This window comes from Mya arenaria, chromosome 8, assembly GCF_026914265.1.
Source record: "Mya arenaria isolate MELC-2E11 chromosome 8, ASM2691426v1".
NCBI lineage: Eukaryota > Metazoa > Mollusca > Bivalvia > Myida > Myidae > Mya > Mya arenaria.
Genome location: NC_069129.1, coordinates 32,063,334 through 32,135,422, shown reverse-complemented (window position 1 = coordinate 32,135,422; position 72,089 = coordinate 32,063,334). Strand labels below are relative to the sequence as shown.

At 35.6% G+C, this 72,089-nt stretch overlaps 1 protein-coding gene across 1 annotated transcript; it reads left to right on the top strand.

The window, feature by feature from the left end:
* The first annotated feature begins 31,905 nt into the window (after positions 1–31,905).
* On the top strand, positions 31,906–45,073 carry LOC128243825 (procathepsin L-like). The gene is made up of 10 exons (XM_052961791.1): positions 31,906–31,975; positions 32,643–32,698; positions 33,604–33,672; positions 34,101–34,206; positions 35,808–35,954; positions 38,127–38,247; positions 38,498–38,610; positions 39,952–40,096; positions 43,720–43,849; positions 44,955–45,073. The coding sequence occupies exons 1-10, from the start codon at positions 31,955–31,957 to the stop codon at positions 45,052–45,054; spliced, it is 1,008 nt and encodes a 335-aa protein (XP_052817751.1). The 5' UTR covers positions 31,906–31,954; the 3' UTR covers positions 45,055–45,073.
* The last annotated feature ends 27,016 nt before the right edge of the window (positions 45,074–72,089 follow it).

Sequence of the window (72,089 nt, the reverse complement as noted above, 5' to 3'; positions counted from 1 at the left end):
TGAGAGGGATGTCCCATACAGAAAAAAGATCTAGTCGAACTTACAAAAGTTAGCAACAGGAAAATAATCATTTGGAAAACTTTGCTTGGTCATCTTTAGTTCATATAGTAGATAGTAGTGTGGGGAAATACATCGTCTGCTCTGATCAGCCCTGTTTGTTTACATTTCTCCATGGTGTGCTAAAGATAGAACACAGTTTAACAGACAGGTACATAGCTGAGGGAATTTACAATAAGCCACTCCCCATTTACTCGCTGCCGAGGAAGCAAATGTTGCCCCTTTAACTAAACAGTTAGAGCTTTGCCGTTTAATTTCTTTTCATTTGAATATAGAACACTAGGTTGAATTCGATTCCCTGTCCAAAGAGTGTTTACAAATAGTCTTTGTATGTCCTGCCTTCAAGCTGCAATACAGTGATATATCACTTTTTTTTCAAGACCAAACAAATAACTATAGTTCCTGAAAAAAAAACACATCAATAAATATGTTTTAGAACTGTTAAATATTATCTATATTATCTATATTCCGTTTTAATAGTATCTCAATGGGTGTGAAATGATGAAACGTCACACAATTGACATCCATCAATAACACTACTGTCGTAAAAGAAAAGTTTACGTATACTTCATATTGTTGTCGAAGCTTGATACATGTTGTCACCTTTTTTCTGAATTGTCACTTCCTTGAATCCGAATCCAAAACTAAGTCGCCATTCGTTCTCTTTAAATTTTGTTCTAGATTTTTATGAATTATTGTGACATAATAATCTAAAATAATCGCACAGATAAATACGTTAATTTCTTTCTAACTTTACATTTGACATCCATGTGTTTAGTAATCAGTTAATAATAATTAACCGGTATGTCAATATATGCATCAATCAAATAAATATTGTTATTAATATGTCATTGAACTGATTTTGTTAGTCGATACGAAAAAGAAATCATATGTTTTAAATCTTGTTTCGAATAAAAATAATTTAGTTGAATGATTTAATATGAAATAATTTATGATGAGGGTATGGTTCGTTTGTGTTGTTTGTATTTATGTGTTGTTTAAGTTTGTTTTTGGTGTTTGTTTCTGTGGATGTGATGTTACAATGTCTCTAGCTATAGCTTATTGTCGTTTCGGTCCGTGCCTTGTTCTTGAATTTTCGACTAATGGGCAGTTAACATGCACTAGTTATTCTTTTGATATCTGTTTTTATGCAAATGCCGTAGATGTTGACTTTTAATGTAAGTTTGCTACGTAAATGCCTATCTTATAAATATAAAGTCTCTTATATGCCAAGCTATTCATGAATACGTGCCATTATTTACATATTATATTTATTTAAATTCATAAAAAGGAAAGGAAAGGCATTTTGCAATATATTTGTGTTGTCTTCTTATTACTGTTGTTCTTCGTACTAATAGTATTATATTGAAAATACAATTGTTACAAGAAGATTGGATGTGATTTTTAGTTGTCATAAAAATCGTCATCTTGCGCATTTCAAGAACATCGCTTTATTGTGAAACAACGTTGCGGCTTATAAATAAGCGCTTTACATTTAATTTCAGTATAACTATATGCTTAAATGCATTATTTTAAGCATTATCAAAATATGTATTACGAAAACCGCATGCCTCTATGGGTCGGCACGTATGGATACGAAGTAAAAGAAGATAAACTTCTATACAGAAGCGGTTTATGATAATAAACTTGTTCTTATTTAGTAAAATCAAGATTTATTTTGAAAATTGGCTTGTTAATAAACTGCTTAAGCTTACTAGTAACGCTCAACAATTTTCGAGAATTTAGACCTTGTTCCGTTGAATGTTGAAAATTTACATGAAGAATCAGGATCCGGTCATTTATTTGGCGAAGGAGATACACCTCTTGATTGTAAATTTCGATACTACGATCAACCGTTACCGAGGAAACCTGCTTCTGTTCTGTCCATTCTATGGTTGCTAGATGAATTTATGCCCTAGAAATGTGTGGACACTTTATTGTCTCCTTTTGTTTAAAGTGCGCATGCCCAGCGAGTACCACAATGCATCGCACCATTTACCACAATGCGTTGCTTTAATTTCCCGGAAATGCATAAACCAATATCAGGTCAAAGCGATCTTAATGTAAAACATATCCATACAGGTCACTCTGGTATACGATTTTTTTTCTCAAAGATGCATTGATGTAGAGCGATGAAAATAAAATGGTCCACAAATACAAGTCTTTAGCCAATGTCAGAAGGTGACTCATGGTGTCACCAGCTTCCGAACAGATAAAAAAAGAACACTATATATCACTGTGTATGTTTGCCATCTGACTGGGAGCATAAACTAAATCTGACCAGTAAATTTAACTCTGTATTAATGCGAAAATGGCAAGTCCATCGGTCATATATTCACAGACGTTTTAACCTTAAATATCGACGGAAGAATCTTAAGTGTAAACCAATTTTAAGAGTAAACTAGAGTACTGGTACATTCCCAATGAGAGCTACTATCAATTGCATCTTTTCAAGAAATCGTTTTTCATGCTCAAGTTGGTCGTTCATTTACGGTCACATTATGATTTCAGTCTCGATACGCATATTAAACCTATCAAAACCATTAGTATAATGTATGAGTTTTTAGTAAGTGGATACATTTGAAAATCCGATACTTATGGATTGCGTGGATTAGTGGTATAGGCGTCCGCGTCTTACCTAAGTGGTTGTGTCTTTCTCATGTTTTCTTTTTAAATAGGATACCAGTACAGGTTTCTGACCCGGAAGCTAACTCGGGACTGATTCATATCAGCCATCGTCTGTCTTTACAATCCAACTAAAATTAATCTCATAGCAATCCTATTGGAGAATAATACTCTTTGTGCGATCCAGGAATGGAAAGTATTTCCTGATGAAGACCTATACACTCCGGCTCTCAGAAACACAAGGTTTAGGTCGTTTTCCTACTTGCGCTGTCAATTGTCACTGACACGTTCTCGATATGTGACATTGACCGTATTTGCGCCGAATTTTGGGCTGTACAAATTGTTTGCATGAGGTAATTATTTAGCAAGCGCTTGTCTCATTTAGAATGCATTATTAGTCCCATTTAGTGTAAATTTGTAGCTCACAAATAAGCATCTGTAAATGTCCAAGCAAGTATCATTTAATAGGAAATAATGTCGTTTTTCCAGTTCGGAAAGACAAGATATCATAAGTAAAAATTGTCCCACATACAGATCGTCCTAGTCACAGGACTGTTCTTAAGATACAATATGGAGCTGTCATATTTTAGACTCTTACGACAGCAAGTCAATGATGCCCGCCGTTGTCAGCCGGTACATTGCAATAATCCCAGATCAGTGCTTTTATCTACACATCGGCCAATCATCGGGGTCACAAATATTTATGATGTGTTTAAAAAGTTTCCGTTGAAATGCAAAAATAAAGTTGAAAATAGACGTTTATGTTGAGCGTGGTTCATTTCTTTTGCTTTTAATTAGTTTTTACGACTATTTAAAAAGCAATATGGGAAATGTTGTTCGCAATAAGATTGACTCTGTGTTTTGTTAAACGCTAAAGTTAAAAAATAAAATAAAATAAATAAAAATCTGATCGTCTAGAACCTGCATAAATTGATAGAGCCTAATGTTGACAAACTGAACAATTTTGATTTTCATGAAAATTGTTATTGTTCCGTAGGTATAAGAAATAAGTATGCGAACCTAATAATTGAATAATAAACGCATGGGGAAGACGATACTAAATTAATGTTGTTAGAACTTGTGTCCAACCCATTTTCTTTTTGTCTACTCTATATCATTGTTGTAAATACCAATCATGTAGAAAGAAAAAAGGCAATAAAATATGTTTAACTCAATGATAAATGCTTTTTGCAGCAATTAATTTTATGCAAACCATAGCCCTTGGAGCTCTGACAAAATCGCCTGGCGCCCAGGTTTAAGGGAGAGGCTATGGACGATTACTCACATCACAATCAGCAGATCCGCTCATCTGTCCGTTACCACAATGGGAAGCACGATTGAGTGTTACGACGACGACAACCAAAACAACAACAGCAACAGCAGCAACAACAACAGCAGCTGTTTGAAAGTTACCTGGTAATTAATCGTCGTTGGAATATGTTAATGTAATGACCTAAACTGTAGCAGGTATATTTCCAATTTTCAGTTGTTTACTGTTTAGAATGATAAGGACATTTTCGGATAATCAGAACATTGACGGTATCCACACATTCATTCATTCTTCTCTCAGTCGTGTTTCTTGGCGAGTTCAGTGCCCTGTTTAAAGCAGAACGCACCGTGGCTAGTGACAGATGATTGTCATTATTGTTTTGTAATGACGCTCAACACTCTTCTATACTCAGGGCCTAGCTATTCTTGTATGTATTACGATGATAGTAAGCATTCATTGATTGATCTTATTCTTTTATCTGCTGAGATTGTATATACTTGTATTTATTTCGAGATGATTGACAATTATTGTTTAAATGTATATCTAGACATAGGTCTATATTAAACACACTATGATTTGGGGGTAGATTTTCTAATTGCATTGATTCATAAGTTGATGTGAATTCACATGCTAATTGTGTATAAAAAATTTAATTAGATGTTACAGTGTGTAGCGATATGGGAGTAGAGTATTTATAATGTAATGAAATTGTGTATAAATATTTCGTACTTCCTTATTGCATTGTGTATATGTGGTGTGAGTGTTATATACTGCATTATTGTAGTTATGCTCGTCATAACATTATGGAGTATATATCTGGTCACACTAATACCAGATCATTAAAAAATCACTTTGTCCCAAGACAATAAGCGGCACTATTTTAACGGTACCGCGATTTTAATTCTTAATAAAACAACACATACGTGTGTAACAATAGTTCAAGTCGAAAAAAAAACCACAAGATAAATTGCATCAAACTTAAGTAGGTTATTATTAAACTAAGAAAAGTATTTAAAAATCATGCAAAATAAAGATTCTTAAATATGGTCGTCAAGTCTTTAATTCAGTAATAGTCCTATGCAATTCTCTTGTTATTTATTCGGTCAGATATTTAAGTATTGTATGATGTAATGTTAGAGATATTGGTTGCAATAAACTGTCTGATTAGTTTCGATCTGTCAATCATTGCAGATTCAATTGTATATTTTGGAGTGTCTATGATCCTAAACTGTATTGTTTACAGGGTACTGAACACTCAATTTATGTCTAACGCAATGCATATGAATCAAATATTTTCTTTTTCAGTGGTTTCAGCAAAACTGACTGATTATTCCGAGTGTTAATCTTTCTTTATTCGGCGTCCCCAATATCTAAAAAGTTAGACAAATCTCATTTGCATCTGGCACGTACAGTTGATTGCGTATAATCAAACAGTTTGTTGAGAGATATTTTAAAAGTTCACATACCCGCGGTACAACATTCCCAGCTTATTACACCAATAATGTCTTCTGCTTCCCCTTGATTACTATATCCTTTCTTGTGTAACATCCATGGTCGTCTGGATGCCAAAGGTTGTCTTTGTCTTTAAGAAACAAACTCATTACTGTATTGGTTTCCGTTTTGGACCAGATTATTTAGCATTTTGGCATTTACATTTCAAGTTATTTATGATTATTATTTTTCTTTCCTAACCTAACACAAAGTAAAACAACTGATCTAGGCAAATTGTCCGGTTTATCGGCCTGTAAATACTGCGCTTGACTTTGGCCATTACAAACTACGTGCGCCATAATTGACAAAGGGCACTACTGTGCCTATTATAAGTCCATGGAACTGGGGAATTAGTTCATAAACTTACTCGATATGTATTCATTTCTTTGGTTGTGTTTTTTGTGTTAGCTTGTGGTGTCGTTGGTGAATATGATTCTTCTGATTATATTTACTAGTGTTATAAGGCTGATTTCCTGTCTTGTTGGAGTAGACGCTTGTTTAACACAAACTAATGTTATTTAGACGCTGGAGATATCATACATGGATTGTCTTTTACTAGTTAACCTAATAATTCAAGCAGCTTTGAGACAAACACATGAGCGTTCAAAGCTAGTTCAATGGATAGGTTCTTTTTTAACACTATTATTACTATCACTTGCGCTGATTATCCAATAACCACCTTTGGATATCAAATGATCAATATTCGACGTGGCTACCGAAATATGACTGCACTTTTATTGGTTGTAAGCAGGTGATTAAGCAAATTAATAAATGTTATCACCATACCATTGGCATGAGGTGGTCTTACAAAATGGATATGAACACTGGAATTGTCCATTATGAATTGCGTAAATCAAGATCACTTCTGCTACGTAATGTAAGTAGTAGCAAATCTTAAACGTAAAAACTATGTTATTTTATTAAGGAAATATCTATGCAGGAATTAGAATATTTATAAAAAATATATTGACCCCAACTGTGTCTTATCTGTTTCGTTAACGTTAAGGAAATCAGACGAGTAGTCTTTAAAAATAAAGGTATTGTTATATGTAAAATGATAGTCCACGTCTAAGCCACTGTTATTGTCATGGAGAATATTCATTTCAACATGTGCCCTTAGATTGAAAGGTATATAATAATCAATTGGTGACACCTTAAACGTGATTTTTACATCAACTATTAACTTCTTTTAATTTCTTTTATCATTTTTCAATATAGCCGCATCTTAAAAATAACCTCAGGAAAATATTTTCTCGCGTGGGTTGTTTTGGTTCCAGCTTTCTCGGAAATTATTTTGCAGGGTTTAAAGGTGTTATCTTTCGTCAACTTTGCAAATGCAATTATAGTGAAGTAATAAATGATTATGACTTTAATAATTATAAATGGTGTGACGGTTAATCTCTTTTTACACGCTCTTCAGAGAACAAAACGGAGATCACCTTGTTAAAAAAGGTATCAAAGTATGTACTTTTGTGGGATGTGGACTTTTCCAAGTTTATTTAACATCACTCATGTCATAAGTACATGACAAAAAGAGCATGAGTACATATACAATACAACATAATGAGGCATTACAAAATATTTTGGACATAATAATACAGATTTTCTAAATATGAGTATTTTTTTATGTTATTGAAACTTTAATATCAAACATATATAAAAATATGTGGAGGAGAACATAGTGTTACATTCTTATACTAAATTTGTTAACAATACACTTGAGGAATTAACATAATTTTATGAATTTTATATAATCATTGGGATTGATATTCATAATATCAAAACATTAGGATATCGGTATAATTGTCTGTCAATAAATCTTATTCTATATTCGGCAAAATAGCTACATTCTAATAAATAATGAAATTCATCACCAATACTGTTTTTATCACAAAGTTCGCATTTTCTATCATTCAGTTCTATATTGTTCCAGCTTCCTACTTCAATTGGTAGTCTATTATTTCTTGTTCTGAATTTTACTAAATATTTAAAAAACTTTGCAGATGTTTTGACTAAATATTCTTCGAATTCAAAATTCTCTTTAAACAGTCTATAGCTACAACATTTTCTTGACGTATTTAAAGTAGAATACCACTCGTTTTTGAAAAGATCAGATAACTTTATTTGAACGGATCTTTTAAGCCATAATATATTTGGGAACTCATGACTTTCCCAAATATTATTCATACCACATTTAATAAATATGTTTTGTATATGTTTTATCCATTGAAATTCATTGTTTCTAATTCTATTGTCAAACATATATCTACTAAGCATAACATAATAAACAGATACTGGAATTTTTGTACAGTGTGGGCTATAAGCTGTGACCAATAACTGATCATTTGAGTATCAATATCTATTTGCAATGGCTTTACACCGGTTTCGCCATATACCATACAGTTTGGTGTACTGCTTTTAATATTTAGTACATACTTCAAAAATTTCACTTGTACTTTTTTCTAAAATATGATTATTTCCGTAGCCCCACACTTCACATTAATATAATAAAATTGGTTTTACAATTTTCTTAAACAAATCAATCTGTAGGTCAATAGATAGACAAAATGTTTTTGCTTTTTTTAATAGACTAAACATGGCCTTTGTTGCTTGCTTTGCAATATGTTCTTTAGCTTTACAAAAGAAACCACTTCTACCAAATATCACTCCTAGATATTTATATTCAGACACCACATCAATATTAGAATTACAAAGAGTGAACTCGTATCTAGGCAATCTACCTCTGGAAAAAATAAGAATTTTGGTTTTTGAAGTATTGACTGTGAGTCTATTTTCGTTACAATAATTTTCGTATACATGTAGAGCATTTTGTAAATCGTCAGCACTTTCTGAAATGATAATTGTATCGTCAGCATACAGCAGTACAAACAATTTTAAGAAATCTATTGATCTTTGATCATCGTCGTGTTTTGTAATAATCAAGCCATTAACAACTGTGCTATTTTGAAAATAGTCATGTAGATCATTTACAAAAAACGAAAACAATAAGGGGGATAAACTTTCTCCTTGTCTGACCCCTATACAACATGGGAAGTAGTCCTAGCATGTTCCAATTACTCGAACACAACTTTAGGCCTTTTCGTACATATTTTTACAACATTAAAAAACTTTCCATGAATACAATAGTTCTCTAATTTTAACCATAGCAAACTATTAATGGAATCAAATGCAGCTTTCAGATCTATGCACGCACAGAATAGCTTTTTGCGAGAGACATGCAGATAATCTATAAGCATTTTTAATACGAACATATTATCAACTGTTGAGAACGTAGGTCTGAAACCAGCTTGAAATTTATTTATCAGATCATGTTTTTCAACAAATTCCAAAAGTCTATTATTAAGTATCAATGTAAATAACTTCCCGAAGCAACTAAGCAGCGTTATTGGGCGATAATTGGCCGGGTCAGACACGTCTCCTTTATTCTTATATATAGGATTAATGACACCAACAGTCCAATCATCTGGAATAATGCCTGTGCTTAACACAATATTGAACAATTTATGATACATATCTTTCATAAGATCGAAAGAATATTTCAAATATTCATTTACAATTTTGTCTGTACCTGACGCTTTGCTATTTTTCAGTTTCTTAATTGCCATTTCTATTTCTTGAAAGGAAATTTCATCGTTAAGCATATTGTCATCAATGTTTATATTTGCATTTGGATTATTTATGTTTTGTTCATTACCTTCACCATCTCCATGAGCATTTAAATTACTGCTGATATTTTAAAATAATCATACATTTCGCCTAGTGTTGCGTTACAACTATTAGATTTGATAGAGCTCAAAAATTTCCAAAATTGTTTTGGATTAGATTTACTCATTTTCTTCAATTTATCTGGATTTGCCTTTTGATAACCTTTATAAGTTTTAGACAATGTGTTTTTATAACTCTTATGTCATGTTTGTCATTAACAACAATCTCATTACACTTAAAACCAAACGTAACATTCACAGGAAAATGAACATCAGAGTACATACAACAGAAATCATTGACACACAAATCTACAACATTCTCAAACAAAGTTGGACTACACACAAAATAATCCACAGCGCTTACATTTTTACAAGTCGTACTACCGTTTAAATCGCTTGGGGTACGGCCATTCAAAATAAACAAATTGTTTGCTTTAAGGAAATCAATTAATTTATATCCGTAGTTATTTACTATTTTATAACAATAATTAATTTTTGATAATTAATTCGATTTGTTAAAGAAATAACTATCATAGTTTAGTTCTTAAACAAATCGTCAAGTTGCATTTCATGAAAAATGTCAAAATCAGAGGCAATATACTCTTCCAAGTATTTTGTTCTACTATTCAAATCATTAAATATGCATAGTTTATTAAATTTTCTAGAAAGAGAATCAACATCATTTTGTAAAAGCGAAAACGGGTCTTCAGGTGCATAAATAGAGTTTTCCGGGGGGATATACACAACACCATATAAAATATCGCCGATAGCGGTAATCTTGTCAGACAATGAAAACCACAATGCGAGATCACAATCCGTATCAATAATCGATATAAATGGCATTAAATCATTATGTATACCTATACAAATACCACCGGACCTTTTTCTTGCAATGTGTTTTCTGTGTTTAAAGAATAGAGTAAAATTTTCGAGCTCAACATTGTCTAATATATCTGTTTTTGTTTCTTGAAACCTAATTATATCGTAACCATTTATAAACGACACAAAATCCGGATTAATTTGTTCAGATACGATTCCACAAACATTCAATGACAAAAATCTAAGATTAATAAATTGACCTATATTTTGACTACCATTTGTATCACTATTACGTAAACAGTCATTAGATGAGCGCTCCTCCGGTAGATCCTAGCCGTTAGCTGTCACCGTCTCCATGATTATCTCGTGTTCTGTGTTGTCGTCTTCTTGAGGTCCGACGAGGGACTCCTCACTTCTCGTCTGGTCAATTTCGTCGCGGGGGCGTTTACATAAGTCTCTTCAAGGGTGTTGGGGGGAGATCTAAATAGGGTTTTATTTCTCACTGGGACATCATTGTCAGTAAGTGGTAAATATCTGTTGGGCGTCATGAAGTCTATGTCCCCGCGTTCGTGACGGGGGAGGGGTCGAAACGAGCCTTCGTTCCGAATCTGTCCGTTTCTGAAAGTTCTGTTGTCACTTTGGGCAAATGTTTGTTGCTGTTGCTGTCTTCGTTTCGGCCACACAAGCATATCAGATACTTGGTCATATAGTTTATTTCCCACAAACAATTTATTGCGGACTATTTTGCATTTTTCTGTGCATTTTGGGTCTGATTTGTAGCGTTTCATGACGGGGGATAAAATGCGACGTTCCTCGTTTCTGGAGGAAACTGTTCGTTTATATACATCCCTGTGCGACGCTGGTTAAGTCTTACTCCTGCATCACGGACCGCCTCACGATCACTGTATCGCTCAAACTTTGCAATTATCGGTCTCGGTTGTCCAGGTCTGGGCGGGCCTCCTGTTTGATGTACACGGTGGAAATGAATATCGTTGACCTTAACGGTTTCATTTGTGTTTATATTGCTGTCGTTTTCAATACATTCAGTGAGAAAGTTTCGCAGTGTTTGCTCGTGTACATTAGTGCTATTACTTGTGTTTGATGTTTCGCCTAGATAATTTTCTGGAATACCTACGAAGACTAGATTTTCTCTCATACTTCTCCACTTAAGATCCAGGATTTCTTCTTTTTGTGTTTCATTTTGGGATTTTAGTGTTTGGATACTGTCACATATTTCAGTCTGTAGTGCTTTCATGTCTTTAGAATTTTTAGAACAGTTTTGAGTGTGCGAGTTACAATCGTCAATGAAATCTCTAATTGAATGTCGGAATAACTCCTGGGCCCGTATTCACGTACATTTTTTATTGACTCAAACTCAGACTCAGTCTCAGTCTCAGACTCAGGCTATGCTGAGACTATTTTGATTTTGGTATTCACTAACGATTTTAGACTCAGACTCAGCTGAGAATACTTTATGTCGATGATGCAAGCGGTATTTTTCCATGATTACGTCAGCAGGTGCTCGCACGCGCCGTTACATCACTGACAGACGGATAATGGACTCGACAGGTATATTGTTTACATGTTTTCTATTATAAATTATTGATACTGATATCATGCATTTCGTTAAAAAGTAATTTACATGCTGATCATATACTGAATAATTTCTCATTGAGAACTCTTTTTTACGTAGATACCTTAGCAATGGACTAGAAAGTTTAGATATTATAACGTTGTTATTCTTTTAGGGTTTCTTAACAAAAAAGTCCCCCATGGACAGAGGCAGCAGAGGTAAGACTCTGCTGCCTCGTACGTGAAAATTGGGATCTTCTTTTCGGAGAGATGAGACAGTCAACTGGAAAGCTCCTGTTGCCAAAAACCGCAGATAGCTTAAAACGCACAACACCAAAGGTATTGCGAAACATCTGCCTGTGTCCCGGGCAGCTGCCTGGCATAAATCAACAATGAAGTAGATCGTATCCGGCCGGAAACGATAACGAGCAAATATCTCCTCTTCCCTTAGGTCCTCCAGAGGGTTACTCCTATCGCGAAAAACACGAGGACGTGGCACTTGCCTCAGATACATACGATCTCTAACGATAGCTCTATGTCCAGCCGCCATCTTTGAAGGTTGGAAAGCTTCTAAATTATAGACTCAACATTTGAAACTCAGGCTCAGACTTTGAACTCAAACTTTGATATCAGAAACATTAGTGAATACCGTTTTACAGCCCAAAGTCTGAGTCTTGAGTCCTAAGTCTACATTTGAGGCTAAGACACGTACGTGAAAACGGGCCCAGTTCCTTCACGGCGGATTTTATATCATTGTTGTATTGTCTTAAGCTGGTGACTTCTGACTTGACTGCCGACATTTCAATTTTGATTGAGTCAATTTTGGACACATTTGTCTCAATGAACTGTAATCTAGAGTCCATCTTTTGCATCATTCCGATGAGCATTTGTGTGGTTGGGTCCGATTATGAGTTGCCATTCTGGAAGTGCTGCTGATAGGCGGGGGGTGCGAACCCCGGTGGACCTACGTTTTGCGTGACATTTGGATCAGGGTTCCCTTGGGCGGATGATGCATGCGGTCCATACATGTAATAGTATGTATTATATTGTCCATAGTTACTTGGATGATTACTTGCACCTCCGTATGACGTATGATCGTTCATAGTTGTTTGGCAGGCGGTGGCTGGGGCAAGCGAGGGGGTTTGCGATGGGTATGAGCAGTTTTGGGGGAAATTTTGAAAATATTTACTTGCTGTTTGAGTATTTACTTGCACACTAGGGTTACAACTTTGCATAGTTTGCATGTTCAGCATAGTCTGAGGCTGCGATTGAGTGTGGAATGGGATATAACTACTGTCCGAAATCTGCCCACTTACCCCTCCCACTACGTGCGCTTTGTCCGATCGTTTGGCGCCAGCTTTTGTTGCTTTTTTATTGTCCTTATTCTGTTTATCTGCCATTTTAAAACTAATCCACTTATACACAAATTACTTCTAATCACCACAAGATGCAAATCAGTTAGAACAACTATTTGTTTGTACGTTTTATCACTGTTTAGAAAATAAAACAAAACGGAGCGAAAAATTTAAACGTCCGACATTTTGCAAGCCTCGATCCGGAACACAATTCATTTCGTCGCATAAAATGTTTCTGAAATAAAGCTTTATTTAAGTATGCAATTTTAGATCGATACAAAAATTGAAGAACCGCTATTGGACATAAATTCGCTTAAAAACACCAATGGTCGTAGACAAATATAGCAAATTGTGACATTACAGCAATGGTCGTTGACAAATATCGCAAAATGTTAAAAAAAAAACAGCAAGTATCTCATAACAACATAACGACATAAATCTCTCCCCAGAAAGAGTAATCATTAAGGAAACAGATTTCAGAGATTTTTTTAAAGTTGTGTTTGTTTTTCTCCAGAAAAGTCTTTCGACCTTATGAATATGCTTTTTATGTCAACATGCTCCAGACGATCTAAATAACAAACTAGCATAGCATCTTCGTTATATCTTTTCACATAAGAAATATATTGAATATAAAAGGAAAAAATGTTATATAACATATCAATTCCTGGCTACAAAAATGCAAATATTTTTCTTCAGATATATCAAGTTGTCACCACAAAGCCACTAGAAATTGTTGAATGGATATTTTAAAACATCGGGCAACATAAACTGTTGATTGGATATTTTAAATCATTGGGCACCAGAAACCATAGCTGATTTATTTTTTCAAACTCATGCAAACCTTTTCGGACACATAATCCTCTTCGTAAAATGCGTTGAGCTCATCAAACATTCACCTAGTGTTGCTATCAGCTGCTACCAGCTGACCTAATCAGTAAAGGTACTTTTAATCAACCAATGCTGCTATTCTTTATTCCTTATAAGTTTATTGTTTGTTAAACCGAAGAAATTAAATATTAAAAAGATATTATTCTAAACAATTGCAGTCAGTATTTCTGGAAGATATTCTCGTTCAATGCCATTGACGATTGCTTTACAATTAAAATTGATTTATGTAGCAAATTATTTTCCTTATTTGCACATACAGAATAAAACATAAAATATAAAATGAGGTGCTTTGATGATGGTTTTGGTTGCTTTACAAAAAAGTCCATTTTCCTTAAATCTTAATTCAATGCACTGTTTTTATATTATATATCTTATATTGAATACTTATAAGTTCTTTTATAAATATATGTAGTATAAAAATGTTACATGTTATATATCTAGAACAAAGAATAACATCAATAGTTCGAAACCATAGCATGCACAGTGGCACCGTTCTATAAAACACTGTATCGGACCAACACGAAACGATATTTTTAAGTAATGATATATATATTATAACTGCAAAATTGAATTGCTTGATGGTTGAGTTAAGACAAGGTATCTTTTATTTAGAAAGTAAAATGTTCTTTTCTTGCAATTTGTACTGCATAAATTGCTTAATTTGACCCCGATTTTTTATATTTATATTTATTTTATGAATCAAGATAGCACGAAATTTTATCGCATAAACGTATTGCAACTGCGATAATATTTTGTAACGAGTTTTTGTCAATTTCGATTATAGAATGTAGAATATATATAAATGTCAAATTCATTTTTTTTCTAATCCGGGTAAGTGTCATACCATGACATTGAAGAAAAGCATAGAAAACAGCCATGAGAAAGAAATCGTTATCTAATAATTACTGTCGAAACATAAACGCATTAGTCTTTAAATCTTTAGACGAATCGTCAAAAAAAATCTCTATCAAAATCCAACAACCAATCAATGCTCTTTTGATTTTGAGAGAAAAAAAACATTAAGTCAGGTTCAAATTGTGAACATTTGAAAAATAATCAAATGCACTGATTCATTATGAGATGTCTTAATTAGATATATAACCTTATTCTAATATCTACTTCTCTTCACAATACTTCCGATAATCTGGACAACGTGAACAACTGAATTATTTTGTTTTGTACTCTCATTTGACATACGTTATTTAACATTGGCGCCAAATAAATCATGAATTTGTGCTTTTACTTTCATAAGAAGTTTTAAATCTCGGGTTAAAAGTATATTGAACAATACTGAAAATATACTAGACAAATTGAACAACTGAATTATGTTGTTTCGTACTCTGAGTTGAAATATGATGTAAAACATTCAGAAGTGTTTGGGCGCCAAATGAAATATGTATAATAAGTGATTTTCTTCCAGAAATAGGTTTTAAATAATGAGTTAGAGATATAGATAAAAAAATGTGGACATGCATACTGCGTTCTCAGATTGCTGCTATATAAATATTTTTTCTTGCATTTACATTTTATGGATTTGAACGTAAATGCGTGTTTCATTGTTATTTCACCAAAATATAGATAATAAGATGGAAAGACAACGCAACAGAGAAACGACACACTGAAGTCATCAAACTATAAGCGTGAGCAGGATTATGGCAAAAAGTACGGTCTTTTGACTATGACTGAGGTTCATATATGGCAAATGAAGATTTGCAAACTGTGTCATATAAAACACACGATAGCTAATAATGCAATTTTTATCAAAGACCACCGATATAAACCTATCACTTTCATGATACGTTAATGTTAACTTACGATTTGATTAACAGGTGCCTTTCTCGTTCAGATAAAGTCTTAATATCTAGACTCGAGTTGGTCCAAACAGAATAATACTAATTAAGGCCAAATATTGCTTTCCTACAATGGAAAAAAGACATTGCATGAATAAAACAGACATTGTTACGTAATACAACAACACGGCAAGGAACTTGCCGTACTATTCAAAACTTAAAATATATGTTTAGATATAGAATGTATTTTGAGTTGTTAAGACAACTCCAAACTACTTTTGATACGTGCAGACAACACCAAACTACAACCGATACGTGCAGACAACACCAAACTACAACCGATATGTGCAGACAACACCAAACTACAATCGATACGTGCAGACAACACCAAACTACAACCGATATGTGCAGACAACACCAAACTACAACCGGACGTGCAGACAACACCAAACTACAATCGATACGTGCAGACAACACCAAACTACAACCGATATGTGCAGACAACACCAAACTACAATCGATACGTGCAGACAACACCAAACTACAACCGATATGTGCAGACAACACCAAACGACTTCCGATATGTGCAGACAACACCAAACTACAACCGATATGTGCAGACAACACCAAACTACAACCGATATGTGCAGACAACACCAAACTACAATCGATACGTGCAGACAACACCAAACTACAACCGATATGTGCAGACAACACCAAACGACTTCCGATATGTGCAGACAACACCAAACTACAACCGATATGTGCAGACAACACCAAACTACAATCGATACTTGCAGACAACACCAAACTACAACCGATATGTGCAGACAACACCAAACTACAACCGATATGTGCAGACAACACCAAACTACAACCGATATGTGCAGACAACACCAAACTACAATCGATACGTGCAGACAACTCCAAACTACAACCGATACGTGCAGACAACACCAAACTACAACCGATATGTGCAGACAACACCAAATTACAACCGATATGTGCAGACAACACCAAACTACAACCGATATGTGCAGACAACACCAAACTACAATCGATACGTGCAGACAACACCAAACTACAACCGATATGTGCAGACAACACCAAACGACTTCCGATATGTGCAGACAACACCAAACTACAACCGATATGTGCAGACAACACCAAACTACAATCGATACTTGCAGACAACACCAAACTACAACCGATATGTGCAGACAACACCAAACTACAACCGATATGTGCAGACAACACCAAACTACAACCGATATGTGCAGACAACACCAAACTACAATCGATACGTGCAGACAACTCCAAACTACAACCGATACGTGCAGACAACACCAAACTACAACCGATATGTGCAGACAACACCAAACTACAACCGATATGTGCAGACAACACCAAACTACAACCGATACGTGCAGACAACACCAAACTACAACCGATACGTGCAGACAACACCAAACTACAACCGATACGTGCAGACAACACCAAACTACAACCGATACGTGCAGACAACACCAAACTACAACCGATATGTGCAGACAACACCAAACTACAACCGATATGTGCAGACAACACCAAACTACAACCGATATGTGCAGACAACACCAAACTACAATCGATATGTGCAGACAACACCAAACTACAACCGATATGTGCAGACAACACCAAACTACAACCGATATGTGCAGACAACACCAAACTACAACCGATATGTGCAGACAACACCAAACTACAACCGATACGTGCAGACAACACCAAACTACAACCGATATGTGCAGACAACACCAAACTACAACCGATATGTGCAGACAACACCAAACTACAACCGATACGTGCAGATAACACCAAACTAAAACCGATACGTGCAGACAACACCAAACTACAACCGATACTTGCAGACAACACTAAACTACAACCGATATGTGCAGACAACACCAAACTACAACCGATATGTGCAGACAACACCAAACTACAACAGATATGTGCAGACAACACCAAACTACAACAGATATGTGCAGACAACACCAAACTACAATCGATACGTGCAGACAACACCAAACTACAATGCAGACAACACCAAACTACAACCGATATGTGCAGACAACACCAAACTACAACCGATACGTACAGACAACACCAAACTACAACCGATATGTGCAGACAACACCAAACTACAATCGATATGTGCAGACAACACCAAACTACAACCGATATGTGCAGACAACACCAAACTACAACCGATATGTGCAGACAACACCAAACTACAACCGATATGTGCAGACAACACCAAACTACAACCGATATGTGCAGACAACACCAAACTACAACCGATATGTGCAGACAACACCAAACTACAACCGATATGTGCAGACAACACCAAACTACAACCGATATGTGCAGACAACACCAAACTACAACCGATATGTGCAGACAACACCAAACTACAACCGATATGTGCAGACAACACCAAACTACAACCGATATGTGCAGACAACACCAAACTACAACCGATATGTGCAGACAACACCAAACTACAACCGATATGTGCAGACAACACCAAACTACAACCGATACGTGCAGACAACACCAAACTACAACCGATATGTGCAGACAACACTAAACTACAACCGATATGTGCAGACAACACCAAACTACAACCGATATGTGCAGACAACACTAAACTACAACCGATATGTGCAGACAACACCAAACTACAACCGATACGTGCAGACAACTCCAAACTACAACCGATACGTGCAGACAACACCAAACTACAACCGATACGTGCAGACAACACCAAACTACAACCGATACGTGCAGACAACACCAAACTACAACCGATACGTGCAGACAACACCAAACTACAACCGATACGTGCAGACAACTCCAAACGACTTCCGATACAAGCAGACAACCTCAAACGACTTCCGATACAAGCAGACAACCTCAAACGACTTCCGATACAAGCAGACAACCTCAAACGACTTCCGATACAAGCAGACAATACCAAACGACTTCCGAGACGTATGTTCCTAATCTGAAAGTTTGATTTTTGTACTTTGTTGTGGATGAGTAATATGAATACAATATCTTTATGTGCATCATACACATTTTGTCAGGCAAGATGTGTTTTTTTTATATTTCATATGACACACTGGTTAATTGATTAAGATCCTTCAAAGGTCCTTCACCTCATCCGCTGGTTCACTTTTTTAAAACTTCTCAAGAAAAAATCATTTATTATTCTTTTGAAGCATGGACAGCTCATAATGACGCAAACATCATTTCAATCTTATTTACGACATTGTGTAAAGATAGTTTGATTATAGGCAATCCAATACAGACATAGAGACAGAAAACATCTATCAATACGTCTGGTGAGCACGGTCGTCTTAACCAATTTAGTACAGTTAATTAAATTCTCCAAGAATATATTGTCTGGAATCACGAAAAAAGCCTCACATTATCGACACTACTTGGACTTTATTTTGTTGCACAATAGTTCGCTTTGAGGTGTTTGTTGACCTTGGCAACATTTGAGGTAAGGGTATCTGACGCGAATCCAATTATTGCAGATTTTTAATAGTTAGAAAAGAAAGAATTGGCTTTGAAGTCATCGTCTTTGAACCGCGTTTACTGATGCATTTAGGCTGTACCTGCGCAATCGACCGACAACAATTCTTCTACTCGAAAAAACACCTATACTCGAGCTACATTAACAACGTGTTACCCGACCAGTGCATATTGAGTTTGCTGAAATATTAATGTATTTACGGTGGCATAGAGGTCACATATGCGATCTCGTCCCCACTACTACCATTTCTCTAAGTAATGATACGACATACTTAGACATGGGAACGAGTAAGAAAGCAGTGTTCATGACATTACTAAGTAGGTGCCACGAGATAACTTATTGGTGTGAAACATATAAAACGAAGTTCACGCATGTCAACTTAATCGTTTATATCCTAACCATGACTTTGAAACAGTAAACTATATTTATTGCTATTTTTAATATTTATTTAAAGGATACTATATTATTCGGTGTTCGAAAGAGCCCAGTTAATTGTACATTACGGAAAATCAAACACACATAAATTTTACTTGTAGTGGAGTCCTGAAAACATTATTTATTTAAATATATTTAAACCGTTTCTTTTTGACATGAAATGGCAGACAATGGACAGAACAAGAGTGGATAATAGTCTCAAGGGACGTACACACAATTACTCCCATTTCAAAGCAATCTGCTGAACAAAGGGCCAGAAGCCGGAGTCTTTCTTATATTGACCTGAAAACTCTGAATTTGACCTGGACTTAAGACATATAGACATAATTTGTCATTTGGATACAAACAACAAATATTTTTGTAAACGATAAAAGTAACGCTTTACATAAGTAAATGTTTTTCGGCCTGCTCTTTAGCAACTCTCTCTGAAGTTGCGTGTTGAGGATGTGTTTCTAAACAAATGAATATGTGATTAATTCAAGAACTATGATTCACTAGATTTTGACCTACATTTGATATTATGTGGCAAATCGAGTTGAAACTGAGACTTGTCTGAAGTGCTTGTGATATTGGGCCAAGTCTGTGGCTTTATACTTCTATCGTATATATAAGTCACCAATGCATATATATATAGGTCACCGATGCATATATGTAGATTACGAAGGCGTTTAAGTAGGTCACTAAAGCATACACAGACACTCATCTGACTCTTCTTATGTACATTACATACACAGACACCAATCTGACACCAATACACAGACATTTGACGGACACATCTTACGTAAATAACAGTATTACATAGACATTAATCTGATTGCTCTCATGTTCGTTTCAATCCTAAACGAACCCTCATTTGACTTATGAATATTGCAATTATACTCGGACACCACCGATCTGGCAATCATATCCAGATAATCATCTGACTTCTAACATTCTAACGTACATTATAACCACACACATATACTGATATGACAATTACAGACACTAATCTGACACCTCTAATGTACACTGCAATTATACAAGGATACTCATCTGACAATCATACACATAGAGTTATCTGACTTCTCTAATGTACATGTCACTTATACACAGATAATCATCTTACAATCCTACACAGGCTGTAATCTGAGTCCTGTAATGTTCATTTCTATTATACATAGACACTCATCTGACAATTAGTTAAAAACTAATCTTACTCCTCTGAACAGATGTACATTGCAACCAAACACAGACATCAATTTGACAATCACACACAAACACTGATCTGATTCCAGTATTGTACACTATTAATTGAAGATTTAACGCGTTTAGAAAATCTAATAATATTTGAAGAAGATGTCAGCTTAAAGTAAATCGCTCATGGTTTTTAATATGCACATTTTTAATTACGAAATGAAGTGTGGAAAATGTAAGGGAGTGTTAATAATAAAATAATTAACAAACAAAAATACCAAAAGCTGGAACCCTTCAGCAAATGATGATATTGCTGAAATATCGTCTTTAAAGACCACAGCAGTTTATTACGGCTGTGGTGGCGTGATTGGTTGACTGACAATATCACGTGTTAAACCGCATGTTTTCTACTTTTTGATGACTGTATCGTCGTGGATTCGAACCCCACTAAAACCAAAATCCTTTTTTATGCTATAACTAGATATTTTCTGCAATTTTGATATCATAGAGTAAAATAATGCTAAAATAAGTGTTTTCAGAAGCATTACCGGGAACAATAATTTTTAGTCCATAAAAATGATCGAGTAACTTTAAATTTTTATTTGGTATCAAAATGTTGCTTTATATCTGAATGAACCATGAGCATTTTAAACACGATGCCCAAACTGTTCTTAAGATGACCCATTGACAATGTATTACAATTGACATGCTGAGAAAACTTCTAAAATTATTTTAGTTTAAAGATACAAAAACTGTTCCTTTGCAAGATGAACGCGGACATTCATGCTAAACGTATCTTATCGATCAACCGAATTGACAATAGTTGTGTGCATTTTCGCCGGTCAAAAATGTTGTTATCATCCGAATGACTGTCTTTACAGATCTATTAATTGAAACAATTAGGCACAAATACATTACATGTACGGTTTTTTGTACTAAGATTGTCATAAAAGTATTTTTTTTGTTCTACCTGATGATACAATTTCGTGTAAGACGCTCATTTGGCCCAAGAAAGCTATTCGAAATAAAATCAGCGCAATTCAGAGTTCAATAATGTTCATCACAGTACGATAGCAAATTGTCGTTTCAGATCACTCTTAAAACAAGTTTTGCGCCATGACCATGAAACTCGCAAGTTTTATGATATATCAAGACACATCTAAATTAGCAAAGATTCGCTTCCAGTGAAAATGGGATAATGACAGATTGTGACAGGGAGGAGAACGCACGACAGTATTTTACAAGATTCATAGAGCGATTTTGCCATATCGTGCCTCTTAAGATATATAAAACAATCGTTTTTAGTTGACGTTAACGTTAAACGTATGCATTCTAATGCGGGGATTCTTGTATAAATAAGACACTTATTCTCCGTTCGTGCTAACACTAGGTTCTACTTTCAAAAAAACATGTGTATAATAAATATAGATACTCACGGTATGCTATAGCTTTTTATGTACATCTGCCGCAAAATAATGTAAAAAATACCTGATTGTTAACCATTTGCTGGTTTTTGAAAGCATTTAAGCAGAACTTGCTTTTTTGAGATTGTTTTTCAGACAAGCATATGCAACAAATGAATAACAGCTGAAATGTGATGTGTGAAGCGAAGTTAAGGATAAAAAACACACATTTTTTTGCCATTTGAGACGTTTATACAGATTTAAGATAATTGAAGTTACGATTCAAGTCCTTTATTGAAGCGGCCCTCAGAATCGGAAATGATATTTTGTTTTGTTAACTTCACATTGCATTTCCGTAAAATAGATTTACTAGACTGTGAATTTATTTAGTAAACGCCGTTTTTAGAATATCGGCGTTTTTTTTTTTTAATTCTCTTAACTATATGCCTCATTATTGTTAATATGATGCATAACATATATACCGTCCCCGACCATTATTGCACTTTTGTGTCAAACGCGGGACACGTTTTATAACCGCTCAGAATGTACACACTAAACTGGATTCTGCTGGGAATCAGGACCGAATATGAGGATATATCAGCTTTTAACTAGTAAATGAGTTAAGTCCCCTATTATCAGCATAAAGATCATCAATTTGGAATGACTAAATATTAAGGGATCGTAGACGTTTGTGGCCGAGACCAAATATAGGCGATACTTTATTAACCGTTTTGACTGTACTGAATATATCTCTTATCTGGTGAAAACGGTTGTAAGGAAAGCATACGACTGTTCTTTTAAGCGGATAATTAGGGATAAACTATAGGACTTGCTTACATTGCTATATGTGAACTAAGTTAATTCAAAAGATAAACTCCCCCATATCTTTTGACATTATCAAAGACTGCATGTATGTAACATGCCCCTTTATAACAAACAATATACTGCATTCACAACGTTTTTACATAGAAGCAATAAAACAGATATATACAACTATGCAATTCATTTCTGCAAACATTATAACTTGAAAAAAAGTATATTGATTGGTGTCAATTATTTGATACTAACTTAGACACCGTCGTGTAGATAACTTTTAAATTTCTGCGAAATGGCAACGCTTCAAAACGTCTTTGAATTAAAAATCCCCCATTTAGAATCAAATCCTGCTTGCCTTCTTTAAAAATAAGTGTTGAGATCAATAGTATTAAACACCGTTATTTCCTAAGCAAGTTTAGTTAACTTGTGAGGTTTCTGAATCTGTTCTTACACCCAAAGGATATTAATCGTAAGAACGTATTTAGACTTCATTTATATTCTGCACAATATCCCCTCTAATGAGGAACATTACAGTGTGGGCACGATCGGATATGTACAGCTTAAACATATCTCTGATGGATTGTAACAAAAGTGAATTATGGTTCAATATGTCCTTAATGGAAAATAAAAGGCATGTGTCTGTTGGTCATTCCTTCCGTCTAGTGGACGGATATAAACCAGTACGGCCCAATTTCTAAAGAAAAACTACATATACTATCCCCATCAACTGGAGCTAATACGGGTATTAATTCATTTTGCAAGTTGAGTGTTTTTGTCAAAATTATTTACGCGATCAGAAAACCGATAATATAGAACAATGTACAGAGAAGGGTCTTTTAAATAACACTATTTTTTTGCTTATGTTTATCGGATGATGACAGTTGGAGAAACTGCTAAGCCCTGTCACAATATAACCTTCTTTATTAAGTATTGCCTTAAATTGTCGAGTATGTCTCGTGTTTATAAAATCAAAAAAATCAGTGTAGTTCTCATCGTACAATAGATACCGATTTATACGTTCTTACCATTCTGTATCGATAGTTCTATGTTAAGCTCCTTTATTGTTACCTGGTAACTTTGTTGTCGGTGTGTTTAAACATAAATTAACTTTTGTATCAATCCAAAACCAGGTTGAAGGCATCCAGTGAAACTGGGTACATGTTTTGCTAGAAACAATACGTACTTTTCTCAATAACGATCGTATAATGCCTTCTGTTTGACTGAAGAAAAAAACACTGATGTGATTTGGCGTTCGTTCCGCCGTGTTCATGTAAGTATTAATATTCGTCTCATACTTGGTAAAACTACAAAATCCCTATACTCCAATACCAAATTAAAAAGACCCAAAGAGACTCATAACACTGGCAGATTCCGAACAAAGGTTCACTAAACTGATGTAGAAAACACATTGCTTTACCTACAAAACAAGTCAATGCTCATCACACCAGGCCGTTGTTACCAAATGGCTTAAATGATTTCGATTTTGATTGTATGTCTTAGAAATGGGTACAATAAGTATGTCTCACATGGTGTGTTTTTGCAGCTTATCCAGCATTGTTTTCTAAACTTTCTCGACTTTGTAATCAACGACGTTAGATCAAATAATCGGCTGTCAACTAAAATATATATTTGAATAGGTACTGGAATACGTTTCAAAGTTACAAAACAACCTCAAATAATTAATACAATTAGAGTAAGTTGTGTCGAATAATGAATATGTTTTACGTGTAGTACTCTCATATATTCCACAATGATGCAGCACATTCGAGTTATCAACTACATGGGAGAAAATATACATAGGCTAGCTCAGTTTGTAAGAGCGTAACTCGCATCTCGGCGCGTCCATCGCAATAGTCTTGGGATCGAGTTACACTCGGAGCGTTATTAAGATATTTAATAGTAACTGTTGATGACAATGAACCCTCGTTTGTGACAAAATCGACGCTTATGTTATCATTATCGCCGCACAGAAAGTTACCAACTAGAAATCACACTGATGTTTAATAAATGCAGTGCACCACGTAATTCTTAAAAACCAAGTAGTTCAGAGCTATGTGTGCGAGCCCAATTGTACAATAACTAACAACGATTAATTATCAATGACACAAAGAAAAATGATAACTTGTCTAAGAAAGCAGTTCAGGTAATTACGTCATTGTTCGAATTTAATATAAAAGATAAAATCCGGTATTAATATAATTCGGTGCTAGTATTAAAACCATCCTTGCACGTGACATCGCCATCTCACCTTATGGATCATATCGGGTAATAGTAGATTGGAAATCAACGCATCCGACCCATTGAATGTTTATAGTAATGTTTACCAAATATGAGAAATTGTTATCAACAGCTCTGATCATAACGGTTTCCGTTTTTTGGCATTATCTGATAATAATGCCTCTGCATGCCAAAAAAACCCTATTTTTTCTCCATATATCGATTAGCGTAAAAAAAAATTCAGTCTGAAATAGGCTCACCCACTGACATTTGCATTGCAACTGAAATAAGTAGGAATAGTTAAGGTCTTAAAATATTCAATTCCAAAAGACCCAATTTAGTCGTTTGTCTTAAAAAAAGATTGATTACTTTTAGAATGCACATATTTAGGAAGGCCATACATCCGAAAAGGCTTGACCTACTTATTTTTCAATTGCAAATGAAAAAAAGCAGGAAAACTTACAAATGCAGAATATTAAAAATCAAATGGCCTTTTTAAAGAGGTTTTAGATTACTGTTGAAATACTCAGATTTGTTTCTTTTTGGAAACTGTTGTGCAGACAAAACAGGAAAAAAACAAACTAACAAATCCAAAATTTGTTGAAATGTAAGAATGTTTAATTTCGACCATAAAATGCCGACGTTTGAGTATCAGAAGCAGAAAGCTTCATTTAAGCTTGTCTATTCATTTCTTCTCGTCAATTCGTTTTATATTGACTATTCGTTTTAGCTCGTCTATTCATTTCTTCTCTTTGTCGAAAATAGTAATATTCTGTGCATCATCTGTATCAGAAGATGAACGCGTTCAGAGATCAAACCCGTTTAACTTTATATATATATACATGTTTCCGGTTATAGTCGGGTCGTTCTATTTACCGAATTGGTATAAAGAATTACTGAAAGGTTTTCTTAAATAATATGAAGTATTTTCTTTTCGGACTCCACACACTTTGACCAGCCAAATTGCGTTCATACCTCGATAATGACATCAACCCCGCAATTCATTCCTTAACTAAACAGTAAGAGCCTTGCCGTTCAATTTCGTTTCATTTGAATATAGTAAACTAGGTTCTGGTCCATTCCCTGTCGATAGCGTGTTTAACAATAGTCTTTGTATATATATATATATATATATAAACACCTCAACTTCCATTCCTTAAAGGAGCTACCTTTTCGGCGTTTGCGTTTATTAACCTGTGTCAGCAGGTCCCGTCATATGTAAATCAACAATTTAGAAAGCGCTAATTTATTATATTTTAAATGTATTGTCGCCATAATTGTTTCAATTTTACGTTTAAATTAAAGGATTTCAAGTGGTTGATCTTTTTCCGCGTTATTGTGACGTTATTTGAAAACATGTTTCCGGTTATAGTCGGGTCGTTCTATTTACCGAATTGGTATAAAGAATTACTGAAAGGTTTTCTTAAATAATATGAAGTATTTTCTTTTCGGACTCCACACACTTTGACCAGCCAAATTGCGTTCATACCTCGATAATGACATCAACCCCGCAATTCATTCCTTAACTAAACAGTAAGAGCCTTGCCGTTCAATTTCGTTTCATTTGAATATAGTAAACTAGGTTCTGGTCCATTCCCTGTCGATAGCGTGTTTAACAATAGTCTTTGTATGTCCTGTCTTCTAGCTGCAATACAGTGATATATCACTGTTATTTTTTAGTATCAGAACCGTTTTCGTAAAATAACTAAAGTTTCTAGAAAAAAAACATCAATGAATTATATCAAAGGCGTGTTTTAGAATATATTTAATAAATATTATCTATATTCCGTTTTAATAGTATCTCAATGGGTGTGAAATGATGAAACTTCACACAATTGACAGCCATCAATAACACAACTGTCGTAAGGTTGTGTTTGCACTCCATGGCATATGTGTCTGGTATTCAATATATTGAATTGATTTCGTTTTCAAGAAATTCTACAAAAGGTTATAAATTATACTTAATGTGACCAAGAAAAGTTAACGTATAATTCATATTGTTGTCTAAGCTTGATACTTGTTGTCACCTTTTCTGAACTGTCACTTCCTTGAATCCGAATCCAACACTAAGTCGTCATTCGTGCTGTTTAAAAATTGTTATAAATTATTATGAATTATTGTGACATAATTTAACTTATCTAAAATAATCGCACATATTAATATGTTAGTTTCTTTCTAACGTTACACTTGACGTCCATGTGTTTGGTTATAAATTCTTAATAATCAACCGATATGTCAATACATGCATCAATCAAATAACTATTGTATGAAATATGTCATTGAACTGCTCTTGTTAGTCGATTAGAAAACGAAAACATGTGTTTTAAATCTTGTTTCGAATGACTATAATTCAGCTGAATGATTTAATTTGAAATAAAATTCTATGAGGGTATGGTTTGTTTGTGGTGTTTGTATTTGTGTATGTGGTGTAGAATTGGTTTTGGTGTTTGTATTTTTGAATGGATGTTAATATGATTTTATCTTCAGTTCATTGTCGTTTGGACCCTTGCCTTGTGTCTCTAGTTCATTGTCGTTTGGGCCCTTGCCTTGTGTCTCTAGTTCATTGTCGTTTGGGCCCTTGCCTTGTGTCTCTAGTTCATTGTCGTTTGGACCCTTGCCTTGTGTCTCTAGTTCATTGTCGTTTGGGCCCTTGCCTTGTGTCTCTAGTTCATTGTCGTTTGGACCCTTGCCTTGTGTCTCTAGTTCATTGTCGTTTGGGCCCTTGCCTTGTGTCTCTAGTTCATTGTCGTTTTGGCCCTTGCCTTGTGTCTCTAGTTCATTGTCGTTTGGGCCCTTGCCTTGTGTCTCTAGTTCATTGTCGTTTGGACCCTTGCCTTGTGTCTCTACTCCATTGTCGTTTGGACCCTTGCCTTGTGTCTCTAGTTCATTGTCGTTTGGACCCTTGCCTTGTGTCTCTAGTTCATTGTCGTTTGGACCCTTGCCTTGTGTCTCTAGTTCATTGTCGTTTGGACCCTTGCCTTGTGTCTCTAGTTCATTGTCGTTTGGACCCTTGCCTTGTGTCTCTAGTTCATTGTCGTTTGGGCCCTTGCCTTGTGTCCCTAAACAGGGTTCATTTTAAAATGTTCGACTACTGGGCAGTAAAAAATGCACAAATTATGTTTTTGATGCAAATGCCGTAGATGTTGACTTTTGTTGTATTTCTGCTACGTGAATGCCGAATTCATAAATATTGGTTAGGTTCCATTCTCTTAAATGCCAAGCTCTTTATGAATACGTGCTGAAATATTATTAACCAAGAACTGCGGCGATTTGTCGATGAATCTGCAATGCATATGTAGATCTGGCTGCATAACCCGGAAATGACTGACTTTCGGATGCAATATGTCATTCACTCATGTCTGATAGATAAACATGATGTTTTATAGCAATTGATTTGGTTCACCACAGCCATGTTTCCTAAAGCTTTGCTAAGACTTTTAAGTAATCCCAATGAATTTGTTTGCATATAAGCTATTCCACAGAAGCTAATGAATTCTATTCTGTGCCAAGTTTACTCTTATTTTGAAGCAATATAGTGAAGTATATGTTTGAATATATGTGAATGAACTTGATGTTGGACAGGTCCATCATTTAGGGTTATATTTAATGACGTTTCAGGGTTGCTAAATAAATTTAAGTATACTGAAATGATTAAAAATATGAAAGCATAGTCTCAACACGTTTACTACAGAGGTCACAAGTTAAAGATACATTCAAAGTAAACCATGATTACCATACTATTATCAAAATACATAAATAATTATCATCATAATTTAGAATACATACATAATGATGACCATCATACTTCATACATAATAAATATGTACAATGAGCACAATGATGTATACATAATACATGCGCAACGAACTTGTACATATTCCGAGTTGTTAATATAGCTTGTAAAACTGTGAATTTGAATTGTTGAAGTCGCATTCATCTTAAGGTTGAATAAGTGAGGATTATTTTCAAGGTTTCCAGTTTCCAGGATTTATCTTTTCAATATACTCTTGGGCAGTGATCGCGAACAGTCTCCAGTCTCAGACTCAGGACTCTATGGCAAAAGTTCATGTCTTTGTAATTTTCCTTCTATCAGAGCATTTATGATAAAAGTTGCTGACATATATTACTATTCGAATATTTTACTAGTATTTACATTTTTTGTAAAAAGAAATGGAATAAGTATGATTGTTTGTTCTGTTATAAAAATGCTTCTCTGAGTCTGGGCCTAGACTTGGACTTGAGACTGTTCGTAATCATGGCCCCTGGCAATTGTTATTCTGCGATGCGGAAATATTAAGATCTTTTACTATTTTTTTCTCCTGATGTCTTTTTAGAAGATATTTTTTTATTTCATCATCGCATACGGGATTTTGTCCAATTGAATTATTCAAAGTGCCTCCATCTATAAAACAGAAGGCAGTTATATTTTATAAATAGTTATACAAGAATCGTACGTCAAAGTTATCTATCAGGACACCAATGTTAAAAAACAACAACAAGGTCGAATGCGACATATATACATATGGATACTCAAATAAAAATGTGACAGATATGTCGACCAACTTGAGAATGAAAAACGAATTCTTAAAAATTCAAGTTAGAGTAGCACTAGTTTTTTTTTACGGTTGTATAAGTATTATTTGAGATGTTATAGAAAGTGTATTATATTGTTAAAAGTATATTTGCACTTAAGATACTTCGCTAAGTATTTTCTATCGTTTTATGTTATTGCCGAATGTGTTTGTATTGCCCTTTTCTCTAAATGGCCCCTATTAAATTAATGGTAACTCGCACCCGGCGCAGTAAAATGTACTGTTAACATATGTGTAATGCAATTGTAATAACCTCCTGCCTAATTCATTTGACTGACCATATAAAACAACAAAATTTCAAAGGTCTATATACAGGAATGATTATGCTGGATCTTCAAAAGGCGTTTGATACCGTTGATCACAAAATTCTATGTCAGAAGTTAAAAGAAATTGGTGTGGAATAAATTGAGTGGTTTCAATCATATTTATCTGGACGTAAACAAGTTGTCAATGTAAATAATACAACGTCTGAATTCATGAACATCTTTTGTGGCGTTCCTCAAGGAAGCATACTTGGGCCGTTGCTGTTTTTATGCTATGTCAATGATATGAGTATAAGCATAAGTGAAAAATGTAAATTAATATTATATGCAGATGATAGTGCTATCCTTTTCTCACACAAAGATCCGTCTGTTATTAGTAATGTACTCGGCAAGGAACTTGAAAACTGTAGTGAGTGGTTAGTTGACAACAAACTGTCTTTGCATCTTGGAAAAACAGAATGTATTTGATTTGGGTCTAAAAGGAAACTAACAATAGTTGATAGCTTCAATGTAAACTGCAATGGTCATATAATAAAAGCTAAACAATCTGTTAAATATCTTGGAAGTACACTGGACAATGATCTCGGTGCTGCATCTATTGTTAACAATATTGTCAGTAAAGTTAATTCTATGTTAAAAATTTTATATAGACAAAATCGTTTTTTAGATATGAATCTAAAAAGATTGTTATGTAACTCCTTAATACAATGTCATTTTGACTATGCATCGACTTCTTGGTACAGTGGTATATCTAAACAATTCAAGAATAGATTACAGGTCACTCAGAACAAAGTTGTCAGATTTATTTATGGCTATGATTGAAGAACTTCCCTGAAAGCCTTGGCTTTCAGTGATATTGGATGGCTTAATATAGAAACTAGGATAAAGCAACCATGTACATAAAATCGTTAATAGCAAATGCCCATCATACTTACATGAACATTTTAGTCTCATCCACACATTCTTACAACACAAGACATAGTGCTGGAAATAAATTTCAAAGTGCCACAGTTTTATATCAAATACTTTCTTTTATCATGCAATCCAGGACTGGAACAGTCTTCTAATAAACTTAAAAAAAAAATGAAAAATAAGAATTCTTTTAAAAAAGAAGTGAAATCACATCTCATTGTTGGTATGAAATGTGCAGAAATGGAAGATTTCCTATTTTATTTATTGTTATTCATTTAATCTTGCATATCAGTTCTAAGATTTTTGTCATATTATGCTTACGTGTCATATGGTTTTAACAGTCGGTTGCATTATAACTGTAAACTGTAAAAGAAGTTCGACAACAAACAAGTGTTTGGGTAAATATCTTCAAACCAGTGATATAAGACTGCTGACAAAAGATCAGATCGCTGAATTTCATATTTCCGTTCGAAAATTAATGTTTTATGGCTTAAACCGTTTCTAACGGTTTAAGAAAAATGCATAAAACATCAATTTTAGAACTTGAATATAAAAATCTGCGATCTCATTATTTGTCAGTAGTCTTATATCACTGCTTTGCAGATATTTACGCAAAAATAAAAAAGTTGTCAAAACGGTAAATCTGTGAGAGTACAGCTTTAAGACCTAGATAATCTGCTAGTGGTTTTCAAAATCAAATTTTAGACAACTAAAAAAGTTAAAGATGGTTAGTATGTACTCACACATATAATACCATTTAGATATCATATGATTGGATGTACAGGTACTCATTTCCTTGTCAAAATATGAAGAGATAAACTGTATCATGTGAACTAAGCTGATTAAGTGTCAAGTATATGATTGTACTATTTATTCATTTGTTATCATCTTACTTAACATCGTAACACTGTTAATATAATTTTAAACTAAGAGTAACTGCAACTTAATAAGCACTTTGGATCAAAATGTTGTTATTATTATTGAAGGTATGTTTTATTGGTAATAGTAGGAATCTTTTGTTTTTATACTGTTACCGACATCAAGGGACCGTAAGTGTATGAATATATGTTTGTATTTAAATATTATTAATTACGGCAATAGAATAAAATGTTAACTTCACGGAATTAAGCCATTGACGTCAACTCTACTTCCGGTCGCTTATGTGCTTATGCGTTGTTTAGGGGAATACGTCACATCTCGTTACACCTGAGTTTGTTAACACCAATGTCAAATACTGATGATTTAGATTAAAGTGACACTCTTCTTCAAAATCAATACATATACATGTATAAAAAACAAGTTTTGAGTGATAAACCTTTAAGTAATTAATAAATAATGCATTTATGAAACATATTTATTAATGATAACAAGATTGAAACTGTGAATTTAATAGCTGAAAACGCTTTTTTTAAAATGACTGTTGAGTGCTAAAAGATTTACTGCGATCTACTATCATCTCATATATAGGTAGAAATACCGTGTTTTCGGCACATTTCTTTCAAGTTGAACTCGGTATCATTAGTAAGAACCATTGGTTTTGTTATTTATTCATCCTTTTTGACACATTAAAACAATTGTATGAATTGTGGAAAATCTTATTTGGGAGTAAGAGTGCATCTTTAAACAAAACTTATTCGGTGTTTTCCATTTCAGAGTTTTGTTTGGTGTTTAATTCTGCCAGCCTTGGTTACCAGTGTAAATGACGATAGGTACATTTTATTTATATTTGAAATTCCTTCATTTCTATTATTTTTAATTGTTCCAGGATGGTCTTTTTGTAAGTTTTACCAAAACAACGTGAATGCTCCGCTAAACTACCTTGTAAAGAATACTAAATTAAAATATAACAATTATAGATCGTTGCCGCGCAGTGCCTCTACTATTACATAATGACAATATTAGTGTTTGGCGAAAAGTGGCTCTACACTAGCCTATTTTCAACCTACTAGATAAAAACAATTGACGACTAAATTTAAATTTGGGGATCGTTTATGTCAGAAGCTTTGTAGACGATTTAAAGCCTAGGTCTCTGTTTTTGGCCTTCGTATTAGTTTAAAAAGGTTCGAATCCTGAGGCCGGCGCATTACATATTTTAGTTTTCTTTTTATCATTATATTTTGTTTTTAAATCGATTTCATTTTAAAACCTACTGCACTAAGATTTTAAGATTTTTTAAAATATATTTTATTACAAAACAACAGCTGGTTGGCCTTTATAAGATAACTGCATTAATCTATCAACTTTACAATACAAGAAGTGGTTCCTAGGTTTACAAATGCAATGGAGCCTGGTAGTGTTTAAAGTCGCAGCATTTGTCTGCATTTGTTGAAATCCTGCCGCCGTGCGCAATATTTATTTTTAGTTTGTTTATTTTATTTTTTCCATTATATTTATTAAATTAATTTGATTTTTAAACCCGTCACATTGAGATAAGTTATTTTGTCAAAATCTCATAAGTTTATACATCAAAACTACAGCTGGTTATTTTTCAAAAATAACTGCATATAGTCACCATTGTAAACCGTAGGTATAATTTAGTATAAATTTGCAGTATTTCATCAATATATGTACGTCTAGTAAATCCTTAATATTCAGTGATTATTCTTTTTTACAGCGATTCATTTTTGGAGTATTTAAAAACGTACGGGAAATCCTACACGACAGCAAACGAGTTCAACAAGAGGTGACATTCTTTTTAAAAGTTAATTCACATTAATTCACTAAAAGACGTTGCTTTATGCCTTTAAATCTTAATCTTTAAAAATGTCCTTGATAGGCTACTCCTCTTTTAAGGGAATTGTGGCGGGGCCCTTGGATAGGGGGAAACATTATTTTGGCAAAGAGGGGAACTATACTGACATGATTTATATAATTTGTTTTCAAACCTATGTACATATTATGAATGGCACTATAATGCTACAATTGTTTTTTCCCAAAAAGGGCCTCAAAACACTGTTACTTATCCTTAACGTTGCTATTAAACTATTCAACATTTTTTTTTTAATTTCCAAAATGTTTATTTCCGATTGACCATATGGCATTTCAATTTCGTGAATGTTAGAAGAATTGAATTATATTTAAACGTAATGTGTATATATTTCTAAAAAAAAGGTTTTCAATATGGCAAGAGACGGTCTCTCGGGTAGAGCGGCACAACGCCGATGCTTCTAAGGGTTTACATTCCTACACGATGGCTGTCAACCAGTTTTCTGATATGGTACAGTTTTGTTTAACTAGGGCATAGCTGTGTACTATGAAGTCTTAAATTATGTGTGCTAACATTATAGTTGAGTGTTGTTTTTGTATGAGCTAACTGTGAAGACGTTGTGTTGTCCTATTTATATAATATTAAAGCATGCTTGTTGTCCGTGTAATCCCTCTTATATATTAGATAACAGTATAGACCAGTGTTGTCAATGTAGTCCTACTTATATAGGATAACAGTATATACGTGTATTGTCCATGTAGTCCTTCTTTTATAGGATGTCATTATAAACGTATGTGTTCCATGTAGTCATTCTTATATAACATAACATTATAGACGTGTGTTTTCCATGAAGTCTTTCTTATATAACATAACATTATAGACGTGTGTTTTCCATGAAGTCTTTCTTATATAACATAACATTATAGACGTGTGTTTTCCATGAAGTCTTTCTTATATAACATTATAGACGTGTGTTTTCCATGAAGTCTTTCTTATATAACATAACATTATAGACGTGTGTTTTCCATGAAGTCTTTCTTATATAACATAACATTATAGACGTGTGTTTTCCATGAAGTCTTTCTTATATAACATAACATTATAGACGTGTGTTTTCCATGAAGTCTTTCTTATATAACATAACATTATAGACGTGTGTTTTCCATGAAGTCATTCTTATATAGGATAACATTATAGACGTGTGTTTTCCATGAAGTCTTTCTTATATAACATAACATTATAGACGTGTGTTTTCCATGAAGTCTTTCTTATATAGGATAACATTATAGACGTGTGTTTTCCATGAAGTCTTTCTTATATAGGATAACATTATAGACGTGTGTTTTCCATGAAGTCTTTCTTATATAACATAACATTATAGACATGTGTTTTCCATGAAGTCTTTCTTATGTAACATAACAATACAGACGTGTGTTTTCCATGAAGTCTTTCTTATATAACATAACATTATAGACGTGTGTTTTCCATGAGGTCTTTCTTATATAACATAACAATATAGACGTGTGTTTTCCATGAAGTCTTTCTTATATAACATAACATTATAGACGTGTGTTTTCCATGAAGTCTTTCTTATATAACATAACATTATAGAAGTATGTTTTCCATGAGGTCTTTCTTATATAACATAACATTATAGACGTGTGTTTTCCATGAAGTCTTTCTTATATAACATAACATTATAGACGTGTGTTTTCCATGAAGTCTTTCTTATATAAGATAACATTATAGACGTGTGTTTTCCATGAAGTCTTTCTTATATAACATAACATTATAGACGTGTGTTTTCCATGAAGTCTTTCTTATATAACATAACATTATAGACGTGTGTTTTCCATGAAGTCTTTCTTATATAACATAACATTATAGACGTGTGTTTTCCATGAAGTCTTTCTTATATAGGATAACATTATAGACGTGTGTTTTCCATGAAGTCTTTCTTATATAACATAACAATTTTTCATTTAGTCCTTCTTATAGCGTGTGGCATTTCTTAAACATCTTGTTAACCTGTTTGTGTAATTTGACAAGAAAAACATTACTTTGATAAAGAGAATTGCTTAAACAAGACATAAACTGTACATATTCTACAGACTTACGAGGAGTATCGAGCAAACATGTTTGGCTTCAAGTCGGATCCTGATCACGTTCGTAACACCCTTTACCAAAGCAGTCTAAGCGAGCTACCTGCTGCAGTGGATTGGAAAGCCAAGGGTTATGTTACTGAAGTAGGCAACCAGGTAAGTGTCCCGTCAAGGGTTATGTTACTGAAGTAGGCAACCAGGTAAGTGTCCCGTCAAGGGATATGTTACTGAAGTAGGCAACCAGGTAAGTGTCCCGTCAAGGGTTATGTTACTGAAGTAGGCAACCAGGTAAGTGTCCCGTCAAGGGTTATGTTACTGAAGTAGGCAAACAAAGTAAGTGTCCCGTTAAGGGATATGTTACTGAAGTAGGCAACCAAGTAAGTGCCGTGTCAATGGTAATGTTACTGAAGTAGGCAACCAAGTAAGTGCCGTGTCAATGGTTATGTTACTGAAGTAGGCAACCAAGTAAGTGCCGTGTCAATGGTTATGTTACTGAAGTAGGCAACCAAGTAAGTGTCCCGTCAACGGTTATGTTACTGAAGTAGGCAAACAAAGTAAGTGTCCCGTTAAGGGATATGTCTCTGATATAAGCAACCAAGTAAGTGCCGTGTCAAGAGATATGTTACTGAAGTAGGCAACCAAGTAAGTGTCCCGTCAAGATATATGTTACTGAAGTAGGCAACCAAGTAAGTGTCCCGTCAAGATATATGTCATTGAAGTAGGCAACCAAGTAAGTGCCGTGTCAAGAGATATATGACTGAAGTAGGCAACCAAGTAAGTGTCCCGTCAAGATATATGTTACTGAAGTAGGCAACAAAGTAAGTGCCGTGTCAAGGGATATGTTACTGAAGTAGGCAACCAAGTAAGTGCCGTGTCAAGGGATATGTTACTGAAGTAGGCAAACACGTAAGTGACCCGTCAAGGGATATGTTACTGAAGTAGGCAACAAAGTAAGTGCCGTGTCAAGGGATATGTTACTGAAGTAGGCAACCAAGTAAGTGCCGTGTCAATGGTTATGTTACTGAAGTAGGCAACCAAGTAAGTGCCGTGTCAAGGGACATGTTACTGAAGTAGGCAACCAAGTAAGTGCCGTGTCAAGGGACATGTTACTGAAGTAGGCAACCAAGTAAGTGCCGTGTCAAGGGACATGTTACTGAAGTAGGCAACCAAGTAATTGCCGTGTCAAGGGACATGTTACTGAAGTAGGCAACCAAGTAAGTGCCGTGTCAAGAGATATATGACTGAAGTAGGCAACCAAGTAAGTGCCGTGTCAAGGGATATGTTACTGAAGTAGGCAACCAAGTAAGTGCCGTGTCAAGGGATATGTTACTGAAGTAGGCAACCAAGTAAGTGCCGTGTCAAGGGATATGTTACTGAAGTAGGCAAACACGTAAGTGTCCCGTCAAGGGATATGTTACTGAAGTAGGCAACCAAGTAAGTGCCGTGTCAAGGGATATGTTACTGAAGTAGGCAACCAAGTAAGTGCCGTGTCAAGGGATATGTCACTGAAGTAGGCAACCAAGTAAGTGCCGTGTCAAGAGATATATGACTGAAGTAGGCAACCAAGTAAGTGTCCCGTCAAGAGATATGTTACTGAAGTAGGCAACCAAGTAAGTGCCGTGTCAAGAGATATATGACTGAAGTAGGCAACCAAGTAAGTGCCGTGTCAAGAGATATATGACTGAAGTAGGCAATTAAGTAAGTGTCCCGTCAAGATATATGTTACTGAAGTAGGCAACCAAGTAAGTGCCGTGTCAAGGGATATGTTACTGAAGTAGGCAAACACGTAAGTGACCCGTCAAGGGATATGTTACTGAAGTAGGCAACCAAGTAAGTGCCGTGTCAAGGGATATATGACTGAAGTTAATAAGCAACCAAGTAAGTGTTCCGTCAAGAGATATGTCAATGAAGTTAATATGCAACCAAGTAAGTGTTCCGTCAAGAGATATGTCACTGAAGTTAATAGGCAACCAAGATAGTGCCGTATCAAAGAATATGTCATTTAAGTAGGCAACCAAGTAAGTACTGTGTCAAGCGATACATCACTGAAGTAGGCAACCAAAATAGGTACTGAGTTGTTGATATTACAGGACTGATGTTCGTGTTTGTTGCAATGCGTAAACCTCACGATTGGTGAATGTTTGGTACTTAAAGTTAACATCGTTGTCAACATCATAGATATGAAGTTTTGAATATGTACTGGAAATTTAATGGATACACATGTATTATACGAACACAATTTGGACAACCCTTTCAACTGCACTTCAGTGGGCCGCCGTTTGCATTCAAAAATAAGAAGAGTGCAGTGTTATATTATTTTTACGCCAGGGTCAGTGTGGCAGTTGTTGGGCATTTACTGCGACAGGTGCTCTAGAGGGTCAACACAAGAAGAAAACTGGCATACTGGTGGACTTGTCCGAGCAGGACCTGATGGATTGCACCAAAAAAGGTTTCAGAACGAGGTTACTTAGTCACGTGGTTAAATGCAAACTGACCCATACCGTCGTAATCACTTTACATTTAGCTATACAGTTTATTAGCAACAACTTCTTCGAACAAACAATTATTACGTTTCAGTTTAATAAAAAAATGTGTAATTGGTGATTTAGACGGCTTGGCTTCTAAAAGTAGACTTACTTGTAGATCCCCAAATCAACAATTTAAATCGACATCAACTACTAGCAATACTCACTTTGCAGGAGGAAACTACGGGTGTGAAGGCGGTTTTATGGACCGAGCGTTTGAGGATGTCAAGGAAAAAGGCGGGATTGATACAGAGCAGTCCTACCCGTACAACCAGACCAACCCCGGGGTAATCTGGCTGACCCTTATGTTCTATTACGATCATTTGTAGATAGTCTGAGTACTTAATATTGTACATAAAAAGTATTTATTTAACGTTATTCTTTTTTTTGTTCAAGGTGATGCTGGTTCCAATTAGCAGTGTGTGTATACCACGTCATAAATGCTACGTCGGAAGGCAATATATTTCTTCGAATGAAGACTTTAAACAAAGATAACTTCACTATTTCTTCACCATTTTAAACGAAACATAGCTTACGGTGCCCCGCCTTTGGTCTTTTATCAGAGTTTGATTAAGAGTTTAGTTTCTTAAAACACTTCGACAAACTTTTTCACAATACGGCCGTCTGACGGAGTACTGTCAAAACATTATTTTGGAAATAGGTTTGTCGAAGTGTTTGATGAAACTAATCACCTTATCAAACTTCGGTAATAAAACGAAGGCGGTGCTCTTTAAACGGCATAAAATGCCCTTTAACGAAGGCGGGGCTCTTTAAGCGGCATAGAATGCCCTTTGTTTTATTTAAAATGGTGTTGTAAAAGAAAAGCTATCTTATCTGATTTAAGTCTTTAGTTTAAGCCTAATAAGTAATGTTGCTTTCCGACGTGGCATATAATTATGACGTAATTTATCACGTGGTACACACACACTTAATTAGGCTTAGATATTTAATTTTGTATTCATTGATATATTTTGGGTGTGAGGTTTTGTGCAAAAACTAGCTCCAAGACACTCGTGTTCCCGTGAGCATGTGTTTCACAGACCTTTCTTTTAAAACCATTTGGATGCGTGTGTGGTACCGTCAGCTTGTGGTGTTTTAACGATCTCTCATTCAGTATCGTTTGTACACTTACCGTGTGTCACTAAACAGGGTTTATACCCTGTTCCACTCAAGGAGTTTGCCACTGTAGTCTTAACTGTAGTGTCATTATTATATTCATTATCAAGAATGTATGTAGAATTTACAAATTGAAACCTTACATGGTAATATTGGCACAGTACGGTTTTATTGACCGCTCCAATTTATAAAACAATTAAATGCATGGATGTCATGGCTATTCGTTAAAATCGTGGCCGTAATGGACGGCAAAATTCCTTTAGCAGGAAAGTATGTTGCTGCTGTAAAAGATATGGTTGAACAAGATGGACAATGTACAATTTAACATATTGCTGAAGAGAGCTAAAATTTCAGCCTTGCATCGTTCTAGAAAATCCATCAAATTGAAGTCATGTGATTCCCACTCTGATAAAACGGTAGAAAGAAAAACAACAATATATTGAATAATGATAAAAATAATTAAAACAGTTACATAATGTTATCCTGCACATATATCATGTTATATTTAACAGACGCAAAAGTGTCGATACACCGTTGCTAACCGCGGGGCGACGTGTACGGGCTATGTGGACCTGCCGAAGGGCAACGAGACGGCACTACAGCAGGCGCTAGCTGAGATCGGTCCCATATCAGTGGCCATCGACGCCAGTCATGTAGGTAGGGTCAGGTCATGATAATGCATCCTGAAAACGTCACAACCGGAACAAAATAAACACGTGTTTTCTTTTTAAAACGAGCGTAAAACTTATAAAGGATAATTGTTTGCTTCATTGTAAGATCGTATTATAGTTCACCAAGTGAGCACTTGTACGTCAATAAAAAAACAGACAATAAAAAAATACTCACCAGAACGTGCTTGATCGCAAATAACAGCAACGGAAATCATCCATGACCCGGAGCAGCTTTAAGTACACTACGTTAAATAAAAAAGAGTGAAATCTGAAAATGTGCCCGGTTGGTTATCAGACAACTTAAAAACCCTTAAATGGCCAAAGTCAAATGCTTCTTTTAACAAAATCACCAAAATATACTCGTGACTACATATTCTTGACATAAGTAAGGCAATCGGGGTTGGTGGCATACATTAAGTCCCCACCCTTATTTAAAATCAATACATACATATGTATAAAGACATGAATTTTAAGTGATAACTACTTACTAATTAATTCATTAATGGAAAATATTAATTACTGATTACAAGATTATAACCGTGTATTTAATAGCTGAAAACGCAAAAATATTAAATGATTGGTGAGTGCTAAAAGATTTACTGTGATATACTATCGTCTCATAAGGTGAAAACACCGTGTTTTCAGCATCTTTCTTTCCAATTAAACAATTTGTCATTCATATGACCCATTGTTTTATACATTTATTCATCCTGTTTAAACAACTGTATTAATTGTGGTAAATCTTGTTTGGGAGTAAGAGTGCATCTATAATTAATGTCATTATGGGGACAGATAATTACTATTACTTAAATGATAAAAACATATAACTGTTTATCAAGATGTAAATTCCATGAAAGTCTAAAAACAGCAAATCTCTTCCAAGATAAGAAGGTTAAAACGTTTCTACCAATTAATGGAATGAATATAAAGAACAACTGCAACTTCTTCAGAAGTCCTTATTTCGACTCCATCATTCGTGTCAAACTGCTAATGGGTTCTTGGTAAAAAGGTGTTGACATTGGTAAATGTAATGCTTCCGAATTTTAAAGCATTTGATCTTGTTAATAACGATTTTCCATGAATTTCCAGGAATTTCCATGAATTTACCCTTAACATTTCTTAGACTTTTGCTTATGAAAAAGAACTATTTAATCTGAGTCAAATGGCAAGACCATCTCTCGTTCTATTATGTTACCTGTGGTGTGCCACAAGGAACCACGTTGGGCCCGTTTTTATACATTAAATACATACATGCTATTGGTTCTTGTCTTCATTATTTTTCAATTGAAACAATTCATCGTCGTATACGACCGGTAGTTACATAACATATTTACAATCACAAGTGCAAACTGATGTTACTTTAAATATTTTATATTTTACAACGATTGTGAATGAAGCTATGATAGCTTAAACTAAGTCACTCTCGTTGGGACGATGTTGCGCGAGAGTGTAGTCTTGTGTTGTGGGGGAAACCGGAGTACCCGGAGAAAACTCACTTGTCCGGCTTGGTGAGCACTTACCAAACTCACATGTGCCCAGGTCGGGAATCGAACCCGGGTCGTCTTGGTGAGAAACGAGTGCGCTAGCCTCTGTGCTTACCGGACAACCATACAATACAAATACATTACTGATGTTGACGCCGTGGTTGCCTGGTGAGAGGCGAACAACAGGAGCATTCAACCCCAAAAGTCAAAACGCACGGTACTCGGGTCTTCAAATAAATGAAATCATTTAGATAAACTACATTCTAAATTTAATTTACAAGACCAAGTTATGTTGTCACTTCTCACAAAAATAAATAGTTTCTGAACAAAGGAAAGGAGACGACCATATTTCAAACACAAATATGCTATCAAAAATGGATAACTGTTGTGTTATATAGTTTTAGTTTTTAGTTTATTTCCAAATACATCTAGACAAAAATGCATAATATAATTACGAAACATGTTTCTAAACATAGTCAAGGTCCAATACATTTATATAAGCAACTGATCAACATTATAAATATATCAAATCATGCGACCAAATGATATATCATCAATAAACCTACATTTAAGCGTGAAGTAGTTAATGTTAACAAATAAAATTACCCGTAATACAATAAATATCTTTCTCTTAGTTCCATTGCCTTATACACATAAATGGCAAGGTTTCTATTTACAGTTACATTTTGCGATTTAAATAATTTAATAAATTTAGGTATATTCGGTGCAGTATAATAATATGTTTTCAGGTATTGCTTTCTTAGTTCTTTATACAGTTGACATTCAAGAATAAAATGAAATTCGTCTTCAAGTAAATTACATGCAAGACATTTTCTATCACAGTGTGGTATTGCTTCTGGTTTGTGCCATCTACCGGTCTCTATTTCTAATCTATGTACAGATACTCTTATTCTAGTTAATGCAGTCCTATATTTTACTATATTAACATTTGACAAATAAGATTGAAGTTTAAAATCTGCAAACAATATGTATGATCTAACTCTAGTAGAATTATTTAACTCGGATATCCACGTTTGTATAAATATATAAGTTATTCGTTGTTTGACTGTAGACATAAATAAGTTAACATCTCCAACACCTTGGCACATCCAAACATGATTAAAGCCTAAGGTTTGGAGTAAATGTCTCACCAAAAAAGCCCATGATTTAAAATTTGGAGTATCATATAAATCACAATACATTTGATCATAGACTATCCTAACGTATCTAATAGTCTCCATTTGAATAATTTTCATCCAATATCGTATTACACTTGTACAACGTTTAGCTAACAATGTTGTTCTACCAAGCTCTCCATATACAAAATTGTTTTGAATCTGTGTTCTAACACATAATAAATCCTTACAAAAACTCAAGTGTACTCTTTCTAATTGTATACTATTTTGTAGTCCCCATACTTCCGAACCATAGCTTAATATTGGAAAAATGAGTTTATCAAACAGGTCTAATCTGTGCTTTATTGACAGAGTAGGATATTTAGTTAAACAACTGTTTAGTTTAAAAATCGCTTTAAGAGCCTGTCCTGATAAAGTATCAAACGTGGTAGAAAATGACCCTCCAGGTGTAAAAACAATACCCAGATAAGTAAATTTATTCACTATTTCCAACTCCTGACCATTATATAAAAATCTTAAATTTCTTCTCAGTCTTCCTCCTTTTTTAAAAATCAAAACTTTTGTTTTCACAGAAACTTAACTTCCATCTATCACAATAAGCTTCTAATAATACTAACCCTTTCTGTAGTCCTACCTCTGACTCAGAAAAAAATAACAATATCATCAGCATACAATAACAAGAACAACTTAAGAACACCCATATCAACGCCACTAAAATCATTTGTAATCAAGTATTCTTCAATATCATTAAAATACATGGAAAATAAGAAAGGAGGTAACGATTCCCCTTGTATACTATATATAGTCCGTTTATGGAAACCTGTCCGTGTGTTAGGCACTGCCCGTTTGTACAGGCACGACTCGTTAGTGAGTCCTGCGTAATTCTATCTTACAATGAACCAATCATAAGTTTTATCATATAGATATATGCAAACTAGCGAGATTATAGCGTAATTACTATCCAGTATGTTTTATACACTAATCTCCAGGTTTCCAGACATACAAGACAGGCGTGTATGACGACCCTCAGTGTAGCCCTGACAGAATAGATCACAGCCTGTTGGTAGTCGGGTATGGCACTACCAAAGACGGGATACAGTATTACAACTGCAAAAACAGGTGACATATTGAACTGCGTGTGTGCCTTTGTGAAGTGCATGATTGGTGTCTTACAGTTTTACTTCATAAGTGACAACACATCGACAAAGAATAGTATAACCAGGCGCGTAGCTGACTGTACGCAAATACGCAGTTGTGGAATGAAATTTTGAGAGGTTGAAGTTTTTGTCATACAAAAAATTCTGGATTTGAAATAAAAACTGAAGGGGGGTAGGGGATTAAGGTGTTAATATTAGGGATGCAAACGAATATTCGAATATTTGATCAAACGTTTGGTATTCGAATGCCAAAATCGGTATTCGAATATTCGAAAAAAAAGTCTCAATAAGGAGAATAAAAAAAACTTTTGCCTACACACATTAATGTAGTTGTTTATAAAGTTTGTATATCTTGATTTTACAACAACTTGTTCCTTATTGCTAGAGGTGTGAATGTGATGACAATACACTAAACACGCGTCGTAAATCATTTAGGGAAATATCGGCGGTTACTATAAAAAGTCGCCATACTGTTACAATAACTGGATAGGAATCGGCTTTAACACTATTGTGTTGTCTTTGCTGCAAGTTAAGCTATGTAACATTCAAATCGCCGTAATGATATGAATGCCATGCGCTACAATAATGTTGTTACATATATGTGCTTTAAACTGTTTTCCATGTTTCGATACAATGTTTGTGCTTTAAATTGTAAATGAATAGTATAACGTTTTCGGGTAAATTTACTCTATAGATGAGTCCAGTCCACATATGTTTTCGTTTTATTATTTTACTAGTTCCCGGGTTGGTTTGGGGTTTCCATAGTTTTATTTACTTAATATACATCAAGGCATCGATTTTCGTAATCTCAAATTGGCCCTTGCTACGCGCCTGATAAAACAAATCAAAAACGGCTTAGGATGTTTGGATATAAAATTTAACATATGTCGCTGAAGTCAAACACACCTGTTCTGTTCTGTTCAGCAAAACGATGTCCGAAGAAAGAACTGAATACTTAAATATTTGAATGAAATTAGACTAAAAGGTCTTTTTAAAACACGCCCCCCCCCTATCCCCCTCCCTCTCCACCGGATGTTGTATTGTACTGTTTTGTGTTTATTTTCCAGTTGGGGTACGCAGTGGGGTGATCACGGTTACGTGAAAATTGTCAGAAACAAGAATAATCAGTGTGGTGTAGCCTCGACAGCCAGCTACCCTACGATGTAACTCCGTTTCCGTCCTGTAACTTTGGTCGTATATTTTCACGAAGTGCTATAGTTGTTTTGTTTAAAGTCACATGCAATCACTGAATAAAATGACAGTTTTCATTATTTTTTTTAATTATTTTATGGGCATTTCAGAGAGTAACAGAGTTCAATCGGTGCACCCCAGTCATTTTCCTTCGAAAACAACCTCGGATGTATATGGATGATTTACAATGTCATAATTGTTTTCTTTTAGCAACTCTGCAAGTATATCGCGTAGTTAGCAGTAAAGCCTTAGGACTTTACTCTTAGGAATCTTATAGTTTATATACAATTAGACATTTAATTTGAAATCAATTTGAATTAAGAAATAAAAGTAACAAGTTAAAACACTTTAATTAATAAATGTTATTCTTTACGAACTACTTTTTCATCCGATGTTTTCGATGGAAAATTGCCGAGATGTTCCGATTGTTCTTGGATTATTACATGTTCTATATCATATACTAGTGGTGGGTCCGTGGTCTAGTGGTAACACGCATTACTATCAATCCATGGGTCGCAGGTTCAACTCACCGCCGCAACACTAAAAATATTAAAAGAGTGACGTTGAATGTGGGGTCCCGTATGGCCATGCTATACACTGGTGCACGTTAAAGAAACAGGGAAGCTCTAACCAAGGTTACATTCTCCCTGTGCACTATGTTCCAAAAACACTTATATGACTAACGATCTTATCTGAACACTCGCCAAATGTGCAAGGCCGGAGTGTATAGATAAACTAACACCCCACCACAACATATACTAACCATTCCCCACAAGTACACGTAACCGTACTAGCAGTGGTTCACAATCTATCTTTTATTCAAGGCACGACTTCATGAAGGAAACAGATTATTCATCAATAAGCTAGCAGTGCCTAAAATGGTGTGAACATTTTAATTCAAAAGTATAACTGAATACTTTTGAATTAACAATTTCACACCATTCTAAGCACAGCTTGTTGATGAATTAACTGTTTTCATCACATACTATGAACATGCCTATTGGGACCTATATGAAAATAGATCAAGACCACCTGTTTCCAAAACCTGTTATACAGCTGAAAGAGAGGTCAGTGCTGGAGGAGAAAACATGGGGCTACTGTTATAGAGTAATTTGGACTGATACAAGTTTACATTGCAAAGTTGTTTGATAACATTTAAGGGTCATCCTGTCAAGCTGACTGGTTCATTCTATTATAATCAAATTTGAATAATGATAATAATATAAGGAGATTGACATCCTTATAAAGAAACAAACCCTTTACATTATTATTTAAATGTTACCAAAATATTCATATTTATACATTAAGTAAGCAGAAACTGGTACCAACCCAGTGCCGTTCACATTATCTGGTCATTACTGGCAGCCAGTATTAGCCAAATATCGTGATGATTGCTTATAGTGTATAGTGCGCTGCGTTTCAACAGGGGTATAACACAATTTGCTAACGTAAGGTAACCGCTCGTCCTACGTTAGTTAAACGCTCGTCCTACGTTAGGTAAACGCTTGTCCTACTGGACGCATTGCTGCGGTTTACTTAAGTTAGGTAAACGTTCGTCCTACGTTAGATTAATGTTCGTCCTGCGTTAGGTAAACGTTCGTTCTACGTTAGGTAAACGCTTGTCCTACTGGACGCATTGCTGCGGTTTACTTACGTTCGGTAAACGCTCGTCCTACGTTACGTGACCGCTCGTTCTGCGTTAGGTAAACGCTCGTCCTACTGGACGCATTGCTGCGGTTTACTTACGTTAGGTAAACGCTCGTCCTACGTTAGATAAACGCTCGTCCTACGTTAGGTAAACGCTCATCCTGCTGGGCCCATTGCTGCGGTTTGCTTACGTTAGGTAAACGCTCGTCCTACTGGACGCATTGCTGCGGTTTACTTACGTTAGGTAAACGCTCGTCCTACGTTAGATGAACGCTCGTCATACGTTAGGTAAACGCTCGTCCTACTGGGAGCATTGGTGCAGTTTATTTACGTTAGGTAAACGCTCGCCCTACTGGGCGCATTGGTGCAGTTTATTTACGTTAGGTAAACGCTCGCCCTACTGGGCGCATTGGTGCAGTTTATTTACGTTAGGTAAACGCTCGCCCTACTGGGCGCATTGGTGCAGTTTACTTGCGTTAGGTAAACGCTCGCCCTACTAGATCTAAAAGAAAAACTGAAAAAAATTCTATTTTATTGAATTTACCTTGTATATTAACGGCAAAGTTTAAAATCATAAATAAAAATTCTCTGAACAGACAGGTGCGTTAAAGCAAATTAGTTAAAGATAACGAATTCGCATGGTTTATCTGTTTTTTAATAAGTATCGATAATCAGAAGCATTTAACCGCACCAAGTTGTTACGGAGAGCATTGAGATGTGTCGAATACTCATATGTAAGAATATGTCTCTTAGAACAGAATAAAATCTAAGCTCACTATCTGGTTTTGATAGAGTGTGTAGTGTTCTCCTGTTAATGAGTTTTAATACTTTCAATTGATAGATTGAATAATCATTATATGGCTATGAAAAAGCCAATATTTCCCGCATGTAATTAAAAAAGTATAAGGATTTAAAAGATGAGCACTGATTCAGTAATGCATGTTGAGGAGAGTTGCTAAACTAGGAAAACATGTTTTCTTTTCTTTTTCGACCATGGAAATTGTTAAGGGATTTTCCTATGTGATGTTTCTGTCATTGAAAAGTGTTTGGATACAATGGTACACGCCCGTACATCGAATCCCGTATACTCAAGATGTGCGAGTTTTATGAATATACGGGTCCGAACACAACCGTATATTTAACATCCCGTACACTTACCGTACACGTTGGATGTACGGGTTTCAGAACATTCCCGTATAATAAACCATTTTCCGCAGTGGGTGATGATACTGAAGAGTGCAGTACCGGCTTCGATTCACCAAGAAAGGACCATTATTCATCTTCTCAAGTTCTACGGAACTAAGGCCATTCTCTTAGTTTTTCGAAGGAACTTTGTGGATAATTAACGTGCATTGAGAAGTCAGTGTGATGGTCATGATTTATGAATAAACTGATTACCGCTAATGGTATGACTACGGAACTGTCCTGGTAACACATTATACAAGAAAGTAATACCAGCCTAATTAAGAAGCTTTCATGACTGCGAAAGCTTCATTTCCCTTCAATTCAACATCCTGATTTTATAAATAAATTCACTGTCATTCCTTATTACTTAATTAAGAACGGATGCGTAAATTGAGATTTTTTATCAGGTACAACATTTCAAAATGAGCATTTATGTAATGTGATGTGCCCTAAGTACTGATCGAGATGTAGTTCTTGGTACATTTCATTTTTTAATGTTAATGTTCATATGCAACAGTCATAGTCTACACGTTAAAAGTGTATAAAATATCACAACTGATAGGAACATACAAGTACTTCGAGAAAAGAATGCGATCAAAAAAGCAGCAACATGCTATCGCATCCGGACAGTTCCTATAATCTCAGAAATATTTGATAATATGAGAACGTACACTTATTACCCCAATGTACACCGAGCGAGTAAAATTTACCAGAACACACACACACACGCACGCACGCACGCATTCACGCGCACACGCACGCGCACACGCACGCACGCGCGCACCCGCACACACACACACACACACACACACACACACGCACACACACACACACACACACACACGCACAGGCACGCACCCGCACGCGCACGCACACGCACACACATAATAATATTATTAATATAAAAACGTCAAAAAACGGCCGCTAATGGAGGTCATCTTTGTTTGGAAATGCTCGATTACCATAAATTAACATTTTCTGCATATCCCTAGAGGTATTTGCCAAATTGTTTTGGCACAGACTGGAGATGTATATGTAGAAAGAAATCTAAGAAGCACGCTTTGAGGTCACTTATAGATGATGAATGTCTTCCACACTACTGTATCAACTTGAAGCCATAACGAATCGCCGATTAAAGAGTGTGTGTAAAATTAATGAAAGATTGGAACTGACGTAACCGTTGCCTGGGGAGTAATGAAGTATTCCGGAAATTGCCTCAGGTTGCGATCCTAATAAATTTTGAAACAGCTTTTTGTTTCTTTGATTGTATTGGTGTTATACTCAAGGTTTGTCGTGATGCGTAATTAAATCGGACCGGTTTTGTCGTGATGCGTTATCCTATCGGACATGTCTTGTCGTGCTGCGTCATCCTATCGGACATGTTTTGTCATGATGCGTCATACTATCGGACATGTTTTGTCGTGATGCGTTATCCTATCGGACATGTTTTGTCGTGATGTGTCATCCTATCGGACATGTTTTGTCGTGATGCGTCATCCTATCGGACATGTTTTGTCATGATGCGTCATACTATCGGACATGTTTTGTCGTGATGCGTCATCCTATCGGACATGTTTTGTCGTTATGTGTCATCTTATCGGACATGTTTTGTCGTGATGCGTCATCCTATCGGACATGTTTTGTCGTTATGTGTCATCCTATCGGACATGTTTTGTCGTGATGCGTCATCCTATCGGACATGTTTTGTCGTGATGCGTCATACTATCGGACATGTTTTGTCATGATGCGTCATACTATCGGACATGTTTTGTCGTGATATGTCATCCTATCGGACATGTTTTGTCGTGATGCGTCATCCTATCGGACATGTTTTGTCGTGATATGTCATCCTATCGGACATGTTTTGTCGTGATGCGTCATCCTATCGGACATGTTTTGTCATGATGCGTCATACTATCGGACATGTTTTGTCGTGATATGTCATACTATCGGACATGTTTTGTCGTGATGCGTCTTCCTATCGGACATGTTTTGTCGTGATGCGTCATCCTATCGGACATGTTTTGTCGTGATGTGTCATCCTATCGGACATGTTTTGTCGTGATGCGTCATCCTATCGGACATGTTTTGCCGTGATATGTCATCCTATCGGACATGTTTTGTCGTGATGCGTCATCCTATCGGACATGTTTTGTCGTGATGCGTCATCCTATCGGACATGTTTTGTCGTGATGCGTCATACTATCGGACATGTTTTGTCGTGATGCGTCATCCTATCGGACATGTTTTGTCGTGATGCGTCATCCTATCGGACATGTTTTGTCGTGATATGTCATCCTATCGGACATGTTTTGTCGTGATGCGTCATCCTATCGGACATGTTTTGTCGTGATGCGTCATCCTATCGGACATGTTTTGTCGTGATATGTCATCCTATCGGACATGTTTTGTCGTGATGCGTCATCCTATAGGACATGTTTTGTCGTGATATGTCATCCTATCGGACATGTTTTGTCATGATGCGTCATCCTATCGGACATGTTTTGTCGTGATATGTCATCCTATCGGACATGTTTTGTCGTGATGCGTCATCCTATCGGACATGTTTTGTCGTGATATGTCATCCTATCGGACATGTTTTGTCGTGATGCGTCATCCTATAGGACATGTTTTGTCGTGATGCGTCATACTATCGGACATGTTTTGTCGTGATATGTCATACTATCGGACATGTTTTGTCATGATGCGTCAAACTATCGGACATGTTTTGTCGTGATATGTCATACTATCGGACATGTTTTGTCATGATGCGTCATCCTATCGGACATGTTTTGTCGTGATATGTCATACTATAGGACATGTTTTGTCGTGATGCGTCATACTATCGGACATGTTTTGTCGTGATATGTCATACTATCGGACATGTTTTGTCGTGATATGTCATACTATCGGACATGTTTTGTCGTGATGCGTCTTCCTATCGGACATGTTTTGTCGTGATATGTCATACTATCGGACATGTTTTGTCATGATGCGTCATCCTATCGGACATGTTTTGTCGTGATGCGTCATACTATCGGACATGTTTTGTCGTGATATGTCATACTATCGGACATGTTTTGTCGTGATATGTCATACTATCGGACATGTTTTGTCGTGATGCGTCTTCCTATCGGACATGTTTTGTCGTGATATGTCATACTATCGGACATGTTTTGTCGTGATATGTCATCCTATCGGACATGTTTTGTCGTGATGCGTCTTCCTATCGGACATGTTTTGTCGTGATGCGTCTTCCTATCGGACATGTTTTGTCGTGATGCGTCATACTATCGGACATGTTTTGTCGTGATATGTCATACTATCGGACATGTTTTGTCGTGATATGTCATACTATCGGACATGTTTTGTCGTGATGCGTCATACTATCGGACATGTTTTGTCGTGATATGTCATACTATCGGACATGTTTTGTCGTGATATGTCATACTATCGGACATGTTTTGTCGTGATATGTCATACTATCGGACATGTTTTGTCGTGATGCGTCATACTATCGGACATGTTTTGTCGTGATGCGTCATACTATCGGACATGTTTTGTCGTGATATGTCATACTATCGGACATGTTTTGTCGTGATATGTCATACTATCGGACATGTTTTGTCGTGATGCGTCTCCCTATCGGACATGTTTTGTCGTGATATGTCATACTATCGGACATGTTTTGTCATGATGCGTCATCCTATCGGACATGTTTTGTCGTGATGCGTCATACTATCGGACATGTTTTGTCGTGATATGTCATACTATCGGACATGTTTTGTCGTGATATGTCATACTATCGGACATGTTTTGTCATGATGCGTCATCCTATCGGACATGTTTTGTCGTGATGCGTCTTCCTATCGGACATGTTTTGTCGTGATATGTCATACTATCGGACATGTTTTGTCATGATGCGTCATCCTATCGGACATGTTTTGTCGTGATGCGTCATACTATAGGACATGTTTTGTCGTGATATGTCATACTATCGGACATGTTTTGTCGTGATATGTCATACTATCGGACATGTTTTGTCATGATGCGTCATACTATCGGACATGTTTTGTCATGATGCGTCATACTATCGGACATGTTTTGTCGTGATATGTCATCCTATCGGACATGTTTTGTCGTGATATGTCATCCTATCGGACATGTTTTGTCGTGATGCGTCATCCTATCGGACATGTTTTGTCGTGATGCGTCATCCTATCGGACATGTTTTGTCGTGATGCGTCATCCTATCGGACATGTTTTGTCGTGATGCGTCATCCTATCGGACATGTTTTGTCGTGATATGTCATCCTATCGGACATGTTTTGTCGTGATATGTCATCCTATCGGACATGTTTTGTCGTGATGCGTCATCCTATCGGACATGTTTTGTCGTGATGCGTCATCCTATCGGACATGTTTTGTCGTGATGCGTCTTCCTATCGGACATGTTTTGTCGTGATGTGTCATCCTATCGGACATGTTTTGTCGTGATGCGTCATACTATCGGACATGTCTTGCAGTGATGCGTCATCCTATCGGACATGTGTTGTCGTAATGCGTTATCATATCGGACATGTCTTGCAGTGATGCGTCATCCTATCGGACATGTGTTGTCGTAATGCGTTATCATATCGGACATATCTTGTCGTGCTGCGTCATCCTATCGGACATGTCTTGTCGTGATGCGTTATCATATCGGACATGTCTTGTCGTGATATGTCATCCTATCGGACATGTCTTGTCGTGATGCGTCATCCTATCGGACATGTTTTGTCGTGATGCGTCATCCTATCGGACATGTTTTGTCGTGATGCGTCTTCCTATCGGACATGTGTTGTCGTAATGCGTTATCATATCGGACATGTCTTGCAGTGATGCGTCTTCCTATCGGACATGTGTTGTCGTAATGCGTTATCATATCGGACATGTCTTGCAGTGATGCGTCTTCCTATCGGACATGTGTTGTCGTAATGCGTTATCATATCGGACATGTCTTGCAGTGATGCGTCATCCTATCGGACATGTCTTGTTGTGATATGTCATCCTATCGGACATGTCTTGTCGTTATGCGTTATCATATCGGACATGTCTTGCAGTGATGCGTCATCCTATCGGACATGTATGTCGTGATGCGTTATCATATCGGACATTTCTTGCAGTGATGCGTCATCCTATCGGACATGCCTTGTCGTGATGCGTCATCCTATCGAACATGTCTTATTGCGATGCGGCATCCTATTGAACATGTCTTATCGTGATGCGGCGTCCTATCGGACATGTCTTATCGTGATGCGGCATCCTATCGGACATGTCTTATCGTGATGCGACATCCTATCGAACATGTCTTATTGTGATGCGGCATCCTATCGGACATGTCTTATTGTGATGCGGCATCCTATCGAACATGTCTTATTGTGATGCGGCATCCTTTCGGACATGTCTTATTGTGATGCGGCATCCTATCGAACATGTCTTATTGTGATGCGGCATCCTTTCGGACATGTCTTATTGTGATGCCGCATCCTATCGAACATGTCTTGTCGTGGTGCGTCATCCTATCGGACATGAAGGAAAACAGTTTTGTATTATTCTTTATATGAAATTCATAATAAATTATCGCTAACCGAGAGCAGTTCGGGCACACATGTCTCTGATATTACACTTGGATATTTGGTCTCGATTGTTATTTTCTATCCTTTGTTATGGATATTTATGGAACCAGTTTTATAAAAAACAGACACGAAAGTGCTTCACGTTTTTAATCGCATGTCTTGAACAAGATGCATTCGTACGCTTATTTGCATGACATGTTTATGAAATATAGCAACATATTTCTAATGAAAGATTAAAAAAAGCAATACTTAATTCATATGAAAGCGAAGTCTTCATTATTTAGTGGCTACAATTTAAATCGTTTGAAAATTCGCACTCCTCAGCTCTGCGATGGGGCGAAAAACTACGGCAAACATATATATATATATATATATATATATATATATATATATATATATATATATATATATATATATATATAACCATCTTTCCTAAGATCTTTCCTTTATAGGAAACGCGTTAGTTTTTAAGGATCAAAGTCGTTGTTTTCAAAATAGCCTCAAAGCGATACACCAACGTAAGAAAGACGTTTTAAATGTTTGAAATTGTTTTAGATTAAAAGGTCTCTCGGATTGTACCTTATGGATTTGATGTCGGGCGTACTAAAGAATGAAATATGTTAAAACGAAACGGTTATTTTGAAGCAAGTATAAACACGATATTGAAGCTCCCCAAAAGAAAAACTTAGTTCAGCGGATTAAACGACGTTATATGCTGTCTATCCTATCCACTCATTAAAGGAATTGATCGTACTAAACCGGAATATCAATTCCGATTACGCTGCCTAGTAAACAGGCCATCTCTTTCCCAGCCAACGCATAAAGTCTGTAAAACTTAAATACCGAAAGCGACATTTTCAACATGTACTCTTAAAGATTAATGAACATGCCACGAAAATGGAACCATAATTATTCTCCGGGATTTAAAAGTGCGAACAATGCCGCTAAACTAAGGAGAAATTATCGTAAACTGAAGAAGTGTTTCCCTAATATGGAATTATATCGGAGTGCATTAGCAGCATAAAGGTCTTATCCAATGGCGTGTGTGTTGCAGGTAGTTGTTCGACTGTGATCTGATGACTTTTTGGCCAAAATTGATCACTTCTTTCACTACGATTGATCAGGATTTCTCGCAGAAATAAAGGAGAAGACGCGTCGACGACTAGGTTTCTGTTGGCGAGGCAAATGAGTCTCTGGGGATTGTTTTTACCGTAGACCAATATAAAATGTCCCTAACCATTGACAGTTCGTAGGTTTCAACGATGCACTCGATTCGTTGAATCTACATACCAAGAACAAGAGACAAAATTCCATTTATTTCCTTTTTACACAAATAATAAGGATTCGTGAACATCAAATTCAGCATTTCTACGGCATATCTACCTTTTACATTTTCAAAGGCTAGACTATCAATGAGATAGAAAGGCGTTTGGAGTTAATAATATGTATGCCCTTATTTTATTAGATTTTTCGTGTAGGAGTTTCCTGTTACTTTTCTTTGATAATACATCGTTTTACTTTAGAAACCTCTGTTTGCATCATAAATTTAATGCCTAAGCAGCTATAAACCAGACTATAGTTTTATAGAAAAGTGTACTCTTTTCACTTGCAAAACAGGTTAAATCCAAAAATCAGTTTATTAAAACCTTAAGAACATAAGGACTCAGCGACAATGCCGACACAAAGCTGACTAGGATAAGTGCATTTTCAAGTAAAACTATTGGAACGGTGGATTAAACTGTGCTTTTAAACATTGTGCTGTGTTGTTTTTCATCAAATGTTTTAAACATTTTATTTGCTTTCTATTAAAGCTTGCTATATTAACGTAAATTTCTCATATTATTGCGTTTTGAATGTTGATGTTGAACGCTTTTTTTGTTTATTGACCGCATAAAAATTGATGTTAAAATGAATATATTTTTTATATATCTTATCTGAAATATTTATCGTTTTATAACTTTTGTTAACGGAAACACATGTAGTAGTTTGTTCTGGTGTACATAGCATTTATAAAAACAAATCGTTGGCCCTCTTTCTTACTATAATGGTGCTGTCGACTCTAAAGACCAGATATACTGAAAATTACACAGTCATGAATCAAGTGTTCACTTGCATTGAGCAGCCAATTAATTGCAATGTGACATTTACTAACAGTTGAAATAAATCAGGGGTTGGCTATACTATTTCAAACGTCCAGATATTTAAGAAGAAAAAAATATGCTACGGTTTCTTTTTCCCCTGACATTAGAATTAAAAAAGAACAATTTTGTAACTGATGTGCAATTGCTGCATACAAAGCTTCTTATACATCAGTAGATATGCGACATTTGTTGCAATAGGATTCTCAGGATCAGCATGATAAAACATTAATCAATCTCATTTTTTAATACAGCATAAGTCGGTCATATCCATACGTTCTTAAGTGAATGAGCTCTTATGTGAATATGTAAATGACATAAAGCGAAGTCGCACACGAGATGACGGGAAATGAATATTGAATGTTTGGACTGACAAGTTAATACATTCCAAGAATTGATCATCCATTGTACAGCTTCATGGACTACATTTACATATTCTTGTTACTGACATCTGGAGGAAATATTAAAAAGGTTCCTGTCAGATGTCGAAGGTTCAAATGTTAATGTTTCAATGAGCGTATTTATATCAAACGAAAGGTTCAAACAAAACGTCAGAAAAATCATTGCATGGCTTTAATGTCGTTGAAAAAAACTCTACATGGCGTCAATGAAGCCGGAAAACGGTGCATGAACTCAAAACCGCCGGAAAAAACACTGCATTGCACCAATGTCGCCGGAAAACACTGCATGGCACAAATAATGCCGGAAAACACTGCATGGCACCAATGTCACCGGAAAACACTGCATGGAGTTAAATTCGGCGGAAAACACTGCATGGCACCAATGTCGCCGGAAAACACTGCATGGCATCAATGTTGCCGGAAAACACTGCATGGCACCAATGTCGCCGGAAAACACTGCGTGGCATCAATGTTGCCGAAAAACACTGCGTGGCATTAATGTTGCCGGAAAACACTGCATGGCACCAATGTCGCCGGAAAACACTGCGTGGCATCAATGTTGCCGGAAAACACTGCATGGCATCAATGTCGCCGAAAAACACTGCGTGGCATCAATGTTGCCGGAAAACACTGCGTGGCATCAATGTCGCCGGAAAACACTGCGTGGCATCAATGTTACAGGAAAACACTGTGTGGCACCAAAGTCGCCGGAAAACACTGCGTGGCATCAATGTTGCCGGAAAACACTGCATGGCACCAATGTCACCGAAAAACACTGCGTGGCATTAATGTTGCCGGAAAACACTGCATGGCATCAATGTCGCCGAAAAACACTGCGTGTCATCAATGTTGCCGGAAAACACTGCGTGGCACCAATGTTGCCGGAAAACACTGCATGGCACCAATGTCGCCGAAAAACACTGCGTGGCATTAATGTTGCCGGAAAACACTGCATGGCATCAATGTCGCCGAAAAACACTGCATGGCATCAATGTCGCCGGAAAACACTGCGTGACATCAATGTTGCCGGAAAACACTGCGTGGCACCAATGTCGCCGGAATACACTGCATGGCATCAATGTCGCCGGAAAACACTGCATGGCACCAATGTCGCCGGAAAACACTGCATGGAGTAAATGTCGCTGAAAAAACACTGCTTTTATTCAATGTCGCCTTGAAAACACTGCATGACATCAATTTCGTTGGAAAAACACTGAATATACATAAATGTCACTGGAAAAAAGAATGCATGGCATCAATGCCGCTGGGAAAAAGAATGCATGGCATCAATGCCGCTGGAAAACACTGCATGGAGCCAATGTCGCCGGAAAACACATCATTGCATCAATGTCACTGGAAAAACAAAAAAATGCATGGCATCGATGCCGCTGGAAAAACACTGCATGGAGCCAATGTCGCCAGAAAACACAGCATGGCATCAATGGCGCCGGGAGAAAACATTGCATGGCATCAATGAATCCGCAAAAAAACTGCATGGCATCAATTTTTCCGCAAAATAACATATTTAAGACTTCAACCTTATTAATCTCATACATTATTTAAACGTTTCGATTAAAATATCAAAGTTATCTGCATATAAACTTAAGATTGAGAGTCTAAGATCGGCGAAGCCAAATTCTACTACACATTGTCAGGGAAAATGCAACCTTTGTCAAGTCTTAGAAAACGAATATCATTTTGTTCTGTTTTGTTCTGGAATGAATTCTATAACAGACTCAGATTGAATCTCATATATATGACATATACATATATATATTGACGGAGACCTAGAATGCAAAAAGGTTTTTACAATTAATTACATCTGATAAAGAGGATATGTTAAAAATACTAATATACAATATATTTTTAGTTACATCAGTTTACATGTATGTGTCTCAATTACCGTATGTTTACTATGCGTCTTTTTATATTGAAAATTTAGTTTCTTACTGATATATACTTGATCTACATACAGGGACTTTTGCAAGCAATGTAATATCATGAATAATTGAAATGAACAACGTACCTGAATTAATCATAGAGAATATCATCAATTGTTTAAAAGGTTTCGAATTATACAAAGTTATGTAATTGAAAGATGGCATCCCTAGTAAAACGATTGTTTGAGTGTAATTTATAAAAGTTATACTTCCATATCATAAAAGAAGCCATATTATTTAATGGAAAACGAATAAAGATGAATGAAAAATCATATTGAATGGATCCGTGCCTGTTCCCTTTAGATTAAAAGAAAACTTGTTTAGTTAAAGCATATGTTCTAATACATATTTAAAAGGAAGTAAGCCTCTTATATAACAGGGGTGTAGATAGCTCTCTATGCGTGCTGTTTCATAATTGCGGTAGGGAGTTAGGGGCATGCCCCCCATACCCCCTCGGAAAATTTTGAAAACCATGCTGCAATCTGGTGCATTCTGGGCGTTCTGAGGTGCTTTATTTAGTACTGGAAAAAGGACAGTTTTAGGATCATATAGTCAAGTACGCATACTGGGTGAGTACCTAAATCGGAACACTTTCGACACTATTTGTGAAATATATTTAGTTGGACTTGCACCACAACTACAAATTTTTCCATCAGCATACTAGGATTCAAGACCAATTGGTTGATATAAATTGCATTTTTCAAGATACTACCAATCTGCATGAAAGGTACCCTATTAGCCGCACAATCAAGGACTGCCATTTTCGTCCTCGGAGTACCTTAATATGGAACAGTATTAATCTGTTACTAGTATTTATTTTTATGTATTCTTTTAAAATTATTGCTCCATGCTTTGTTTAAGTAAATGAATAATTTATGTTATTTCCAGCTTGTCATTTTTTGTCATTTTTGTCACAAAAAGTTGATGATTTCAGTAAAATATAGACTGTACCAGTATCCTGTGATTGTGCCGCATAAAGTCTTTCCCCCCGAGTGCCATGTATTGACATTTGAACATGAACAACTTTAAATGATTGCATTATTTGAAATACTTACCGGACAATCGTTTTCTTTGCAACTTGTATCTGAAGCAAGCGTCTTTATTGATTAAAATCGTAAATAAACTGATCTCGATCGGAAAAACACTTTTATAATAGGTGTTCCATATTTAGGTACTGTTCCGATTTAGGTACTCGCCCAGTACTGCAACTTTGGCAGATTTTTTAATTGCTTTGTCAGAATCATATGGATTCAGCTGCTCACTCGCGTATAGGCAGCTACGCGCCTGTACAGTTATCGTAGATTTTTAGAACCTTACCGTAGAAATCAGTGTGGTTCCAGCAATGATGATCGTGAATTTCGTAAGTGCTTATTGAAGAACGTTCGAACTTATTTCTCTAAATACTTGGATTAGCAGTTTTGCAGTAATCCGTTTGCAACGGGAACATGAACCATTCGCGTACGAACATATTTAAGCGAATCTAACCAATTGCGAAATGACATTAAAGGAAGATATTGGAACATCACCGTTCAAAGATGGACAGTTAGCAATGTTAAAGCCATACTCTTGCCCTTTGTCATACATTGGAATGCCAATTTCCCATTTTTCACTTCAAGTTGAAAATCTAACTTGTTTACTTTTATCTATCATCTACTGCCATGAATGTTGGCCATTCATATAGATATGTCAATTTCCTTATGAGTACATTTTGAGGAATGAAAGCATAAAGTGTGGAAAAGTAATAAATATTTAGTGCGGGGGCAAGTATGTACTTTCTTTCAATTTATTAACAACATCTGGAGAACTAGTGATGGACCAATATATATTCATTCTGGAATTTTCATGCACTTAATACAGTAGGTTTTAACATGTATTTTGACCGTAGTCAGACAAAATGAAGAAAGACAGAAACTAGTTTTGTGGAACAATAGATATAATTTACCGTTAACAATACCTTTCATGTTACCTTATATATATAGCCAATGAATTTTTAGGGACGTTTAGTTTCTTTCTTCGTATATTTAATATGTTTCTGTCCGTGTTGTTTGAATAATAAAATATAATTAAATACCACTATTTCAATTTAAAAATTCCAATTTGCAGATTTACAAAGATTGATCATAATCAATGGAAGTACTGTGGAAATATACATGAAAAGTTGACAAGTGACGTATGCACAAAACAAAATAATCACAAACGAATTGATATATAGTTTATATTATGTCTTGACCTCTGTGTTTCATTTTTTCCGAGTAAAAATGCAAAGAAAAAAATGCAGAGCTTTAGTAAACGAATGTTTATCGACAACAATACATGGGTTGGTTTTTGTGTGCTACAAGTTTTTGTTGGTGGAAACGTATGCAGTTACTTGTTTAACAGACATACCTTTAATTGATAAAAGTATCTTACACAAATCCTACGTAATCCAACGAAAGTAAAACAATCATAGTGATATGTTTCTGCGCGATTTGCGAACGAGTAAAATTTGACTTTTATTTTTTCCATCTGCAATATCAACATTAGACATCAGTTCATGGACTAAATATTTCAGCCAATAAATCTCACGATGTAGACACTAAGCTTTCTTTTATAAATCATCAGCTGAAGAGAGAACACGTGTGTGTCTGTAATTTTCTATCGATCTAGCTGTATCAGACCGAACGCCAATTCTAGTCTGTTATTTTCAATTGTGTCGTAATTTTCTATCAATCTAGCTGTATACAGAGCGAACGCCAATTCCTGTCTGTTATTTCCAATCAAACAAGTGTTAAACAGAGCGAACGTCAATCTTGTCTGTTATTTTCAATCAAACAAGCGGCATATAGAGCGAACGCCAATGCTTGAAAGTTATTTTCAATTAAACAAGCGGTATACAGAGCAAACGCTAAATCGTGTCCGTTATTTTCAATCGAACAAGTAGCATAACTCAACACTAATTCTGGCCAATATGTTTTAATGTGTGTATTGTCTCCTGTAGCGTACGTATGTACCAAATTTCATCTCAATATTAGGAGCTATATTTTGTATTACCAAATATTTTGCACAACTGAGACGCCAAAGTCGATAACGCCAACGACCCAAACGGTATTAAATACCTCAACCTATCTTTGAAAAACAGTAAGGCTAAGAAGAACAGTAAAATGGAATTTTAATCTTAAAATACCCGGCAATATATTTGTTCAATTTTTATGACAGTCATTGTCGGATTTTGATGAATCCATTTTACTTTTCGATTGTCCGATTTTGTTAAAAATAACTTCCCAATGTTTTTGTTATAACTAGTCGTCCGTTTACCCATGAAACATTTCACAGTATCAGGAAAGAGCGACTATAATATAAAACGCTGTCAAAGAGGACACTCTTCTCTACGGATTCCTCTCCAAAGATGTATTGATGAAGAGTGAATGAAATGAAATGGTCCGAAAAGTACAACTCTTCCATCTAATATCATTAGCCAATGTCAAAAGGTGAATAATGATTTTATTAACTTCCTAACAGATACAAATGACAACAATATATCACTGTGTCTGTTTTCTGTCTGACTGGGAATACAAACCAAATTCGAAAAGTTAATTAAACTCTGTACAAATGCGTATGTGGTAAGTCCACAGATCCTATATGCAGTAACGTTTGAGTTTCAGATATAGACTGAAGAATCAGAAGTGGAAATTTTCTTTCCAAGAGTAATGCAGATTCTACAAAAGTTTCAATGGTAATTGTATAACCGTCAAAAACAACGATAGGGCTACTATAACTGAAACTTTCAAGAATTCCTTTTCCATGTTTAAGTTGATCGTTATTTCACTGTCACATTATGACTTTAGTCTTTACACGTGGATGCGACGGATTGAACATATGGTTTCGGTTTATGATAACATCAATCAAATGTAAGAGTTCTTAGTAAATGTTTATAACAAATACACTGCCTTCTGTTATCAGAGAGCGAAACTTAGGATATTACTCCTGCATTGCATGGAAGAGTGGCATAGGTGATCGCTTTGCACCACAGTGGTTGTGGATTAGATGCACACTAGGCCCCAATTTCTCGGAACTTCTTAAGCTTAACAGGCTTCAGTCGCTTATTTCAATTAGCCAAAATACATACTGAAAATGGATTTTGATAAATGAAAAATGGTTTATTCTGATAATCATACAGATTATTCCTACTTAATTTCTAAAAATTCTTGAAGAAGTTAATATAACACATTTTATAGAGCAACAAAAATAGTGAGATTAGCTTAATCCTGTTAAGACTTGAGATGTTTCGAGAAATTGGGGCCAGAGGTTCTTTCTCATAACCTCTCAAAATGGACATCATTTTCTTTTTGCCCAGAAAACAGACTCGCGAGTGATTCATATCAGCTTTCACCTGTCTTCACAGTCGAGCTAAAATAAATAAGTATAATCAAAATTATGTTGTACCCTTTGTGTGATGCAAGAATGGAAATACTAGTTTCATAAAGACGTCCTGAGGTAAAGTCCTATTGATAGATCTATATATTACCGATGGGTACTCTCGTTTATGTGACATGGACCGTATTGGCGTAGAAGTTAATGATCATTAAATTGACTAGAAAATTCTCTCATTTTTAACCCCTAGGTAAATGCGACATCGAAAATTCAAATTTAATGTTTTACAAGTTAAATTCGAATTTGGAATATTATCTTTGGCAATTTACATATAAATATATATATATACTGTTATTTAGAAGCTCACATATAATCATCTGCAAACGCTCAAGCAAGCATAGTTCAGTAGAAAAAATGTCGTTATATGATCTGTATAACATTCTCCTTTCTAATAAAAATATATCGAAAGGGAAAATGGGCGCTAATACAAATCATGCTTATCATGTGACTGTTATAAAGATTAATCTGTCATTTTATTGTTCGTTCTTCCGAGAAAAAACAACTTCTATTTTGCTAGTTTTTCTTTTTTACGTCAAGCAAAATGTCTACGGCTGTTTAATATTCTACGCACACAGAAGTTTTCTTTTGTATAGAGAACAACAATGTTTTTCTTTAAAGATGGTTGTCAGATGGTTGGCCTAGACTTGAATTCAATGTTTTCTATGACAATAACAATTTAATTATGCCCAACTCTGTTAGCCAGTGCAATGCGGTTTTTCCCAGGTCGTTGACTCTATACCTAAAAAGTATGTATAGGTGACAGAACAATGGAACGCAATGATAGCCCATAATAATTTTGTTCATTTTTTAACATTTGCTGTCTGCTTTGTATTAGTTTTATGTCTAAGTAACATTCTTTACAGTAATATATATATATCAGCGAATACTAAAACTCTTTTTCAGAAATAATATTACGTACAAATCATTATGCAACCATTAAACAGCTGGTGCAAGAACCTTTTATAAATCATGCATGCAAAGTAATGACATTCTTTCTCTGAGCACAAAGGCGGTAGCCCAAGCGTGTATTAATTAATATTAACATTCGCCTATTCCATTGTACAGATAAAACTTGACCTTTGTATTTATAGCATGCAAGGAGTTATTACGTCATTGTGTTTTTCAATATTGCGATACGATTGGATTAGCTCGACGTCATTCAACAAATGATATACGTCGTTACAAAAATCAGTTATTCTTTCATACGAACGAATGTTGTCGGATACATTTCTTTAATACATTTACCCATTTGCAGAAGATACTGGTAATTTTTAATCGTATTCAATAATTATGAAAATGTAACAATAAGTTTTGATCGCGATACAAGCGAGCAAATGACCAAAAAGCGTAAGCGCACTTGAAGGAATTAGTTCGCGTGCCCAACTGCGTTCATACAGCTTAAACGCAAGAAAAAAGCGATCAACTCTTTTAAAAATATTTTGATGCATTTGCCTTTTGTATTTTTTAGGTTGTCACGTATTGTGTCTCCCGTTAAATTTCATCGTTAGCAACCACGGTACTTTCTTCCGTTACACTTCAAACATACCGCAGGACAATTGGCTGACATAACCTCGTTTTAATGAATGTGCATGAAGCACGGGAGACAACTCTTCTTCAACTGAATTCGCATGATACAATGAGACATATTTTAATAACCTTGTAGTTTCAGTAGCCTCGTTGGCCAAGTGGTCTTGACTGCTGACAAATATTATTGTACTTCTGAAAGTGGGCCCGGTTAAATAACGGTTTTCGTCAGAATATTTTTCAACGGGAAAGCATCTGGTGCCTTGTGGAGCAAACACAACTGCCTCATTAGTTATTCATGTTTTTCTAGCCAAATCGCAAAGCGTAGAAGGGTTTCGGGGATTTCGATGTTTGAAAATGTTATATATTAATTGTTAATCTGAAAAGTCCTCGAATTTTGCTATTGGATTTGTCCCTACAGTTTCAATTGTCTTATTTGTTATTATTAATCATCTAGTTATCAGGATGAAATGGAAGAAATTGCTCATTAGGTTTCAGATTTATACTTGATCTATAAAACAAAAAAAACTTTTGGACGAATAATTGATATCCTGTAACTTATAGTATATCTTTATGACATATGGAATATGTCTTAACAGTCGCACATCTTGTTTATCCCGTTTATATTGACATGTTAACAAGGAACTACTACATCTTAGCAGTGTTCAAAAGTACGTAATTTCAAATACACATTTATCGTAAAGATTATGCCCGTTACTCTACGGTTGTCCCTGGGCACTCTTAAGCAGCGTATGATTTACGACAAAGATATGTAATTGACACAACACCCAGACATAAAACATAAATAAGTCTGTCGAATAACACTTTTTGTTGCAATCATGCAAGTAAGATGTCGCAGGTTATAAATTATATTACACATATTAAAAGCAACACAACCGTTTTCTTTAAAAAAAATAATTTGGTCTGCAGTTCTCTTACCATCAGTATTAGCTTAGCCATATAAGCAGGAGAGAAAAAAATGCGTATTTAAAAGGGGGACATTCACAAAAACTATGTAAGCAAATAGTGAATTTCTTAATAAGGTCGCTAATTGACATCATTAAGAAAGCGTTCTCTACTTATCATCAAATGATGTATCGAAACGCTTAAACACAAAACAAAACTAAGTAAAGATTATGTTGAACATTGTGTCTTAGTACGTAATGTATATGGAACGTTCATCGACTCAAATCACTTGAAACTTGAGTTCTAGTTAGGAATGTACATGGAATGTCCAACGACTCAATTCACTTGAACCTTGAGATCTAGTGAGAAATGTTTATGGAAGTCCAGGGACTCAAATCACTTGAATCGTGTGTCTTAGAACGGAGTGTATATGGAATTAAGCGACTCAAATCAATTGAACTTTGTGTTATAGTAATATATGTAAAATAAAAGTACAGCGATATTTTGTGTCCTGGTCAGGAATGTACATTGAACGTACAGCGACTCGAATCTCTTGAGCCTTGTGTCATAGTAAGGAATGTATATGGAAGGTACAATGACATCTTGCCATGTAGTTAGGAATGTACATGACCTGTACAGCGAACTATTTTGTCCTAGTAAAGAATCTATATTAAAGGTACAGCGACTCGAATCTCCTGAGCATTGTGTCTTAGTACGCAATGTAATTGGAATGAACAATGAACGTACAGCGACTCGAATCTCTTGAGCCTTGTGTCCTAGTAAGGAATGTGTATGGAAGGTACAATGACATCTTGCGATGTAGTTAGGAATGTACATGACCTGTACAGCGAACTATTTTGTCCAAGTAAAGACTCTTTATTAAAGGTACAGCGACTTGAATCTCCTGAGCATTGTGTCTTAGTAAGCAATGTAATTGGAATGTACAGCGACATTGTGTGCTCTAGAACGGAATGTATATACAAGTTACAGCTACTCAAATCTCTTGAACCTTGTGTTGTAGTAAGATGTGTATATTTTTATATGTTTTTATAGAATGTACACTACTCAAATAACTTGAATCGTGTGTCTTAGTAAGGAATGTATATATAATGTTCAGCAACTCAAAAAACTTGAACTTTGTGTTATCTTGTGTCCTAGTCAGGAATGTACATTGAACGTGCAGTGAGTCGAATCTCTTGAGCCTTGTGTCCTAGTAAGGAATGTTTATGGAAGGTACAATGACATCTTGCGATGTAGTTAGGAATGTATATGGAATATACATCGACTCGAATCACATGTGCCTTGTGTCCTAGTAAGGAATGTATATGTTATGTACAGAGAAATATTTTGTCCTAGTAAGGAATATATATGGAAGTTACAGCGACATCGTGTGTTTTAGTACGGAATGTATATACAAGTTACTCAAATCTCTTGAAAGTTGTGCTCTAGTAAGGAATATTTTTTTTATGTATATATAGAATGTAAAGCCACTCAAATCACTGGAACCTTATGTTCTAGTAATGAATGTACGAGATGCACGCTACAGCGACTCTAATCACTTGAACCCTGTTTTCTAATAAGAAATGTATATGGATGCACAGTGACATCTTGTGTCCTGGTAAGGAATTTATACAGAATGCACAGCAACATCTTGTGTCCTAGTAAGGAATGTATACAGAATGCTCAGAGACTCGAATCACAAATTGTTTCCTTGTAAAGAATGTACACTACCAACCAAACGTGTTTTGCAAAAAAATGCGTTTCCATCGCGGGAGAGATTGCGTCATCGCGGTTTATCGCGGGGATATGCCGCGTTCATGTTTTCGGAAGTCCTACGCGGTAGCAGCAGATAAACACTGTGATAACGCGCACTACCGCGTTGGCTATTGCGAAATATATCCCCGCGATTTACCGCGATGACGCAATATCTCCCGCAATGGAAACGCATTTTTTTTTGCAAAAGGAGCGAACCCCAATTATTGTCTGTTATTTTCAATCGATCAAGCGGTATGCAGAGTGAACGGCAATTCTTGTCTGTTACTTCCTATCAAACAAGCGGTATACAGAGCGAACCCTATTTCTTGTCTGTTATTTCAATCAATCAAGCGATATACAGAGCAAACCCCAATCTTTGTCTGGTATTTCATCTAACCAAGCGGTATACAGAGTGAACGCTAATTCTTGTCGATCAAGCGGTATAGAAAGCGAACGCCAATTTATGTCGATCAAGCTGTATACAGAGAAATTCAAATGCTTGTCCGTTGTTTTCAGTTGAACAAGTGGCATAACACAAACAATATATTAGCTTGTATGTTATAACTAGGTGTGTACCAAGTTTCATTTCAAAATCAATTTCACATGCTTTGCATTACCAAAGAGTTTGTACAACTGAGACGCCACCGTCGAGAACACCAACGATAAAGTATAAATACCTCGACCTTTTTTTTATAAAAAAGGTAAAACGGAATGTTAAATCTAGAAATACTCGTCAATATATTTGTTCAATTTTTACCAAGCCATTGTCGGATTTTGAAGAATCCATATTACTTTTCGATTGTCGGATTTTGTTTAAAGAAACTTCGGTTTGAAATGGTCAGCAAAGAAAAGAATTCAGTGGAGGTTGCGTGCACACAACCTCAAAATTACCCTTACGTTTCATCATTATAGATATAAACCTACTCGGAGCTAGAATGAACTTGTAACGATGTTGAATTAACTCATATTAACATATAATCTGTTTTTAAACACTTAAAGAAAAGATACATACACCAATACAATTAGTGAATCCAGCAGTAGGAACAGTAACGACATTCTCAATTAAACGATACAGTCGCAGGAAAACAGTTGTCGGATACAGCTCCTCTAAGTAAATTCAATGTTTATATAGTCGTTTTATATTTATAGCAAAGCAAAAACAAAATTAAAATAGACAAGTAACTAGATATGTTTAAGAATACTGTCTGAGCTGAATGGAAATGTTTCCAGTGTACGGAATCACCTTGTAACTCCTGGGTTTACGCTCTAGAGGGCACATTGGTCTACGGATTTCTCTCAAAAGATGTATTAATGAAGAGCAAAGGAAATGAAATGGTTCGAAAATTACAACTCTTCCATCTAATATCATTAGCCAATGTCAGAATGTGAATAATGATTAAATTGACTTCCGAACAGATACAAATGAATTCAATATATCACTGTGTCTGGTTTTCCTCTGATAGGGAACATAAACGAAATATGACCAGTTAATTAAACCCTGTATCAATACGTATGTGGTAAGTCCACGGATCCCTCTTACACTTATGTTTGAGCTTCAGATATAGACTTTAGAAACTTAAGTACAAATCTATTTACAACAATCACAATGGCAATCGTTTAACCGCTGCAATACTCATGTGAAGAACTACAGAAACAAGCTCAGTAGCAAACAGTTTAACATAAACCCGGTTTAATGGCATTGGGTAAACGCCAAAGGCATATAACACAAAAACAAACAATCACAAACAAGAAGCATGGACGAACATCACAAAACTCCACAAACAGCGCAGTGCATACATACTATATACAAACAACTAGGTATGTTTATCAGAAGGCCTTTTCCATGCTCAAATTTGAAAGTTTCCTTACTGCCACCTTGTGCTTTGAGCTTGAAAGTTTCCTTACTGCCACCTTGTGCTTTGAGCCTCGAAACGCAGATGTGAAGGATTGAACCTTTGGTTTGGTTTAACATTAATCTAATGTATGAGTTATGATTAATTTAAAGGTTTCTTACAAAAACACTGACTTTTGTTAATATAGAGAGGAACTTAAGTATTCTTGGATTGCGTGTACGAGTAGCCAAGGTGTTCGCTACTCACCATAGTTGGTGTGGGTTCGATCCCCGCTATAGGTTCTTTCACATGGTCTCTTAAAAGGGGCACCGTAAGGGTTTCTGCCCAGGAAGCGACTCGAAATATATTAATATCATTTTTTGTCTGTATTTACCTTCGAGCTACGATAAATAAGTATAAACAAAATCCTATTATACCGTATGTTCTATGTAGGAATGGAAATAGTATTATATAAAAAGGTCATGAGACAAAATCTTTTTGATAGGTCTATACATTCTGGGTCGTAGAACAACAATAGCCAGGGGGCATTATCCGTTCCGCGCTGTCAATGGCCACTGATGCGTAATCTCGTATGTATGACATTGACCGTATTGGCGCAGATATTTAGATGTGAAGATTGTTTGCGTGAATTCACATTCTAGACAGGGGAAAAGAAAGAGAGATTCACATTCTTCATGAAAATCTCTGTTAATTAAATGTTTTTTGAAATACATTTAAACAAGTGGCGATTATGTTGTGCGTAAATGGTTCCAATGTCGATTAAATTTTGCTAAATCATTTAAGCATTGTTATATTTGATTAACTTGACGATACTTTTCTGTTTTTGTATAATTTAACAAAAACGTATACTCTATTTGTATGCGGGCTATTGAATACATTACAAACCGTATATTGACGGCAGGATAATCGGTGATTGCAATCCTTACATATTTTACCCGTAGACCTAGGCAAATGCGACATCGAAAATTTAAATTCACAGCTTTACTGGCAAATTTGAATATTGCCTTTGGAAATTAAAATATGGTAAAAGTTAGGTATATATGTATATACGATTCCTAAAGTCATTACACTTTATCTTAAAGATAAGTTTTCAATAGCAAGAAAACAGTCCACTGTATTAATTACTACGTTCAATTACACATATATACCTCAATTTGGATGAATTATTACTTTTATTTATTTTTTTGGTAGCTCACAAACAAGTATATGCAAACATTAACCAAGGCCTATTCAGAAGAAAAATGTCGTCGAGTTAGCTTTATAGCATTCTCTTCTCTTATGAAAAGAAATCATAAGAACATATGAGATAAAATACAGAGCATGCTTATTTTAGAACTCTTCTTTAGATACGTTTAGATGATATTTTATTTTAGATTCTTCAGAGAAAAAAAAACTTTGAAGTTGATAGTTTTGTTTTGTTCACGTCAAGGAAAATGTCAACGACTGTTTAATAATCTACACACACAATAATTATCTTTTCTTATAGACGGCAATGATTGTGTTTTCTCCAAGGATGGTTATCAGATGCTTTACCAAGACCTGAACTGAATGTTTTCGATGACAGTAGCAACTTTATTATGCCAAATTCTGTCAGCAAGTGCATTGCGACTCCCACAAGTCGTTGGCTTTATACCTACTAAGTATGCATAGGTGAAAAGATATCAGTTTATTTCCACGGAGAATACTATGACGACCAATAATGTTTCTTATTAATCTAACATTTGCTTTGCGGTTTAAGTTTTATGACTAGCTGACATTCTATACAGTAACATTCTAATATAGTAGGGAATATTTTTCAAAATTAACATTACGTACAAATTATTCTGTAAATATTAACAGTCGGAATTAAAACCTTACTATTTATCATGTATGCAGAGTTATAAAATTCCTTCTATTGTGACAATGGCGGTAGTTCTAGCGTTTAAATATAAACATTCGCTTTATGTGGATAAAGCTTGACATTCATATTGTATAACACGCAATGAGTAATGACGTTATTGTTTATTTCAAAACTTCGCGTTGATTGCATTAGCGCGAAGTCATTTAACTAATGATATTAAACGTTACAAACAATCGGCTTTTTCTATACAAACTTATGTTATGAACGCTGAAGGGCAAGCGAGCAAATGATCAAGAAGCGCAAGCACTTTGTATGGGATTTGTTCGCGTGCCCTACTTGGTTTATACAGCATAAACGCACGAAAAAATGCGACCATTCCTAAAAAGAATGGTTGTATGAGTGGTCTATTTTTGTTGACTTGTAACGTTTTGTGTCTCTCGTTCAATGTCGTCGTCGGCAACCACGGTACTCTCTTCCGTTACACTTCATGCACACCTTGGGACAATTTAACTGATAAAATCTCGTTTTGATATAATATGTGCATGCGACAGGGGAGACGACTTTTCTTAAACTGAATACTAACTTAAACTTAACATGATTCTATGAAATATTTCCAATAACTTAATAGTATCAGTAGCCTCCTTCACTGCTGACAAATATTATTGCTCTGAAAGGTGGACCGGTCCAAGTCCGGCTTTCGCCAGAATATTTTTTCAATTGCGAGATTTTCCTAGCCAAACACCCACGGTGAACAACGAAGCATAGCGTAGTAGAGTATCGGAGGTATCCGACGACGGATTAATGTATGTTATGCCTTGTTTCTCTGAACAGAGTCTTATTTTTTGCTACTGGGTTTGTCCCTACAGTTTCAATTTTATTATTTGTGAGTAAAAATTATCCGGTTATCAGGATGAACTATAAGAAATTGCACTTTGTGTCTTTTTAAGATTTTTTAAAAAGATTAGTACTTGATATATATATTAGAAGTCAAAAACAATATTGTGGACGAATATTTAATAGCATGTAACTTGAAGCTGCACTCTCACAGATTGAACGTTTTGACAACTTAAAATAACTGAAAGCGATAACAGTTTGGAATAATATATTTGATTAGGATGAACGAAAACAAAAAAATAAGAGTGATGGGGTCCGTGACGCCTTCGATATAAAAACCAATCCAAATACGGCGTACATATAACCTTTGACATAACCATCAGTTTGTTTCCAGCGTTTGTATCAATTTGACCATAGCCGTTAGGCAAGCTACTGCCAGAGTATAGCCTTTGACACAACCGTCAGTTTGTTTCCAGCGTTTGTATCAATTTGACCATAGCCGTTAGGCAAGCTACTGCCAGAGTATAGCCTTTGACACAACCGTCAGTTTGTTTCCAGCGTTTATATCGATATGACCATAACCGTCAAGACAGTTACTGCGTTTGTATAGCCTTTGATATAACCGTCAGACCGTCAGTCGTGTAACGACGTCTGTGTAGTCTTTCCCATAATCGTTTTATTACGGCGTGTGTATAGCCTTTGATATAACCGCCAGACCGTCAATCGTGTAACGACGTCTGTATAGTCTTTCCCATAATCGTTTTATTACGGCGTGTGTATAGCCTTTGATATAACCGCCAGACCGTCAATCGTGTAACGACGTCTGTGTAGTCTTTCCCATAATCGTTTTATTACGGCGTGTGTATAGCCTTTGATATAACCGCCAGACCGTCAGTCGTGTAACGACGTCCGTGTAGTATTTCCTATAATCGTTTTAATACGGCGTGTGTATAGCCTTTG

What these genes read in the sequence shown, in the direction of transcription:
- LOC128243825 (XM_052961791.1), top strand. Translation starts at nt 31,955, where the DNA reads ATGTTGTTATTATTATTGAAG. An exon ending in GATGGATTGCACCAAAAAAG is followed by an intron (nt 38,248 to 38,497) that starts GTTTCAGAACGA and finishes CTCACTTTGCAG; the next exon opens with GAGGAAACTACGGGTGTGAA. An exon ending in TATTACAACTGCAAAAACAG is followed by an intron (nt 43,850 to 44,954) that starts GTGACATATTGA and finishes TTTATTTTCCAG; the next exon opens with TTGGGGTACGCAGTGGGGTG.